Here is a 69,435-nt window from a genome sequence, read left to right as displayed (position 1 = left end):
GCTCACCGCCTCACCCAACCAGTCCCGCCGCGCAGCCACCTCCCTCCTGCCGCTCGACTCCCACGCCGCCTCCAACTCACCTCATTGGGGTCATGTCCCACCCGCGCGCGAGCCCGCCGCCGCGGCGACCGCGCCTCCTCCTGCCGCTCCTCCTGCTCCTCCTCGCCGCCGCCGCGGCGGAGGCGACGCTGCACCCGGTGGACTACCTGGCCCTCCAGGCCGTCCGCCGCGCGCTCTCCGACCTCCCGGGCTCCCGCTTCTTCGCCTCCTGGGACTTCACCGCGGACCCCTGCGGCTTCGCGGGCGTCTCTTGCTCGCCCGACGGCTCCACCCGCGTTGTCGCCCTCGCGCTCGGCGACCCGCGCGCCGGCGCGCCGGGCCTGTCCGGTCCCTTCCCCTCCGCCGCCGTCTCTAAACTCTCCGCTCTCGCCTCCCTCTCCCTCGTCCCCGGGCGAGTCACGGGCGCGCTCTCCCCCGCCGTCGCCGCGCTCCCGGCCCTCCGGTTCCTCGCCCTCGCCGGGAACCTCCTTTCCGGCGACCTCCCGCCCGCGTTCGCGCCCGGTCTACGCACCGTAGACCTCAGCAAGAACGCGTTCACCGGCCGGGTGCCGCTGTCGCTGCTCCAGCTCCGGGACCTCCGCACGCTGGTGCTCTCCCACAACGCGCTCTCCGGCGAGATCCCGAGGTCCGTGCGGGCCCCGCTGGTCCACCTCGACCTCCGCAGCAACCGGCTCTCCGGGGGCGTCCCGCCGCTCCCCGGCACGCTGATGTACCTCTCGCTCGCCGGGAACCGGCTCTCCGGCCAGGTCGGCGCCGTGCTGCGGCGGCTGCCGAGGCTGGCGTTCCTCGACCTCGGCCGGAACTGGTTCTCCGGCGAGGTCCCGGGGGAGCTCTTCGCGTTCCGGATCGGGTACCTGCAGCTCCGCAAGAACGCCTTCTCCGGCGAGCTCCGCCCCACGGGGCGCGTCGCGGCCGGCGCCACCGTGGACCTCAGCCACAACGCGCTCTCGGGGCGCGTCCCGCCCGAGCTCGCCACGGCCGGCGCGGTGTACCTCAACGGCAACCGGTTCGCGGGGGAGGTGCCGCGGGAGGTGGCGGCGGCGGCGGAGGCGGGGAGGATGCGGGTGCTGTTCCTGCAGGACAACTTCCTCACGGGGATCGCCGTCGGCGGCGTGCCGGCCAGCGCCGCCGTCTGCGCGCACTGGAACTGCGTCGCGCCGCCGCCGGCCGTCGTGGCCGCGTGCCCGGCCAAGGGTGGCAGGGGGCGGCGCCGGCCGCAGGCGCAGTGCGGCGGCCGGAGGGGGTGAGTTCTTGACATGGATGGAGGTGGGGTTTTTGTTGGGTTTAGTGGGTAATGGTGGTTCAGGCAGGTCTCATGCCTCATGAGACCCACAAGTGAGTGATTAGTAATAATTATTGGTGTATATTTTGCGGTTAATCCGGAGATATAGGGCTGTGATTTTGTCGGTGGGACACGTGGACGGGGGATCGGGCACGTTGCCAATGTTCAGTGGTTGCAAGTTACATAGGAAAAAGTTTGTGTAAAGGAAAAGTAAGAATTGAGGTGGTTCCTGCTGTTTGGTCTCAACTCTCAAATCAAATGAAAATCCCAAAGTCTGAGCATAGTCAATCTGTACTGATCCTGAGATTCTCAGCAATCTTGATTCATCTTGCACCTTGTGCTACTGTCCACTGAATTCTAGACACAACATACTGCATTTTTCTTCTCTGGACTTCGCCTCTGATGAAGAATGATCATTCTCTGAGCTTAGTCATCTGTCTTGATGCTGGATTGTTGGCGACTCAAATTTTGCAGGATAGTTTTATCCTCTGACTCTTATGAATTCTTATAAACTTTGGTCCACATAATTTACCTTAATTTATATCGCATTTGTTAGCAAAATGTTCACAAATGCTTCAGTCAAAAAAAAAGTTCACGGATGCATTCATTCAGCATACTGCATTTTCTTCTCTGAACTTCAGCTTTACAGTTGGAGAATGATCACTATCTCCCTCTTTCCTTTCTCCCTTACCTCTTTTCAATTTTTCTGGATGGTTGCAGTTTATGTCCGGAAAGGTTTGCCTAAAAAAAAGTAGAAATTATGGCTGTTTCTGAATTTACATTGTGATCAGCTACTCAAATTGCAGGCTAAAAGTTACAGCTCAGTGATTTGTGTTGATCTTGATATTATTAGCTACTAAAAATTCAGCAGGAGAGATTTGCCTGATCCCTTGGTTCATAAACGCATCTACTGAAACTGAATGGCCACTAGATTCATAAACTGAATCAAGATACTGCATTTTCTTTTCTCAGAGTTACTAGCTTTGCAGGGTTGGAGAATGAACACCACCTCCTCCCTCCTTTGATGCCCCCTTTAACTTTCATCTTTTCCTGTTTCCAAGCTCACTTTAGGAGCCCAAGAAGAATCAGAATTTGACCAGAAGCATCCGGTGTTACAGTTACAGTAGGCTTTCAACTCCATTTATTGGATTCTTGTCTATGAACCTCCTGCAAAGCTGTGCATACAACACTTACCTGCCTGTCTTTCTTTATCGAAAAAAAAATGCTGCCTGTCTTACTCTCTGGCTGTAGATTGTTTTTAACCTTTCAACAAAGCTAAGTACTAGCAGTAGCAGAGTAGCAGAGAACAAAAGTGACAGTTCCCCCCAAAATCTCTTGGAATCCGAGGCCTTCATAGCTCAGACGGTACCAAAATGATGCTGTACTGTAAGTAATCCGGCTGTCAGTGAGCATTATATCAATTTTGTCATGGATGAACCGGAAGCAACTTTTCACCCACTCCCAAATCTGAATCATGACCTGAAATCTTTTTCCTCTCGGGGTCTTTGGCCTTTGCTGAGGAGCAAAGTGAAATGATAGCTGCCAAGCACTAGGAGAAGCTTTTTTTTAAAAAAAGAACTAGGAGAAGCTTTGCCTATTGCTCTTTGCATATATATATGCGCAAGACAAATGTACATGGCGACATGGCTTCGGCTCTGCATCATGAGGCATCATCGCCTCTGCTGCCATGGCGCCGGGCAAACCATGATGATCAGTGTCCCTATGGAGACCTGCCAAATCCGTGAACGATGAGCCTCATGCATCATGTCAAGAGCAATTAGAGGGTGGAGCAGTGCTAATGAGCATTCCGATTGGTGAATCATGCTCCCATCGGGGAAGATCACCTGCCATGGCGCATGGCTAGACGCAAATGCCATGTTTGTGCCGTGGTGCCCGTCTGTCTGAACCTCTGAAAGCCTGCACTGAACCCTGCATAAGTGTTGTCTGGGATCTGGCTGCAGTTTTGCGTCGCCGGCACGCGAAAGAGGCAGTGGAGGAAGAGCACCAAGCCGGGCACCGGCGCCCTTGTCTGGCCTCGATCGCTTGGGGGCCGCTGCCAGCAGCAACCGTCCTGAACCTGAACCTGACGGGCCCGTTGCGGGAATGTGAGACGGCGACAGGGCGAGGCAGCTGCAGCTGCAGGGGGAGGCGGCCATTGGTTTCAGGTCACGGGTTTGTGGTGCGCGCGTGCTGCTGGGTTCGCAGGCTCTGCTGTGACTTCTGTGCTGCCTGCCTCTGCGCCGTGGTCACCAACCCAACCAGCTGACAATTCTTGATCCTTCGACATGCACATGCTATGGATCAAGAATTGTTTCTTAAGGGAGACATCATCAGAGTTTTGGGCAAGTAAACTCTGCAGTTTCCAGTGATCAAGAACCAGGAACACCGTTTAATTTGGGCCCTGCATCTCCCCACAACGCTGCTATGTGCCTGTGTCTCCGACTCTCTCCGTCAAGTCCAATCATTAAATCAGTTCACTGTCATCTGGGATCAGTTCAATCCCAGGCGCTAGGCGGCGCTGCACCACGAGTCCACGACGACGGCGGGTTCTGGCTCGTATGGCGCTGCTTGCACGTCGTCAGCAGTTCCGGCGGCTCCGGCGGCGCCGAGGATGATCTCCGCGGCTCCAGCGGCGGCGGCGGCGCCCGATATGGCGACATCCATCGACGTGAATACTCGGGACGAAGCGTGACGCGGGGGAGGCGGCAGGCTGTCACGGCTCACGGTCGAGCACCATGTAGGCCCAGGTCCTTCGTTACCCCCGTGTCAGTCACACTCACACGACGTGCACGGCAGATGGGTCCTAGCATTGTGGCCCACACACGTTTCTCGAGCGGGACCCTCATGTTTTGAGGAATTCCCCGTTGCCCTGCTCGAGGCCCGGACCACCCACTTTCGATCGTCGGATCCTACATTGGGGGTGCACGTTATGCCCAGCAGAGGTCAAGGTATGCTTTGCGGAAGAGGCCCTCGCTTTCTCGGGATTTTCCTCACTGAAAGCTCGAAATAAAAGGAAAGTTTGGGTCCTCATAAGTAAATGGGAGGAGGGAGGTCAGCACCTTCACATTACTTATATGTAGTCCTCACCCACTTCTCGCTCATAATTTGTCTTCGTCCTTTTCTCTATCCTCACCTACCACCGAAAATATATAGATCTATAATAGAGTGGGGAGCCATGACCACAGCGAGATCCGCCCTTCACCATGGCTGGGTCCCGCGCCTCACTAGTGATGGCATATGCAAGGGCCGCCAGGAGGTTGATGTCGGGGAGGAAGTTCCCGGGAACTTGACTCGACGCCATCACTTGTAATGGCGGAGTCGTCGATGTTTTGAGGGTTTAAAGAAGTTGGAGCAAGAGGCAGCGCCATATTTGGGTGTCCCCTGCTCTCTACCATGGCTAGATCCTATAGCCGCACACAAAAGGTACACTTTTGATTTGGCAAAAAGGCTAGCAATTCTAGCTAGATCTAAAACTCCTTACTTCACATGTCTAGATCTGGAGCTTGCAGCAGACAATGAGAAGTTGGCCCTTTCCAAACTATTGTCACCAATGCAGCCAGATCTGACAATCATCCCCTTTTTCCGCGGGTATCTTTGACATCCATTGACGATGGCAGCACATGCAAGCAAGGGTCGTGAGCTAGCTATGTTAGGATAAGGTAAATTTTGTCCCTTGCCTTGTTACTTTCATCGGTGGAGTGTTGGTAGTTGCTAATTTAGAGGCACAATCCATCATCACTGAGATAGATTCGGATTTGGCATTTCTCCTCTCTAGAGTGGATAGATCTGGTAGTGTAAACAAGGATTTATACTTGAGGAGGCAATAATGATCAAACTTGTTCCCAGATCTGTTAATTATCCTCTTCTTTATGGCCAGGTATGGCGCTCACGGGTGGTGCTGCATATGTTGGTGGTAAGGATGTTGATGATGGGAGACAAGGTGCTCGGAACTAGAAGGTGCCCTTCCTTAAGAATTGACATGAAAAATATTGGTAAGCAATATCAAACTTCTCCATATGTCGAACACTTAGCACTTATTTCTACCTTTTGCATCTTGAATATGTTGAAATCCTCACCACTTATTGTATTCTTGATTTCTCATGCCAAAGGATCTTCAGTTTGAATGAGCATGAGATCAAGTGTTTTCACTTACTATTGTTATGTTGCACTTACATGTTGCACTTACAAGCTTCCAAGTGTCTTCAGAAGCACTTTTGCCTCCACTTGGAGGCGTCCATGGTGAGGGAGTTTTATGAAGTTGCTCACGATAAGCACCACACCACACGGGTAAGTTACCCATAATTGAAATTTGAATTCAAAATTCCTCGTGCATGAATTAGAGTTGTTATTATTCTGCACTATGTGCGAAGTATCCAACCTTTTGTTTTTTTCACATGGTTTTAAGGAAAATCATTTGTTTTTTACATTTTTAAGGAAAAGATGTTTAGTAATCTTGAGATGAGAGAGGTTTCAATAATTTTTGTTTGCAGTTCATCTTCATGTTAAGTGAATAAACAGGAAAACATGTGAGTTTTAGTTCCCTAAAAACTAATTAGTATTGTTATGATGGTTATTTGGAATTTCTTCTAGTAAGAAATAAATATCCTCAAAAGTTAAAAATCTATTCTTTAGCATTTATTGTTCCTTATCATGATTGATATTTACAATTTATGTAATGCAGGGATTAATTACCAACAATATCATACTATGTACTATACTTCCCCCTTCCCCTTTGTGCACTTGAAACATGCAAGGATGATTTCTCATGTCCTCGCATCCACATCCAACACAACTATGTAATCTGCATCTAAAACATGATACATCATACCAGATATTGCATGTAGTAGACAACGATACAACTCTTCTCAGGTACTATATGCAAGATCTCTTATAACATTATCTTTCCATTAGCCTTGCATTTCTTCTATAGACCCGGTAAAGGGTGACCATGGAATGAGGATTTATTTGTAGTTCAACTTAATTAGCTAACTTTTTCAATTTGAGATAGTCAAACTTAAAAAAGAATAATTAAGTTGAGCTACAATGGATCAACCCATGAAACCCTACTCAATTAGGCACCTTGACTAAGTTGACCTACAATAATGGATGATCAATCCATTGTCAAATATCCATATATGAGAAGATTTGCACCTGTGTTACGGCCATGAACTCCTCATTATAGAACTGAACCAAGTGGACATGGGAATATAAAAGCATAATTGAAAATAGAAATAGATGAATGTTCCGTTGGTGTGGAGACATAGTCCAATAGGAGTGAGACACAATCATCCATTACTCAGTGGCACAGTTGCACTCGATATAGCTCGGTGGCGTGTCTGAATTGTATCAACACTCTTGGATACATGCCATGGACTCCTGCTAGAGTATAGCTACAACCCAGACATGTCACCAAGCTATATCGTGTGCGAATCTACCATGGAGCACTGGTGGTTGTGCGTAACTTCGACTAGGCTCCACCTCTATACAAAAGGACATCTACATATTTGATTTTTTCAATATGTTTGTATCTCCTCATGCTGACATGGTTTGGTTCTCGAATGATATATGTTCACATCAATGACATAAGTGCAGACCTGCTCGTAAAAAATAAGGCATTGACTCGCTCACAGTGAGTACGTGGAGCCTAGGAAAAGGCAAGGAGTGAGGACTCATATGTATTTCAAATTGATTAACTAATTTTTTAAGTTTTAAGTTAGTCAAAATTTAAAAAAAATTATTAAGGTTTGCTGATATGGAAGTGGAAACAGATGGATGCTCCGTTGGCAGGAAGGCAGAGATTAGATTAAGACACAACCACCGTTACTCAGCGGCACAGTTGCACGTACACGATATAGCTTGGTGGCGTGTCTGAATTGTAGCCACTCTTTGATACCAGCAAAGGGCTTGTAACTACAACTCAGACCTGCTGCCAAGCTTTATCGTGTGCAACTCTATCATATGGAGTAATTTGTGGTTATGCCCAACTTCGATTATACTCTATTCACCCTGTACAACAGAACAACTACAGATTTGATTTTTAATCCATTTGTATCTTAACACTTCGTCCGGGTTTAGTTCCATGCCATCCCTACCCAATTAGCTAGGCACACATTTACGAAGTGAGCTACAATGCATGACTGAGCTCAGAGTTCAGAACTCAAGGCAGTTCTCTAAACTATATAAATCAAGGTAATGAGTTTTGTGATGGGACATCAGACATCAAGGTTGTTCTTCTTCTTCAACTGTAAAATTAAAGTTCTGAGATGAAAATGCAGTATGTTCCTCTCAAAAAAAAAATGAAGTATGTTGCGTGTATGAATCCAGTGAACAATGGCCACAGATGCAAGGTGAAGCAAGATTCGAAAGTTGGCCCCCTTTTTATCCTCAGATTTAGATGGACGTGTTGCGTAGGAAAAGAGAACAGCGTCTCAGGCTGCCAAATGTGTTTTTTTTCCCCCCGAAAAGTTGTCAATGCCATGATAACTTTTACTCCTGCTTTTCCTTTCATCTTTTCCTGTTTCCAAGTTCACTTTGGGTGAAGAGGAAGAAACTGGAATTGACCATAACGATCCAGTCAAGTGTTACAATCACAGAAGCCTTTCAACTTCGTACCGTAGCGGATTCTATGTACCCACTGCAAAAGCTGTCCATGCAACACTTACCTGCCTGCCTGCCTAGCTCTTGTACTCCGATCGTACGTACTCGTAGTAACTCGTTTTTACCCTTTTGATAAAGCTAGTTGTAGAGTAGTAGAGAACAAAAGTGGCAGTGCCAAAAATATCTTGGTTGAGTTCTTCATACCGCATCATGCAAAAAGCTGATGTTTTGTTCTCATTGATCAACCTGTAACTTTTTACCCTCTCAATCATGATCCAAATCCTTTTTCCCCTATTGGCAAGCACCAGAGGAACAGAATGATGCCTGCAGAGTTGCCTAGCACCAGGAGAAGCCATGGCGCTGAGCAAACCGTAATGGTGCATCACTCTATGGCGCTGGTTAGTCTCACGCCAAGAGGCAGCCCTGATGTAGGTGTAACAGCTGAGCGTTCTGATTGCTGATATTTGGGTAGGTGACCCTCAGTTTTCAGTGCAGAAACAGTGGCGAGTTCGCAGTTTGGCGGCCACGACTTTCAGTAACCCGGAAATCAAGGATCAGGACGAAACAAATGCAGTGACTATGAAAATATTTTTATCAGTCTTGGGGTCAGTACTTCGCATGCAGTTTCCAATGATCAGAAAACAGTGGTTGCAGAAATGAGTTCTGAATTTCGTTTTACGGTAACCAGGATCGGCCCTGCATCTCCTGTCTTCGCTGCAACTCTCGAAACCTTGCTGCCGCCATGTGTCCGGTCTTTTTTTTTTTCTCTCAAATACGACAGGAGTGTCCATGTGGCGTGCGGGCTCGTAGGACGCTTGTAGTCTCCAGCATGCTAATACTAATACATGTGGCGTGTCATGCCAACAAGTAGGCGTGACGAAAAATGGTTAGTTCTTAAGGTTTTTACTTTGGCACATGGTGTTATACTGAAGAAATAGTTTTGCACCACCCTGGGCCTTCCTCTGTGCCCAAAGAAGTCTTAGGAGATACTGGTGGAAGCCATCCTTCCCTAGTCTCTCAAAGTTTCTTCACCGTAAAATCTGGAGCTCACCAAAGTCAACGTCGTGTTCACAGTTTCTTCAGATATGAGAAGTAGTTTCCGACCTCTGCGACTGCACACAGTAGTTATTACATCATCCTCAACCCAAAAGCTGCGTGGAAAATTTGTTCAAAGTTGAGTAGCTAGATGTCTCCCCATTTTTAGGTGTTTCCACTTGTTCACACGTACATAATCGGACCAAAATTCTAGCTATTTTAAGTATCCATAATACTCCCTCCATTTATTTTTATAAGGCATAGTATGACTTGGCACGGTCTTCCAAATAACACTTTGATCATTCATTTATCTTATATTATATTACTTATGGTTATAGACTTATAATCATAATCATGATAAAGTATATTTGATTACGAACCCAACCATATAAAATTTACATTATAAAAATAAAAAATTAATAGTCAAATTATTGGTCAAAAATTGCAAAGTTTGAATCTTGATACGTGTGTGCGTCTTATAAATAAAAACAGAGACAGTATATAGGTGTGGACGTATATACGGTGTTGCATAAAGAACACACAGATAGATAGGGTAGAGATATCTACATATAAAGTGCGAATGGAAAATTTAACGTTGTACTAAACAGGAGCAATGGCTCAAGATAATTAAGAACAAATAAAATAAAGTACTGTATCTATTAGTCACTAGTACTGATGTTTGAGCAGCGAAGACGAGTCCTTCAAACCAGCTGAAGTGGAGGACGTGTCCGAGGAGCAGGAGGTGTGAGTCGTCGTCGTCATGGTCGTCTGAAGAGTCAAACTGGAGGACATCGTCCCTGAAGACGAAGCAGAGGCCACTGGCACCGTGTATGTCGGCACGGGCATCTTGGCAGGCAGCGCCGCCGGCAGCGGGCCATTGGACTGGAGAGCGGCCATGGCTGCCCTGATGGACGGCCGCGCGCGCGGGTCCGGGTGCGCGCACCAGAGCACCACGGCCACGACGCGCTCCACCTCCGCCGCGAGAGCGGATCCCCTCCACGCTTCTGTGTCTCCGTCGAGTCTCCGTGTCAAGTACTAGCATGGAAACATTTTCTGGGATCAGTTTCTTCCCAGGCGATAGCAGGCAGAGCTGCACCCACGACGACGGCCGGCTCTGGCTCGTAGGGCGCTGCTTGCGCGTCGTCAGCACTCAGCTGGCGGCCATCCCTTTCCCCGCGTCGAGAGGAATCCTCCTTTGTTACGGCCGTGTCACAGCACCGTGGCCCGGACACGTTTCTCGAATGGGACCCTCATATTCTGAGGAAATTTCCATTTGCCCCTCCTCTCGAGGGCGGATCCAATTAGTCGCATGGTTCGACCTCCGCGCGCTCTGCTTTTGACCGTCGGATCCTACGTGCACGGTGCGCGTTACGCCGAACATGGGTCGAGGCATGCTTTGCGGAAGAGGCCCTCGCTTTCTTGGGTTTTTTCTCGCCGAAAGTTCAAAATAAAAGGAAAGTTCAGGTTCTCCGAAGTAAATGGGAGGAGGGAGGTTAGCACCCTCACATTACTTATACCCAGCCCTCACCCATTTCTCACTTATAATTTGTCTTCGCCCTTTCTCTATCCTTACCTACCACTGAAAATAGATCTATAGCAGAGTGGAGAGCCATGACCACGGCGAGATCCGGCACTTCTCCCCTTCGCCATGGCTGGCTCCCACTCCTCACTAGTGATGGCATATGCAAGGGACGCCATGAGTTTGATCGGGAAGTAAGTTTCCGTGAACTTGACTCGAAACCATCACTTGCAGTGGCGGAGTCGTCGATGATTGAGGGGTCCAAGAAGTCATCGGAGGAGGAGGCGCATATTTGGGTATCCTTCTTTCTACCATGGCTGGATCCCATGGCACACACAAAAAGGTACGCTTTTGATTTGGCAAAAAGGCTAGCAATTCTGCTAGATCTAAACTCCTTACTTCACATGTCCAGATCTGGGGCTTGTAGGAGGCGGCGCCATATTTAGCTATACTTCTCTCTACCATGGCTAGATCCATGGCGCACACAAAGAGGTACGCTTTTGATTCGGCAAAAATGCCAACAATTCTGGCTAGATCTAACTCCTTACTTCACATGTCTAGATCTAGGGCTTGCATGTAGGAGGCGACACCATATTTGGTTGTCCTTCTCTCTACCATGGCAAGATCCCATGGCACACACAAAGAGGTATGCGTGCAAAAAGGCCAGCAATTCTAGCTAGATCTAAAACTCTTTACTTCACATGTCCAAATCTAGTGCTTTAGGAGGCGGCACCATATTTGGTTGTCCTTCTTCCTACCATGACGCGCACAAAGAGGTATGCTTTTGATTGGCAAAAGCAATTCTGGCTAGATCAACTACTTACTTCACGATCTAGGGTTGCAAGAGGCAGCGCCATATTTGGGTGTCCTTCTATCTACCATGGCTAGATCCTATGGTGCACACAAAGATGTACGTTTTTGATTTGGCAAAAAGGCCATCAATTCTAGTTAGATCTAAAACTCCTTACTTCACATGTCTAGATCTGGGGCTTGCAGGAGACGATGGATACAAGGGATGTGAGGAGGATGACAGCGAGGAGCAATACCAAGGAGAAGGTGGCCCTTGCCAAAGTGTCAATGTTGATGTAGCCAGATCTGGCAATATTCTCCTTTTTCCATGGGTTTATTTTGCACCCATCAACAATAGCGGCACATGCGAGCAAAGGTAGGGAGGCGCCCTATATCCGGATAAGGTTGCCCGAGGATGAATGCTGTTAAATTTTGGCCCTTTCCTTAATACTATCATCGGTGCAAAGTTAGTAATTGCTAATTGAGAGGTCTAATCCATCATCACTCGAGATAGATCTAGATTTGGCATTTCTCCTCTCTATAGTGGACATATATGGCTGTGTATTCAAGGATTTTAGACTTGAGGTGGCAATAAGGCTCAAAATTGTTGTCAGGTCTGCTAATTATCCTATTCTTTATGGCCAGGTGTGGCGCTCACTGGTGGTGGTGCATACATTGGTGGTGAGGATGTTGATGATGGGAGAGAATGTGCTCGGGAACGACATCGACTAGAAAGTGGACCTTGCCATGAGAGGGGATATGGAGCGGTTGCTAATTTAGAATCCCAAGATGTCATTGCTTGAGGTGGACTCTAATGTGGTGTTATATCTGGCATTTCTCCACTCAGCAATGGCTAGATAGCTTGAGGAGATAAAAAGGCTAGTGTTGGGTAGAAGGTGGAAAGGGATAGCTGGCTAGTAGGTACTGGTCGATGGCAAGCTCTTCCTTAGGAATTGAAATGAAAAGTTATGGGTAAGCAATATCAAAACTTCTCCTTTAGTGCTTATTTGTACATTTTGCATCTTGAATACGTTGAAATCATCATCACTTATTTTGGATTATGGTATTCTTGGTTTCTCATGTCAAAGAATCTTCCATTTAAATAAGCATGAGGTCAAGTGTTTTCACTTGTTATGGTTGCATTGCACTCACAAGCTTCCAATTGTCTTGGGAAGCACTTTCCCCTCTACTTTGAGGTGTCTACAGGTAAGCGAGTATTATGGAGTTTCTCTTAATAAGCACCACAGCACACGAGGTAAGTTATCCATAATTGAAATTTGAATTCAAATTTCCTTATGCGTAAACTCAAGTTGATATTATTCTGCACTATGAGCAAAGTATCTGATCTTTTGTTTTTCACATGTTTTTAAGGAAAATCTTTTTGTTTTTTCATATATTTTTAAGGAAAAGATGTTTACTAATCTTGAGATAAGAGATATTTCAATTATTTTATTTGTAGTTCATCTTCTTGTTACGTAAAATAAACGGGGGACATATGTGAGTTTAGTTCCCTAAGAACTAATTAATATTGTCATGATGGTTATTTGGAATTTTTTCTAGTAAGAAATAAATATCCTCAAAAGTTATAAATCTATCATTTAGCATTTATAGTTCCTCATGATTGATATTTACAATTTATGTAATGCAGGCACCCTTAGATTGATTACCAACAATATTGTACAGTGTACTATACTTCCCCTTTGTGCAACTGAAACCATGCAAGGATGATTTTCCATATCTTCGTATCCACATCCGACGCAACAATGTGATCTGCATATAAAACATGATTCACTTCGACCATACCACATATCAGATATTGCATGTAGTAGACAGAATACAACTCTTTTCAGGTACTATGCAAAATCACTTATAACGTTATCCTTTCCATGAGCCTTGCATTTCTTCTATAGAACTGGTTAGGGAGGATGACCAGCATGGAGTGTGGATTCATTTGTAGTTCAACTTAATTAGCTAACTTTTAAATTTTGAGTTATTAAAACTTAAAAAAGGATAATTAAGTTAAGCTACAATGGATCAATCCATTGTCAACTTTTCATGAGAAGATGTGCACCTGTGTTGCAGCCATGAACTAATTATTATAGAACTGCACCAAGTGGACATGGGAAGATAAAAGCAGGATTGAAAAAAAACAAATGGATGTTCCGTTGGTGTGGAGAGATTGTCGAACTAGAGTGAGACACAACCATCCATTACTCAGTGGCACAGTTGCACTCGATATAGCTCGGTGGCGTGTCTGAATTGTATCATTCACTATTGGATACCTGCCACTGCCATGGACTCCTAACAGAGTATAGCTACAACTCAGACATGTCACCGATCTATATCGTGTGCGACTCTGCCACGAAGCACAGATAGTTGTGCATTACTTCGACTCAGCTCCACATCTGTACAATAGAATATCTACATATTTGATTTTCAATCCGTTTATATCTTTGCACTTCGACATGGTTTGGTTCTCAAATAATGTAGCGTCACTGGCATGACATTGGTGCGGACCTACTCGTAAAGAAAATGGGGCCTTGGCTCGCTCACAGTGAATACATGGAGTCTGAACTCATATGTAGTTCAACTTGATTAACTATTTTTTTTAATTTTAGTTAGTCAAAGTTAATAAAAAATGATTAAGGTGAGCTAGAATGGAAGTGGGAACAGATGGATGCTCCGTTGGCACAGAACCAGAAAATAGATTAGGACATAACCACTATTAGTCAATGGTACAGTTTCACACGATATATCTCGGTGGCGTGTCTGAATTGTAGCCACTCTTTGATACCAGCCAAGGGTTCCTCCTCATTGAGTGTAGCTACAACTCAGACATGCCACCTAGCTTTATCGTGTGCAACTCTATCAAGGAGCAATTCGTGGTTATGCCCAACTTCGATTAGACTCTGCACCTATATACACAGCAGAATGTACACATTTGATTTTCAATCCATTTGTATCTTTCAACACTTTGTCCCGGTTTGGATCCATGCCATCCCTACTCAATTAGGCGCCTTGACTACGTGACCTACAATAATGGATGATCAATCCATGTCAACTTTCCATGAGAAGATGTGCACATGAGTTACGGCCATGATGAACTCCTCGTTGTGTAGAACTGAACAAAGTGGAGGTAGGAATATAAAAAGCATGATTGAAAATAAAATAGATGCATGTTCTGTTGGTGTGGAGACAGAACCCAACTAAAGTGAGACACAACCATCCATTACTCGGCGGCACAGTTGCACACGATATAGCTCGGTGGTGTGTCTGAATTGTAGACACACTCTTGGATACTTGCCATCGGCTCCTCATCCTTGAGCATAGCTACAACTCAGACATGCCAACGAGCTATATCGTGTGCAACTCTACTAAGGAGCAATGGGAAGTTGTGCTTAACTTCGTCCAGAATTCACCTCCGTACAACAGAGAACGTGTACCTATTTGATTTTATGTCTGTTTGTATCTCCCCCACTTTGACCTGGTTTGATTCTCCAATGATATATGCTGCCGTGACATTGGTATAGACCTACTTCTCAAAAACTGGAGCATTAGCTCAAAATGGAAGTGCCTGGATCCTAGAAGAAAGAGCAATCCCAAGGAGATATAATTGTATCAGAGTAGTAGCATGCAAGGAGAAGGAGCTCATGGCAGGTACCCAAGAGCCTAATGCTCTCAGAGTAAGGAAGATTCCTCAGACAAGAGAACAAATTGTTGATGCGAGGCAATGGTCTTCCTGACAGATCGATGGATCTCAAAATAGCTTTGATGATGCAGGTTATTGCTGCCGCCTTCATAGCTTTCATTGCCATCATTGCGGTGGTGTATTTCGTGGAATAACCCTTCAAGAGTTTGGCGCAGTAAGCTCCCCTAAATCTTGAAGGCTTGTTCCATGAGATACATTGCTACCGCGATGACAGTGGAAACCATGATGGTTGTGGAGGTACCCTGAGTCATTACGACTGTATGGGGTTCATCGATCTGCGAGATATCATTGCCAATTGTCAATCTCCTTTGTACACTTTTTCTGAGGAAGCTGCCCGGTTGTGAAAGCATTAGTGTAATGGATACATGTCCTGGGCTCCTTCTCCTTGTGTAGCTATAGATCATCCATGCCACCTAGCTACATCGAGTGCAATCCCACCGCGGAGCAATCGGTGGCTACGCCTGACACTAACTGGACACCACCTCCGTACAACAAAGCATCTATCTTTTATTTTTAGTGATATATTGTGATATAATTATCTTTGGGATAAGATGTTGTCATGTATAATTATTCTCGTGATAACATGTTTTTTTATAATATTATGATAGCATGTTGAATTCTGTAGAATCATGACAGCTCTTCTTTTGGACCTTCCTTTTGAGTTTTGACCATGTCACATTGCAAGTTGAATAGTTTTCATAATTTTATTCCCCCATGAAAGCTTTGACCAGTTGACTGTGTCAACTGGTTTCCTTTGCTCATAGTCTTTTACCATGTTCTTGGCTGATTCACTGTAAGTATAGATGCTGCAACAACAGGGTGTATTCAAATACTCTGGTCAGATAAGATCATGAGGACATGCTTACCACATAAGAGGCTAAAATTGTAGCTGAATTGGTGCTGCTACACTTCAGGGATCAGAGTATATTTAATCTTGAAGGAAGCAGTGAGTTCAGACCTTAGAAAGAAGCTAGATTTCGTTCTGCATTTTCCCCAGAAATAGTGACCGCAATATTCAGTAATCAGAAACATGGTTTTGGTTTTGCATCTCCCCAGTACAAGTTCTTACATCATGTGATTCATGATAGGGTCAGAATCTCAGGTCACAGCGGCGTCTGGGGCTACTCTTTGATAGATTTTATGGACTTCTAGTAGTAAGGTACTCCGCAGTTTCTTCAGGTGAGCAGAATCTTTGCTCAGCCTTCAATTTTATGGACATGCAGATTATTGGAAACAACATGTTTGACTCTAAACTCCCTTCCCCTCTACTTCTTAACATTATCTTGCATGTTACATTAAGCAGGCAAAAAAGTCAGACCTGATGAGGAATGGAATCGCAGCGAGTACTAAGGTGAAATGGTGGAATCAAAGCCTCATTTTCAATGGGCACTGCAGTACAGTGAATAATATTTGTCCTCAAATAAAGACCGATTTACATAAAAGTAGCTTCAGTGACACAATATTTTCCCTGCATTTCCATACTATCACAGACACAAACCCAATAATATAAAATTTTAAATCCTTGAGAAGCTAAAACGGCAAGGAGCATATATACTTAATTGTGGCTTTCCATATTTTGCCAGGAACCCGCCATCGCCTAGCCTAACGCATGTCACTGCATGGAGCTTCCTCTCTTTGCCTTGTTTTAACATGGCAGTCCCTTATCCGCCGCATCTCAGCAGCTACATCACTCATGCACATTCTCTCTGTGGGTGCCTGCTTGCTGCATGACAGAGCGAGCTTTGTGATGGACAACATTACCATGACTATAAACACAGATGCTGCAACAACAGCGTGCATTCAAATACTATGGTCAGAAAATCTCGAATTAACTTTCATGCAAACAGGGCTAATATCATGAGGACACGCTTGCCACGTAAGAGGCTGAAGTGGATGCTGAATTGGTGCAGCTTCACTTTAGGGATCAGAGTATAAATATTGAAGCGATGCAGCCAGGTGAAAAGGGATGGCTTTGTGCAAGATTTGATCAGATTTGCCTTGCTAGTTCTCCCGTTAAAGTACTTAATGGATGCTGTTCATGGCTGGCTCCGATCACAAAGACGACTGGAGGGCACTGATAGGACTCTGTAAATCCTTCGGTGTCGTCAAACAGTGAGCGCAGAACCTAAGAAAGAAGCTGAATTTCGTTCCTGCATTTTCCCTGGAAACAGTGACTGCAATCTTCAGTAATCAGAAACATGGTTTTGGGTAAAAGCTCTCACCGCACGCGGTTCATGATAGGCTTAGAATCTCAGAAAAACGTAATTGCAGAAACTGAAGTACCTGGATTCCGTTCTGCAATTGAAGCCTAAGCAACGCGGCCATCGCCTCCCCGCGCTGAGGATCTTCGTAGGCAACGCGGCCGGCGAGAGGCCGTGTGGGGCGGACATCCGCACAAGAACAGGCACTCGTCGAAGCAGCGCGGCGGCGGCGGCCGCCGTCGTCCACGAGCAAAAATGGAGGGCGTCCTCCGCCGTTGACCGCGCGGCCCATGAGCGTTTTGCACAAGAGGCCAAGTGAATACTCCTCCTGGGCCACTTTACAATGTTGAATCATATCATCAAATTCATGTCCAATAATACTTCGAAAAAAAAAGATAGAACACCATTCATAGCTAACATTTTTTTACCAAAAACATGAGCATAGCTAAAATGAGTTCTATTTAAGATCGAATCCACCTGCACATACCAATAGTCAAAAATCAAAATGTCACACTACAAATTTAGACCCTGCATCATTGCTTTATGTCAAAACAAATACCCAACAAATAAACTTCATGCATCCAAAGTATAAAAAAAAACAACTAGTGCCATCAGATGTGCAGGCCATCGATGAGGCTTTCATAGAGAGCGCCGCCGTCACGGTACATGATGCGCCTCCTCATCGCCGTGAAGACGCGGCTGGCGATGTAGCTCTTCCTGCCAGCCAGCCACGCCGGCCGCTCCGGCAAGTCGTGCTGCTGCACGCGGAGGCTCTCGGCCACCCGCCTCAGCCCGCCGCGCAGGTCCGCCCGCTCGCAGTGCTCCGCCATGTACTTGGCGTCGAACACCCGCCCGACGAGGAGGTCCCTCGCCAGCGCCGCGAACTCGTGCCATGTCCCCGGCAGCGGCCGCCCGCCGGAGAGCATCTTCACCACGTACGCGAAGTCGTGCGCGCCGCCGAACGCCGCCCACGTCAGCTCGAGCCCGGCCCGCGGCAGGACGGCGGCGAGCTTGGCCGCGAACGCCGCGGAGCTCACCCCCCGCGCGATGGCCTGGTCGAAGTCGAGGCCCTGCGACCGCAGGAACGCGACGGACTCCGGCGCGTGGCGGTCGCGGCGGGCGTCGAAGTCCGAGAAGGTCACCTCCCACACGACCTCGTGCGGGCGGCCGCTCCCGTCGACGAGGGTGGGGAGGTTGCCGTATTCGTCGCAGAGCGTGATGCCGAGCTGAACGACGGGGAGCTCGTCCACGTTGGCCTTGAGGAGCTCGTAGCGATCTGGCGGGGAGAGCTCGCGCCCGGCCCTCCACGGCGGCGGCGGGCGGTGGACGGTGCCCGGGTACTCCGTGTCGATGGCGACGTAGGGGTACCTCGCGAGAAGGAAGCCGATGCCGTCCAGCTCCGCCTCGTAGTTCGCCGCCGTCACCGGCCGGACCTGGAGGCCGGGCACTTGTGGTGGTGGCGCCATGGCGTGGCGGTTGACGACTCGGTACGTGTGAGGCGGCTGCAGCGGCGGCGGAAGCGGGAAGGCGCTCATGATCACCATGGATGGTGGATCGGGTCTGGATCGACGGGGGAGTTGCTCTGCGCTGCGACGCCGCGAAGGATGGCTGGATGAATCGGTGGAGGAGCCATGGCGTTTATAGGGATTTGCTCCGAGCTCGAGTTGATGGTGCTCGACACCAAGTCCGACTCAGAGTCGGAGGAGTCAGCGTGGAAAGGCAGCCGGGGCGATTCGAGACTTCGAGTCCGATCGACCGGTCGGTGCGAATCACACGACGGTTGGATTCCGAACAAGTTTTAAACGACTCCGAAATCACCACTCATTCGAATGCTAGCGGAGTTACTTAAGAACAGTGAGCTTGCAACTTTGGATGGAAGAGCCAAACTGCTTCGGAGTTCAGCTTGCCAAGTTCTTCGCGGAGAATGCCGTCGTCCTTGAGGAAATTTCTATTGACGACGGGAACCATAAGATGCGCGAGCACATGAACCACATGCTTGGAAGGTGGATCCGTAGTTCATGCAAAAGGAAGAACTCGCCAAGTACAACAGCCTTTAGAGAGTCCTACTCTAGGAAACGTCAAAAGTGAGAATTGGCCATTTTTGGCTGTCAATGAAGAATGAAAACTTCAACAAGTTCGAAGCTTTTCCAGAGCATGTATAACTCATACATGTTGCAGTCTTGCAGAAAACCATGAACTAGATATCCAAATCGCATTGATTGATTTTTTTTTTCCTCCTGTATAAGTAACTCCTATAATCAAGCTAATATTGTCTTGTACTTCCTCATATCGCAAATACAAGTCATTCTATCCAAGTAAGAAGGGAGAAGGAACAAAAACTCTACATTTATGGAATCAGTTATTAAGTATAAAATTACTAATGCCTTGTGATTAAATTTAGCTTATTGGCTCATCTAGCTCGTAGATTAAATTTCTAAGTAGGAAAATTGACGCTGGTATGGTGATCAAGATTCAGTGCACATTTCCTATTTTAGGTTATGGCGACCTTCAACGCTTTGATCCGATATCGCTATCTTAGTCTTATATATTCAGTTTCCCATCCTTTGCTTTTGTTTCAAGCTGTCAATGAGCGCGGAGCTTCTCAAGTTTCTTAATTAGTTTTAGTTATTTGTATCACTAGAAGAGTATTGGTGCTTATCTCTGTTGTTAATGATGTCCTGATTTTTGGCAAGTAGATGAGATGAATCAATACTGAACACAATGTTCTAATTGTTTGAACAGACTGTTGCTTCAATGTGTATCATCAGGATACAGTGTGATTTGTATCATCGGTGCATTACAGTTTGCTTTGTTTTTTCTACTTTTTTCCTATCGAACGAAAGAGGATTATATTTACAGTCCCACGCCCACTGCCCTGCAAGAACCATTTTCTTGCTTGATTTTTTATCAGTGAGTAGGATTTCCCTAGGTAGCAAACAAGTCCAGTTCCTTTGGTGACTTTAGGTTGCAATGCTCTGTGATTTGGCTGTGTCTTTTTCCAGTGAAAAGACATCACCAGCGTTTCATATCAGGAATTATCTCTGATAATAGAATTATCATTGGCAGTTCTTAGTTAGGACTTATAGTAATAATATTGGAGGTTCTAGCCAAGAACCTGCAGGAAGTGGTTTTGGAACCGACAGTGCTCATGCCGATTTCTACGTCGCGTGAGTATTGTCGGTTCAAGAAACACCACTTAAAATCCTTTCGGAACAACCATTGATTTGCCTTTTTTGCAGAATTTCTAAAAAAATGTAGAACGACTTGATACGAATTTTATTCAATAGTTAAATTTATTCAAAATTTTTTGCGTCCTCAAATCCTAAACTTTTAAGCACAGTACTGGTACAATTGAGTCGTACTGGATGCTTTGATGGCGAAAGCTATGTTTATGAATCACAAAAGGCATCTCGTGCCAAAACATATTCAAATTTGATAACGTGAGACATCCATATCGTCTCAAAATTGAAAACAAAAATCAACCAAAATCGAATTTTGCAGCAAACTCGCCGCACACCTCGTCGACGACCGGGGCGTTGCGGAGCAAGAACTTGGCGAGCGTCCTCTGAAGTTCCCCTCGTAGTGCACGAAGCTGATCTCCTTCGTCCTCTCCCTCAGGCAGGGGATCTCGACCTCCGGCACGGCGAGCGGCGCGTGCCGGTCGTACTTGAGCTTGTGCCCATCCAAGAGCTCCTCCTCGTCGATGTAGTAGTAATCACTGTCCTCTAGGTCCTCGGGCTCCGGCAGGAAGAACAGCGTCAGCGTCTCCAGGCTCGGCGTCCGCTTCAGGACCCTGGTCACCGTTGCGACGGCGGTGGTGTCATCCTCCGGCAGCATCCCCGTCAGCTCGAGGTGGTGGAGCTTCGGGAACGCCAGCGCACCGCCGGCGCCGCCGAGGCGCGCGGACGTGAGTTGCAGGCGCTTCACGCAGACGAACAGCCGGAGGAAGTCCCCGAGCCTGGCGAGCTTCGGCGGGTCCGTGGCCTCGGCGCCGCAGAAGTCGAGCGCGCACGACGAGATCTTGCGCGCGCCGCCGCGCAGGGCGAGGAACGAGGGCGCGGGGACGGCGCCACGGTACTCGAAGGCCCGGAGCTCCGACGAGTCGGCGGCGACGGCGGCCAGGTCGTGGCAGCACCGCAGGGCCAGCCTGCGGAGGCGCGTGCCAATGATGGCGAGCTTGGTCAGCTTCTCGAAAGACTCTAGGGTCAGGTCGGCGAGGCGCGGGCAGGCGGAGACCAGCCGCTGCACGACGCTCTTCCGGCCAGTGACACGGATCAGGTGCAGTGTGTCCAGCGACGGCAGGGAGATGGCCGCCAGCAGGTCGAGCCGGCAGGGCCCGATGCGGAGGGTGCGCAGCGCGGCGCAGGAGAAGAGGCTCCACGGCGTGACGTACTCGTTCTAGTACGGCGGAGGGGGCTCCTCCTCGTCGCTGTCGTCGGCCGGCTCGCTCTCCGGTGACGCGGGGTCGTCATCGTCTTCGCCGTCGGCGTCACTGTCCGACTCCTTGTCTCCGCCGTAGCTTCCGAATTTATTGTAGTAGTCGTATTCCCCTCCATCTGACGCGGGCTCTTCCTCGCCGCCGTCCTCCTTGTCGGCGTGGGCGGGGGAGACGCTGCGGCGAAGCGAGTAGCCGCGGCGGCAGACGACCTCGCCGCGGAGGTGCAGGTCGACGTGGAGCTCATCGCCAGCCTGCCGCATGGCGCAGCAGAGCCACATGTCCACCAGCCCGGCGTTGAGGCCGCTGAACGCCTGGAACCCGACGCGGAGCGGCACGGCCGCGGCGGCGCCACCGCCGGAGCGGAGGCGGCAGAAGAGGGCGGCGCTGACCGTGTTCACGACGGGCGGGGTCGGGACGCCGGGGTTGCGGTTGATGGGCCCGCCGTACCCGGGGCTGTAGTCGCCGTCGTAGTCCGGGATGGGCGGCTCCGGCTCCTCGATGGCGTGTGCACGTGCGCGAACACGTCGCGCCACCGCCGCGAGAGCGCGGCGGCCCGCACCGCCTCGTCGGCCGGCAGGAACGAGAGCACGTGGCCCAGCACGGCGTCGCCGAGCCCGCTCAGCCTGTCGCCGCCGCCGCCGCCGGCGAGGACGGCGCCGGAGTCGGAGCCCATCGCGCCGCGAAGACTAGACCTAGCGAGCGTAGCAACGTGGGTCGAGTTCGAGACGTCGTGACGTGGGTCGAGGCTTGCTTTTGCTTTATGGACCCGGCCCGGAGGGAGAATCTGGTACGGAGCCGTCCCAGGCCCAGGTATTACGGCCCACAATAAATTCTGACGAATCGAGGCCCAGTTACGGCCATCTCAATCAGAGATGTGGCTGACATAAAACTGAGAAGGAAAAGGTGGTCACCATCAATTCGAAAAAGTTTGTGACGGGTATACATAAGAATAATAGTTTATGGATCTATCAAGTATTGTGACATTCATCCTTTGTGTTTTATTTGGTGCAAATCAACCTCTTAACTAACTAAATCGGTGCATTTATCATCCCATTTTAGTTTAATAGCCTTTTTTATTGTTTTTTTCCTTTTTTCGAAAGCATTTTTCTTTTTTTCATGCCTATCCACCACATGACTAGGTTACTACGATTCCTTTTACAGTTAAGATACCAACGAAAAATTGAACCAAATCGAAGCTATGGTTCTCGAGTAACGTTAAGGGTTGGACCGACTTGGAGTCCAACGGGGCTCACCGCATGCAGCTCCCGCATGTGGTGAACGGCGTTGCCCTCGAGCTAGGATGACTCGAGGAATAATGTTCGATTCAGCTTATTTAGTCGGCTTATCAGGCACCAAATAGTATTTTTCTCTCACAATAAATTAGCCGTTTCAGCTTTTCAGTCGGCTTATAAGCTGAAGCGAACAGCCCAGATAGGAAGGAGCGGCTCCAGTGCAATGAACACTCTTGAGAATTTTCTGATGTTACCTTATGTTCTGTTTACTTGCAAAGAAAAGCTTTCTTAAAAGCAAACATCCAAGTACCTAACCAAACAAGATCTCGTTAATACATGCCATCTTAAACCATTCGAACGCGAGCAACTTACATTAATCTAACTTTGGTTGGAACTAAAGCAACTAACTAATCACTAACGAGATTCCAGTGGATAAACGTCCCCAAGAAACGTGTCTGCACAAAAATGAAGGAAACATCGTCGTCACAGCGAAAAAAACAGAGGGTAGGTCGGGGTCAGCCGTGAGGTCCATGGTGACGGAAGAGTGGACTCCGGAGGAAGCACCTGGACGCCTCTGCGCCCCGAGAGCGAGAGGCCGAGACGCTAGATCCTCAACTCTGACCCCGCCACATCCGAGGAATCTATTCCACCGTTTCCATCCTTCCCAATCCAAGAAGGAACCCGGCGTCCCGACCCGACGGATCCATCGCGCCCACCGAGACTTCCCCTTCGATCTCCATCCCCGCACCAGACACCCCCGCCATGTCCTCCTGCGTCTCGCACCACCACCACATCCAGGCCCGCGTCCGCCCCCGCCTCCCCGTAGCGGCCCGGCTCCCCGCGGCCGCGGCGTCGTTCGCTCCGCCGGGGCGCCGGGTGGTGACAGCCGCGATGAGCGCCGAGGCGGCCCCGGGCGTGGAGCCGGCGGAGGCGGAACCCGGGGCGGCGGCCGGGCCGGGGCAGCAGCAGGCGGTGCTGCTGGCCGAGATGGTGGAGGACGCCGCCGTCTGGTGCGCCTTGCACGGGCTCGTCGTCGGGGACCGCGCCGACCCGGTACGAATTTGCTTCCCCGCTCGAAAGGTTGCTCTTTGGCTCTTTGCGGGTGCTCTCCGAAATGTGACGCCATCTTGGTGCTTCGTTGTGCGGAGAAAGTTCGGATCTTTAGGCCCGACGCGCCAGTTCCGAATATTTTCCCTCCGGTTCTCGGATAATTCTCCTCTAGTTTAGTTGCACATTTTGAATCTGCCACAGTTCCTTCATTTGCTCCTTGGCGTAGGAATCGAAGAATTATAGTTATAGACTCCCAGCTTGCTAGTTTGCACTTTACCGATTGAGCTTGTACTTGCTAAAGTTACATATAAATTGACATAAACTGTTCAACGCGTGGCAGATTTTGGTCTTACCCATGGGAGCGAGAGTACGAAACGTGTCACCGTTAGCTGCAAATTTTTATCATTCCGAATTAGCTGGTCAATCCGTCAATGCTTTTTTTTTTTTGCCACTTGCAGAGATCAGGAACAGTACCTGGCGTCGGCCTGGTTCATGCCCCGTTCTCGCTGCTTCCATCGCGCTTCCCGACGTCCTTCTGGAAGCAGGCGTGCGAGCTGGCCCCTATCTTCAATGAGCTCGTCGATCGTGTCAGCTTGGATGGGGAGTTTTTGCAAGCTGCGTTGTCTAGGCAAGTTTTGAATTATATACTGAGTTATTTCGGCATCCATGTATATCTTTGTTTTCAGCTTGCACGAAGCAGCTGGTTTCTTTTTATTCCAAGGCTGTTGCCTTCCATTCTTAAAAGGATGCAATTCTCTGTTATTCAGGTCATTGAATAGCCAGACTATTTTTCATCCGCCTAGCTATATAGTGTTTCAGATTAACAGCAACATATCGCTTTTCTAATTTCAGGACAAAGCAGGTTGATGAATTCACTGCAAGGCTGCTAGAAATTCATGAGAAGATGATGGCAATAAATAAGAAAGAGGTAAGAGCAATCTGTTCCCGTCATTTTCAGAATCCCAAGTTTCGGAACCACATCTTTCAATCTGTTCCCGTCATTGAATAGCTACTGACATGTGCTTAACGTGTTTTTAGGCTATCCGCTTAGGATTGCACCGATCTGATTATATGCTGGATTCTGAAACCAATTCACTGCTTCAAATAGAGCTCAACACTATTTCGTCGTCTTTTCCTGGCCTTGGCTCCCTTGTCAGTGAACTTCACAGGTCAGGTTACTGTGCAATATTGCTCTCTCTTGGTAGAGTTATCCTGCCCTTTGCACCTATGAGGTTTTATTTTCTGATAATCTCTTTAATCTATAACAGATATGATGAGGTATGTTCAATATCCAATTGTAGATGGAAAACATTCTGACCATATAGGTTCTCTCCTGAGCTTGGGACAAATACCTTGTCTTAGTCATCCGACATGCTTAACATAGGTGTTTACATAAACATTAGCTACATTCAAATTCCAGATTTTGAAAGCCTCAGCTTATGCTTATACAAGTATAAACAGTGTTTGTTCATTTCAGAGTTTCAAAAACCTTAGCTTCAATGATGTGCCACTTTAAAGAGTCAAGTGTCATACTTGATGACTTAATGTTTCATGTCCTATGAGAGCGAAAATGAAATTAGGCAGCAACATATTCTTATTTTATTATTTTCTAATAATGACAAGATTTCCTTGTTTTAATCTGATAAGTTATATTATTTTGATAACTACAGGACCTTACTCAATCAGTATGGAAAAGTTTTAGGCCTAGATTCTAAAAGGATACCACGGAATTGGGCTGCCACTCAATTTGCTGAAGCGTTGGGCAAAGCATGGGCTGAGTATAACAATGACAGGTTGACACTTTCTTCATGAGTTATATTATTCAGATTCTCTAGAAAATGCAAGCATCAATTAACATTGTTTTTTTTCTTCTCTTGGTCATCAGTGCTGTTGTTCTGATGGTTGTTCAACCTGAAGAAAGAAATATGTACGACCAATATTGGCTTGCCAATCATTTGAAGGAATCATATCCTTTTTATGTTCACTTTCTTTTCTCTCCTGTTGTCAGTCTTCTGGGTTAAAAAAACTTAATTTAGTTGCTGCTGCCTCGAGATTATATTCAGGACATGCTCTTTCCCTGTCTGTGGTTTGGTGGCTTGTGTCCACGACAAATTAATAAAATGTTGATTTCTTGATTGTACAATCTATTATTCTTTCAACATATTGACGGCCTGATGTAACTTCAGGTAACCATTAATGGGTTTCGTTTTTATTTTTTATCTGGTAATAATAGTATCTGACAGAATGGAAAGGGGCTTTCCTTAACTAGCTATCACATATGGTGTGACAACTATAAGGAAAACGTTGGCACAAGTAGAGGCTGAAGGACAGGTGCTTACAGATGGAACACTTGTGATGTAAGTATCTTATACAGACATGAAGAAAGGCTTATTATTGTTATTAGTACTTAGAATGTAAATTTATGAATTGCAGAGATGGTCGGACAGTTGCTGTTGTGTATTTCAGAGCCGGGTATGCACCAACTGATTACCCTTCGGAAGCGGTATGCAATATAACATTTATTAATTCAAATCCTTTTCTATAGAAGTGAATTCTGAATTTTGAGTGAGCATTTTTGTCCTGTAATTGTTCAAAAAAACCGTATGTTTTGGTCCAGTGCTGCTTAACTTAATTTCCCTTAATGAAAAAATCGACTTCTTTTGTGCATGAGTTCAGTCTCTGTTGTAAAGCTATTCTTACTCAAATGATTTTGCTGCATTGGTTGAGGATACATACTAGTTGGTTTTGTTATGACAATGCACTGCTGTTCCAGCTTGACGTAATCCTGTCATATTCCAGGAGTGGAAAGCGAGGCTTCTGATGGAACAATCTTCTGCAGTAAAGTGCCCTTCAATATCTTACCATTTAGTAGGAACAAAAAAGATCCAGCAAGAACTAGCAAAGCCAAACGTTCTTGAAAGGTGATTTAGTTTTCTCAGTACAAATGGGTGATTAGCTGGTATTTGTATTTTGGCATTCTGCTGATGCACGATTACAATAGTTTTTATTTCTATATTCTGTTGATGCACAGCTACAATAGCTTTTTGAGAAAACAAATTGCAACATTATAGATCAATGAACAATCAGAACACTCTTAGATGACCGGACGTTTTAGCTTAATAGTACTCAGAGTCTGGACTATACTTCAAATGCATTAATTGACTGGAATTTCATTGTTCTTGATCTGAATTAGGGCATTAGCAGAATCTAAACCTTTCTCTGACCCATCTATAGGTTTCTCGACAGCAAGGAGGACATTGCCAAACTACGTAAAAGTTTTGCAGGTTTGTGGAGCTTGGATAATGAAGAGATTGTGAAATCAGCAATAGAGAAACCTGACCTGTTTGTCTTGAAGCCTCAGCGAGAAGGCGGAGGTATCTTTTCTTTACACTTGAATCACCATGCTGGCGTAAATCTCCTTAGGATCCTGAATTCCCGATTGTTTCTTTCAGGAAACAACATATATGGTCATGATGTGCGAGACACGCTGATAAAACTCCAGAAGGAACAGGGGGAGTCACTTGCAGCATACATCCTGATGCAGAGGATTTTTCCAAAAGCTTCTCTTACTCCTTTAGTTAGGGGTGGTGATTGCTTTGAGGACCTTACAATCTCTGAGCTAGGGATATATGGAGCCTACTTGCGGTAATTAAACCATTGAGAGTTTCAAACATTTGTGCCCTGTGAATGTGTCATGTTGTCTTTTCTTTTGGTTAATCAAATGATACATTCTAATTCTGACACTCTTATTTTGATGATCGATCTCAGGAACAAAGACAAGGTCATCCTGAATAACCAGTGTGGTTACTTAATGCGCACCAAAGTTTCTTCATCAAACGAAGGTGGCGTTGCTGCAGGGTTTGCCGTTTTGGATAGTGTTCTCCTCACTGATGAGGTGAGTACCTCTCATAGAAACAACTTATTCCTCAACCTTGACCATTTATTACTGTCATAGTAAACTGAAAAATCACATAGCCAAATCTGACACAAAGTAATAAGCAATTTTGTGATTCTAAGTCACTGAGTTTTTTGGGGCTACTCCTATGAGAACTGGAACTATTTTGTTTTCCTAGGAGGAAGTACACCGGCAATTAATCATCAGTACCTTCTGTTGTGCAATAGTGTTTGAAGTTCAAACATTTTGGTCAAACTTATTTTGTCTCCTTTTGGGAAATATCGGTTGAACCACATTTCTTTCATGTTGTCTTCCTTCCAGTGAGATGGAAAAAGTGGAGGAGTTACAAGTGACAACTGACATGAACTAGTGACACGAATCTAGAGCTGAAAGATGGCAATGTCGGATTGGGCGTCATTTGATCTTGGCAGCAATTTTTTGGAAAAACTGTGAATAGCTGACAATGTAACAAATAATACACCTTGACAGCAGAGCAGATGGTGTTAGTGTTCTGCATTAGTGTCATGTTCCTTTTATGTTGGCTGCAAGTGTAGGAAATATCTTGTCACAGAAAACCCTGGAAGACAGCGAGAGTGGGTACATAAGCTTCTGTTTCTTTTTGGGCAAGAGTGGGTACAGAAGCTTATGCAGTCATAGTGTCATGTATTTGTATAGCACGATTGCGCGGACATTGCATCCGAGCCTGATGTTTTCTTGTGAACTGTGGATAAAGATTATTGGTTTTATGGATGTAAATGTGAAATTGTGAAGTTGTATCTTGTGTAAGAACTAAATTATGTTCTTTCTGTTTTGTTTTGTTTTTTTGAGGGAAAAGTTGGGTTTCAGTGCATTAGCTTGTTCTGTGCCTGTTGGCCCAGTGGGCCAAGTGTGGCAAATTGCTGCTAATGGGCTCTCCTTTAAGCTGCTGCAGTACCTTAAGGTTGGGTCAAGTATGGAAATCGTGAAAGGTCAGCCCGCTACTGTAGCTGAATCTATCATACTGTGCAACCTACTCAAAACGCAAAATTTGAATAAGAACAAGCAATTTTCAAAGACGACATGCAAAAAATGCTACTAGCATAAACAAATCTACGATGGCAGCATCGTGTAGTGGAGCCATCGCTGTCGAACCCGTTGGAGAGGGAGACGATAGCGAGGCAGAAACGGAAGGAACTGATCGAGGGGGGCCGTCTCCATCGCCGCCCAAAACCAACGGTTCTGTTGGGATGCAGATGCAGACTGCCCCAAGCCGTCTGCAACGGCCGTCGCTGTCGCAGAAAAGCCAAAACTGCCATTCAGATGTGCTAGTAGCTATCCGTATAGCCTCTCAACAAGAGGATGGAGACGGTAGCCTTTCCAGATCCGAATACTTTCTAGAAGACGAAAAAAAAAAGGTGCATATTTTTATATACTTATGATTGGAAAGGTGCATGGCGAATTCCAAGGTCGCGTGAGCTATCCATAAAAATTCTAGAAAAAAAAATTGTAAAAACTTACGTCATCGCAGAAACGACATAGTCCAGCCACTTCTTCTTTCTGCCGGCACCACAAGTTTTGCACTGGAGTTGTTTCTTTAATGGATTCATTTTACAAGATGATGCGTATACTCCCCCACATATTCTTTTGTGAACTATATATCGGTATTCAGTTATGCAACGATGGAGTGTATGACCGGACTTAATTCGTTGCTTGACATGTGATGTACTTCGTTTCATCCAAGATGTAAATCCGTTTCAAGGATTCATATCGATCGATCAAATGTATACATAGCTTTTGATCATCAATGGAAAAAAAAGCGTTTAGATCATGTCAGCGTATGCGTCTGTACTGTATATATTCTGCAAAGAAAAAGGAGGTTGGTGTTGTTATACACTCATCTTGAACATACTTTTGTAGCGTGCAACTGTTTCCATATGAAATGCCGTTTTCATATGGTGGGCTAAATCACCACAACCATCCCGTTATCCCGTTGTCGACGAGCACATCACGTATTGCTGATAGAATGAATAACTGTAAATAAGAGCATGTGTGCTAATCCTCGTGTTATTAATCGTTTAACTGCTAAATCGGCAGGTGTAAATTTTAATTGGCCCACATGCACACGTGCACGATACCTATTGCCAAAGAACTCCACGACTAGCTGCTAGGATTAGATTCACCCTGCACACACACAACACCACATCATATGGATAAGATAAATGCTTACATTAGACGCCAACCGATTTACCATTTTTTTTAAAATAAATGCTTTACTACTGTTTCATTTCTCCTTATTTAGATAATTCCAGTTTTTTCTTTCAGTTTGCTAGCTTGTTTTCAGTTCCAACGTTATTCCTTGCACCCTTTCATACGAAATGGCTACCAAATAAAAACAAACAGCCGTTTTTGCTGCATTCTGCAACTGCAAGCGTGTTCAAGTAGTGAAGCAAAGATCAGGCAGCCGGCGTATGATCAATAGACAGTTAAGCGCACAGCTTAATCCTTGTCACGCCTATCCATAAGAGAGATTAATGATCAATCCCTTCCATGAATCTTTGAACACAGCAGCATCACGCAAATCAAATCATCAAATACTCACGATTCATAACGGAAATGAGAAATGGAATGAAGATCAGAGAAATGCCTCTGGTTGATCGAAGTTGAACACGATTGAATTACAACGATTTCACACGAAAAAATAACTCGCTCCTCCCGATCTCAGTCTTCTCTCTCAATGGTGATGAGCATACAAAGGAATGCAATGCAGCTCCGGCGGCCTCGGCGTCAGGGTCAGGTCCCCACCACCGCGCCGACCTCGACGCGGCTCCGGGGGCCAGCGGCGCCGGCGGCCGCCACCTGGCACGGCTCCCCGCCGTGCTGCGCGGCGACTACCGCACCGCCGCCGGCCTTGTTGTCGTCGTTTCCCGCCTGCTGCTGATTGTTGGGCTCGCCGGCGTCGTCGTCCGGGGCGTTAGCGGCGGTGGCGGCGAAGCAGAGCTGGAGGCGGCCGCCGTCGCGCGAGGCGCGGAACACGCCCCGGCGCTGCCGCTCGGCCGCGCGCACCTCGGTGAGGATGAGCCGGCCGCCGCGGCGCTCCGCGCGAATGACCAGCGCCTCGGACGCCCGCGGCATCACGGGGGGAAGCAGCAGGCCGCCCCGGCGCCGCCTCTTCTCCTCCTCCTCCGGCGCCGGCGGCTGCACCTCCTCCTCCTCGCGCACCCCTCCGGCACCAGCGGCGTCCGCGCCGTCGTCGTCGGCCGCGGGGAGCAGCTGGTCGTCGTCGATCTCGCCGCCGCCGACGTCGCCGCTCTCGGAGCCGAGGCTCTCGGTGCACGCGCCCACCGCGCCGCGCCACCACGCGCTCCCGCCGGAGCCTCCCAACGCCGCTCGCCGATGCATCGGGTCCTCCGCTCCTCACCACCGGCGGCGGCCACCTCCGCAGCGCAAGCGCAATGGAACAGCGACAGCGACAGCGACACTGCCCGAGGAGGGAGGCTGGGAGGGGGTGCGAGCGCACTATATACGGCGGGAGCCAGTGGCAGAACCGTAATTACCTCCCGCGCGGCGATGCTGATCCAAACTGACGTGCGGGCCCCTCCATGACGTGTACCCCACTGTCAGTTGCCGTGCGGGGCGAAACTGGCGCGCCAGCTGTGGGAGCGGGGGCCTTTCCGCCTCCGCCTCCACCAGACTCTGACAAGTGGGCCCCGGCAGAGCGGTTTCTCCGAGCTGGCGGGAGGGAGAAGCCACGCCACGCGCGCGCGCGCGTGCCTATCCGCTAGTCACTGACGCTGTGGGGCCAGGAGGACGTGGGGTCCCCGCCGCTCGGATTGGGTGGTGTGGGGGTTGGTTTTGGACGGCGCGGCGGCTGAGCTGGAGCGCAACAGGAGGAGAGCGGGCACGAGCTTCGACTGCCATGGATGGAGGAATTCAAGGCATGGCCGCGGCGAAAAGGCGCTGCCAGCTTGTGCCCAAGTGGCGGTTAGTGTAACTGAAGGAAATATCTTTTACTAGGCTGGTGAAAAAATTTGAATTTGCAGTTTATTCCATCCTCCTGATTCCATTTGGATGCAAGTTGTCATGTCATATGCCAAACTAATACGCACGCGGAAAGCTCGTCTTCCCAGTTCGTGGGTTTTGTATTATTGTTATCTGTATCGGAAGAAAGGACGGCTCCCGGAGTCCAGCGCGTATATTCTTGTTGTGTGAGGTGATGTTCGTAGCGCCATACGAGCAGTAAGATGCGGTGGAAAGGCTTGCCGTAGGAACTAAAATTGGCGACTAGCGTAGCGGTTTGTTTCTTAGCTTTTTTGGGGTGAGCTGATCTAGTTCGACCAAAGAAAACATCTGGTTACAGGTAGATTTTGATGCTCATGGATGTGTGTTGCCTTGTACATGCTCCGGTTTCCATGTGGATGCATGTTGTCATGTTATATGTAGTTTGTCCTTCGTAGATTCAAATTAACGGACGCGAAAAGCTCATATTTCCGGTTCGTAGGCTTTATACTATTATTAACTGCGCGGAGGAAAGGACAGCTCTCAGAGTTTGGCGTGTACGTTTGCGTTCACGTTGTGTGAGGTGACGTTCGTAGCGCCATACAGATCATAAGACACGGTGGAAAGACCGGTCTTAGGAACTGAAATTGGTGACTAGTCTAGCGGTTTCTTTCTTAGCTTTTTTTGTGAGCTGATCCAGTAGCGACCAAAGAAAACATCTGGTCACATGTAAATTTCGGTGCTCCGGTTTGTACGTGGATGTGTGTCGTCTTGTATGTTTTGTCCCATGTTGATTCGAGCGAACATGGGCGCGGGAAGTTCGGCTTTCTGGTCGATCACATGCGAACCATGCATGTAGAGTGTACGTGGTTTGTACCATTTGGATTGTTACCTGGCTTTGAAAGAACGGCATCCAGACTCCCCGCGTACGTTCACGTTATGCGAGGGGCCGCTCCATAAAAGCTAAAAGGTTAGTTGTTGTAAGGCACGACGAAAAGGCTGTTAGTAGGAAGTGAATTTGTAGCACGATGGAGCTCTTTCTTAGCTTTTTCGTGGTTAGCTGATCGATCTAGTAGCAACCAAAGAAAACATCTGTTGACGCTGGTGAAAATTTTTGAATGTGCACTATGTTCCCTCCTCTTGGTTCCATGGGGATGCATGTCACCTTGTACATACCTTCAAAGCAAGACAGTCGTTGCAAGCAGGGGCGGAACCAGGATGAACACCTCAGGGGAGCTAAATAGTAGAGATTAAGGACTAGAGCTAGAAATTAATGATGATTTGAGACTTTATCTATAATATTTTATAGGTAAAATCAGGCTCTTAGGGGAGGCTGCATCCCCTAGGCCCCCCTGGATCCGCCCCTGGTAGCAAGACGCGGCGAAAAGGCTGGTCATATAGGAACTGAAATTGACGATTAGTTTGTAAGACGGTTTTTTGGTAAATTTTGATGTTTTTCATTTTGTACGTGGATCCTTGTCGATCGTCTTGTACAATTTCTGTACCCTGTATATCTTGGAGCGAACACGGGCGCATGAAAAGTTGGGACTTTTCGGTCGATGGCATGCAAACCCCACAGCGACTTTTTGATCGAATAGCAGGCTAGCGGCTAAAGAAAACAACGTAGCTACATGCGAATCTTTTCCTCCATACGAATTGGATCGAATATGCATGCACGCTTGCGTGGACTGCTGGCTGGGCATTCTATTTTCCTCATCACGCGAAGCGCCGGCCGCCATAGGCCCGGTTGTCCTGCATATGATACCGGCGGCATGCATGCATTGGCGGCAAGTTGCAGCGGCCGGACAGCTAGCTTGCATCGGTACACTTGCAAGACCAATGCAACGCCATGCAGGGGGAGAGAGATGAAGATGATCTCTCTGGGCTTATCTCGTGTGGCCAGTGGCGACCACACCCCGATGTGCTACATGCTGCCGCTGCTGCGTGCGTGCCACATAGCTGGCTAACTCTGCACACGTCACATGAATGTACCGTTACGTATGGAGAGATGGATCATCGATGCATCTAGATGCGTATGCTAACGGGATCGGAAGCACGAGGTTCTCATCATACCCGTGCAGCTAGTGCTCGACGTACGCGAGTGGCATGAAGATTGGAAGTTTCATCCGCATGTCCAACTTGTTGGTTCTTGATGGTCAAAATAAAAACGTACAAGACACCCAGCTATAGGGATCATCATTACTCGGGTATGACTCACGATGACGTGTAGCCCTCTGTCCCAAGAAATGCGACGTGGACTTGTGATAAGCACTTATCATATAGTACTATCTATACATCATGATAATCGTATAGCAATCACGACAAGATATGCCCAGCAATTCATGTTCGGTATAAGCCAGATGGTTAGATGGTTTAGGCCCATCAAGAGCCCAACAACACCGGCGCGCGACTTCTTCTTCAACCTCCCGACGACGCCTCCTGCCTTCATCTTCTTCTCCATTGCCGGCGCCTCCCACCTCCACCTCCTCCACCATCCCGGCCGCCGCCGGTCGCCGCGCCGCCCGCCCACCCACCAACCTGCTCGTCTATGGTCGGAAGCCATTGGAGCTCCCGAATCCCGGAACTCGAAAGCCTAACCTAACATCCGCCCCCCCTCCCTCAGCCACCGCCGGCGACCTCGCCGCCGGTCGCTCCCGCCCACCACCCACCCCTCCGCCACGCCTTCTCGTCGGCGTGTCCCGAACGGAGCTCGCGGAGACGAAGCGGCCGCACGAATCTCCAACAATGAAAGCCATGTAGCTTCCGGGCTTCCGGAAGCCCGCACAGGATTGCTGATGTTTTCTTCAACAATACTCCTGGGCCCATAAATGCCCACTAAAAATCAGGCCCGTAAAAAAACGTGGGCCTACCACACGGGCAGCCGAGGAAGGGCCCAGGAAAACCAGCCCAGTTGGAAACGGGGAAACCCCCCTGCACTTTTTTTTCGTTTTCCTATGGGAAAAGAATTCGTTCGAGCTCCCCTCGCGGCGCGCAGCCGTACCACACGCCACACTGACTCCGGCGAGGGGACGGTCCAAAACCCTAGCTGAACCCTCCCCCAGCGCCGCCTGCCCGCCCGGCCCATCCGCGCGGCCATGGAGGTGGACCCCTCGCCGTCGCCGCCCCCGTCGCGGCCGCCGCCGCTGCCGGGCTACTTCGACCCGGAGTCCTCCGGCCGCCGGGAGGAGTACCGCCGCTACAGGTCAGGCGGCTTTTCCTCTCTCTCTCTCTCTCCCCCCCTCCTTCATTCGCGCTCCCGGTGATGCGGTTCCGGCTGGGGTAGTTGCGGTTGACGATGGTTGAGGCTCAAATGGGTGGTAGGAGGAGGGGAGATTGGTGGATTTGTTGGGCGAGTGGTGTCTAGGTGTGCTTGGGGGATTGTTCGGGCCAATTGGAGCTTTCGAGGGTTTCGCTGGTGGCAAAACGTCTTGGTTTAGTGATAGGACCTCGAGGCATACGCTGCTTAGTAGTACTAATTTTCGTGGCACCTCGGCAGCATTTTGGAAAGACCTCTGCCTGTGGTTCGTGAAAACATACTAGTCTCAGCATTTTTTGTTCCTAAAAAGAAAAATTGGTGCCCAGGGGCAACCCAACAAGTTAGTAGTTACTTGGTGACAGAAGTGCTCAACAAGTTAGTAACCACACCTTTTGTGTGTACGAGTTCACAATGTGCAAGCTGGTTTCCTTTCAACTGTCAGTGCAGAAAAAAACTTATTCTGTTTGTAGTACAGGAGAAGACTTTTACTCAGAGGCTCAGGGCCCTTATTTGGTACCTATTTTCTTTTCTGTGTGGTTAAAATACTTCGTTACCTAAATTGCCTCAAGTGAGCAATGATGAACTAAGTGTGAGATCCGTGAGGACATTTTACTTTTACTGGGAGTGGTTACTAAACCAGCTGACCATGCTGTTCTCCTTTGCAATTTACAGGAAGAGGTTATCTTCTTCAAATGTCTCGCCGCTGCTGGGGAGCTCACTCTCCAAATCCTCTGAAGCAAGGCTGTTATATGACGGGGACAGCATCCCGAGGCGGCCTAATGCTGGTTTACTCCTTGAAGACATCAAGCAGGAGGCTGAGGATTATTCCAACTTTGAAGGCTTGGATGGATCGAGAATGTTCAGTTCAGCCAAAAGAAGGGCACCATTCGATGGTGGTTCTGCCTCGGACGCAGCTTACAGTTCGGGGAGGCAGGCGGTGAGGCAGACGCTGAAACCAGTCAAGATGGAGGACGATATGTATGCGCCACATGAAGGAGAAACATCGTTTTCAATGTTTGCATCTCTCCTTGATTCTGCGATCCAAGGTTAGTGGAACACCTGGTCTGGTTAGTGAGCTGCTTGTAGTAGCAACTACTATGGCATGGGCTTTTACTTTTGTGCATGTGGTTTTTTTTTCCCGGATGGTTCCCATGTTAAGTAATGATTTCAATTCCAAATATTTATTTATACTTTGTTTTACTTCAATTGTCAACCGATATACTTTCTGATGCATGTCAATGTTTCCTTTTTTCTTGTTCCATTTGACTTTGACCAATAATTAAATAATTAGACTATAGATTGCACATATTTTCAAGTAGCACAAAATAGTAGTTTATTACTGGGTGGTTGCTAAATTCTGTTGTCATTTTTCTCCTTTTGTCTCGAGCATTGTAGCACATGTTATGCAATTATCTGTTGTTTACCAATTACCGGATGATTAATAGAACCACTAGAAACCTGTATCCTTATGTTTCCGATGACCGGCAACCTGAATTTAGCACACATGTGTGTTTTAGCTATATTCTTGATTTATATGACATAAAGCAACCCCCTTCACTTCCTTTCAAGTTTCAAGTTTCCAATTCATTGCTGATTTTATTTTCAAGTACTAATTGTGTTTGTGTTTTCTTTTTTGGTGCAGGTTTGATGCCCTTTCCAGATGTAATTCTACAGTTTGAGAGGACATGTCGAAATGCTTCCGAGTCGATCAGGTTGTCGTTGCAAACATCATATCGGCTGTTAGATTTTAGTATTTTACCTCCCAAACTCTTAGTGACTCTTTACCTTAAAATTTAACTGTTACATAGTTAAATGTTGTTCCCGTCATTCCAACATCGGTGAAAATTACTCATTTCTTCAAGTACTTTAGTTTTGAATCTTGACAATTAAGATGAACAGATTCCCTAGGTTGCAAAAGGATATCATGTATTCTTCCAGTTGAACCCATATGGTTAAGAAGAGATTAATAGATATTTTTTTCATGAACTAAACTTAGAAGATTCAAGGAAAACAGGATCTAGGATAATTTGTTTCTTTATTGTTTGTTTACACACGAACAGTCAATCAGATTAAACTTTCTTAATTGTGAATTCGGAACATGAAGAAAACTTGCTGTCAATATAGTATATAAAGCCTTTTTTTTGTTTTTCTGTTGGCTCTTTATGTGTAAGCATATCACAGGAAGATCTATATAGTTTAAGTCCACCATTATCTTTGTGCAAGCTACTTAGATATGCCTCAGTTTCAGGTGCTTTTTATCTCTGATCAAGAGTTGGCAAGAGATACCAATATTGCTGACCACCTACTTCCGAGCATAGCTTTTACCATGCTCCTCCCCTGCAAACATTTGCCGTCCATTTCTTCACAACTAAGTCAAATAGTGTGTCACTGACTGAATGTAGCTCTTTTCCTATTTTTTTCCAACTAAAGAATGAGGCTGCTAGGTCAGGGTATGATTGGATGCATGTATAGCTTAGATACTACCTTTGGAATATCTATGTAATGCTTTTAAATTTCAGATCTTCTGCTACTGGAAAGCTTCGGGTGGTGGAAGATAAGCTTATGCAGCAAAAGGCACAACTTTTACTTGATGAAGCTGCTTCCTGGTCACTTCTTTGGTACCTCTATGGCAAAGGTAATAGTTTCAATATGGATACTTAAACATCATTCTTTCTATCATTTTCATCTGAAGAACCATAGACTATAAATGAATAATTTTTGAGCAACCACTTTATTATACCCTCTTGAAAATTTCATCTGCTTCATAACAGGAAATGAGGAGCTTTCAGGAGAGCTTTTTGTGGTAAGATGCATATAAGTTATAGCTACCGATAGATTCAAGTCCCTTTTCCTTTGCAGTTTTTGTCCTCAGATGTGTATATTTACCTAAAATTATTGCCCTATAATTGTAAACAGTCACCAACTACATCCCATCAGGAGGCGTGCCGCTTTGTTGCAGCAGATCTTACAGCACAACTGTGTCTGCGGATTGTACTTTGGCTTGAAGGTCTTGCTTCTGAAGCTCTTGATTTGGAGAAAAAGGTTAGAGTGCCATGTTTTTTTTTTTGTTGAAAAAAGTTACTTTAGTATCACCCATTTTGTTTTCTGTACCTTGTGGGATTCTGTAGTTACACATGATGACATGATTGGCATTGAATGGAGCAACCTTACTCTAATATAAATCCTAAAACTTTCATGCCAAGTGAGTGAAGACAGTAGCAATCTACATTTACACGTATGTAGTCTTATATAGTGTTAGAATTTGAAATATCGAGGTACAATGTAACTATCATGTATCCATGGCTTATTCATAATTATTTGTCCTGACTCCTGAGTCCTGACCTTCTTAATTAATTATTTATTTACCATTTAGAGTTTTTCCTGTTGGTATTATTCATTAGCTAATTTATATTCATGAGCAAATTGATAAGATGACATCTATTATTGGTTGTGCTTATTGATGTCATACACTCATGTAGGTGAGAGGGTCTCATGTTGGTTCATATCTACCAAGTTCTGGTGTTTGGCACCGTACACAGAGGTACCTCAAAAGAAACAATAATGATTCTACTATAGTGAAGCATGTGGATTTTGATGCTCCAACTCGTGAAGGAGCACAACTTCTCCCTGATGATAAGGTAGGCTATTACCACCTATTCCAGATATATTGTGAAGATCCTCTCACAGAGAGGCCAATGTTTCATGCTGCATATAATCTTTTATGCTAATGTTGGAAATGTGCATTATGGTTGGTTTCATTTGACCTTCCTGGAACCATCCTTTCTTTGTTTGAGCAAAACCTTTCTATGATATCCCTGGTTGATATCACCTTTTTAAACTATATTCACTGTACTAAAGAAAAAACATTGGCCTAACGGCACTATATAGAAAAAACATTGCTTATTTTCTGAAATTCTTCTTGTTTAGCGTCTCAGCTCTAGTAATAACATTTTGCTTTTTCTTTGTCTATAAGCAGAAGCAAGATGAATTGCTTCTAGAAGATATCTGGACTCTTTTAAGAGCGGGGAGATTGGAAGAGGCATCTGAGTTGTGCCGTTCTGCTGGCCAGGTAGATCAGTTAGTGTATACTATGTTATTCTTGTTACGTGTCATCTCTGCTTAAATTTTGAAAATGCCTTGACTCTTGAGTATATTTTCAGGCATGGAGAGCTGCCACTCTTTGTCCTTTTGGTGGCATAGATATGTTTCCTTCCCTGGACGCATTGCTCAAGAATGGAAAGTCCAGAACACTACAAGCCATTGAATTGGAAAGTGGTATTGGGCGGCAGTGGCGTCTTTGGAAATGGGCATCATATTGTGCTTCTGAGGTGAACTTTACTTGTGTTCTAGAGTATGCTTCTTTCTGTTTTTATTTTTGATGTAGTGCTGTGCATGTTAAACAACTGGTCTGCTTTATTCTTTAAATTTACTGCTTTTGTACACTCACTCAGATTGATAGTACTATTGCAGAAAATTGCTGAACAAGATGGTGGCCGTTATGAGATGGCTGTATACGCTTTACAGTGCAGTAACTTAAAGCGTATCTTGCCAATCTGTACTGACTGGGAGGTATGTTCTTGATTTAATGTTACCCTTTTCTTTGACTGCTGGTGTGTGATGCATCTTTTTCATTCTCATTCCTAGTCAGCTTGTTGGGCAATGGCTAGATCCTGGCTGGATGTTCAAGTGGATCTTGAATTATCTCAGTACCAAACCAGTAGACCAGATGAGAAACAGCTCGATGATGATATGAATGGAGCCCAAAGTTCAGTTGGTCCAGAAAGTTGGCCGTACCATGTTCTTGATCAACAACCTCGTGATATAACTGCACTTCTGCAGAAACTCCACTCGAGGTATTGAAATTATTTAGCACTTACTATCCGTGTTTACCTACTTACATTATTGTTCCGCTCATGTGATGCAGTGACCTTGTTCATGAAACTGTGTCTCGAGCATGCCGGGAGCAGCATCGACAAATCGAGGTAATATTTATTTCCAAAGATGGAAGCTACCTGTGTTCTTGTGCATCATGCATTCTGTATAAGCTTGCCTATGGATTTACTGAATTGAACCTGATGAATTATTCTACATGGCATCACTGAAATTGGGTTAATTATGATGTGCTGTTCTGACAAGATGCCACATTTTGTCCTACATTTATCTAGGTCTCGTTAAGAACATTTGTACATGTGTGGTTCCAAGCATTTGAGTGTATTTGTTGCCTCTTTTCCCTCTTTGAAATTTGTAGGTTGCAATTCTTTTCTATCTCAGTAACTTTAGGAAACCACATTTCACTGAAAGAGCTCTCTAATAATTGATAAACCATTATCCAATTGAAGCTGCAACCCCCTAGTTTTCTAATTGCAGATGAATCTCATGAGTGGAAATATATCTCATCTTCTTGACCTTCTATGGTCATGGTTGTCCCCCGCTGAAGAGGACCAAAATATTGCAAGGTAGGGTCTTTAGGATTTCGTATGTGATGACCTGAAATACTTAATCTGTTTATTGCATCACTTTTGAATAACCTCTGTTTATTTAGGCCCCTTGATGACCCAGAGATGATACGTTTCGCGGCACATGTCGTTCTTGTACTGAGATACATTTTCATCAGTGATGAAATGGAAGATGAGTTGGAGGAAAAGCTGGTTGCTGTCGGTGACCTCATCATCAACATGTAAGTATTATCATTGATGAATTACTAATCTTGGCGTAGTGTGAGCCCCATTTTTCTTTCACTTCTTTTCTTCCCCTTGAAAGCATAGGAGGGCTGCGTTTCATTTCATTAAGAAGATAATAAAATACAAAGAAGGGGTCACAAGTATCATCCCTTCCAGGAAAACAAACCCACATCCACTCGTACACATCTCAAGCAGTTACATGCGAGCCCCTCACAGAAAAATGAAACAACTAGGTATTTGGATTAAGTCCAGGTTAAGCGACCTTGACAGAATCTCATGGAGCACATGGGCTCCAGCTGAGCATCAAAGGATGCTCTCATTTATTACGTTGCAGAACCACAAAAATTTCTCTCTTTTCTTTTCTTGGGCCCAAGTAGTATTGCTGGTCCTTCATATCCTTTTGGGTGATTCCAAATGCCGGTTGTGCTTGATGATAGTATATAAGATAATAATTTCCATAAGATACAGTTGCATAAGTAGCATGAATTTTTCTACAGATCTATCAAGGGCTTAATCCTTATTCTGCTGTTGTCTTATATTAAGGTTAAACTTTGCATTTTTATTTATTTTTGTTGAATCCTACATTCTCCCATAATCCAGATGTTGTGTGTACCTTCTTGTTTAAGTTTAGTTTATCATCATAACAGGAAAAATTCAATGACTTCAGGTATGTGAGATATTTGTTCTCAGAGGACCAAGAGGAGTTGGTTGGAGTATATGCTTCTCAGCTTCAACGTGACGTTTGCATTGATTTGTTTGTGGAAATGATGGAATTAAGGTTAAATAGCAGGTATTGTTATCATATGTTTGTCTGGCTAATTGTCTGCAGTTTAGTATTCTGTGTATATCATTATTATTGTCGGTTGTTTGTTGTCAGATGATCATGGAGACATTTTATATCAGTATTATTTACGGTTGTTCAATCTTGTTTTCTTTTGCTGGTTGTTGAGAAGTCAAATAGGCAGCATTTGATATATGATTAGAGTTCAGCGACTTTCAATGAATTCATTGTACAATCTCACATTTTGTATTCTGGCAACAGTTTGCATACTATGTACAAGCTCTTCCTCTCTGCTGTGGAGTATCTGCCATTCTCATCTGGAGATGCATCCAAGGCTTGTTTCGAAGAGATCATTGAGAGGTTTGTTGATCCTGGTGATATATGTTGCAATGAAATTCACCAAGGTTTCTTGATTATTTTCGTAGATATGTTCTAACAACTTAAAGTTCAATGCAGGGTGCTTTCAAGATCTCGACAAACAAAACCCAGCAAGTACGATGAGGATTTCTCCGATGTTGCACATCAACATCACTTACAGTCACTTCAAAAGGCAATGGTTATTCAGTGGCTTTGCTTCACACCACCACCCTCGATTCCAGACTTTCAAATGATCACTGGGAAGCTTCTGATTCGGGCATTGATGCATAGGTAATTGAATTTGTTTTTGTGCAAGAGAAACTTGAAATCTTCTCTCTTTCTTTCTCATGCTATCACTATGTTTATTTTGCAGATGTTTATGAGAAATAGTTTCATTTTCTTTTATAAAACTTTGTTACCATGGAACTTATGTTTGATTTTTTTATCCATCAGCAACACACTATTCAGAGAGTTTTCCTTGATATCAATGAGGAGAGTCCCTGAACTACCAGCAGGGCCGCACAAGTTGCTTGCCATCCTGGCTGAACCATTAAAGCAAAAGGAAAATTTATTTTCGCTGGAAGATCAGGAGGTATCTGATAACTTACAGGAGTTTGAAGATTGGGTATGGCTCTTTTTACATATTGATGTGCATCTTACCTTTATGCCAAGCATTTTTATTTCTATGTATAACGTGAGTCTTGACCAACTATTTGCTTTGGTCGAACAGCATGAATATTACTCCCTTGATGCGACTTATCGGAACTGGCTTAAAGTTGAGATGCAGAATGATGCTGTTTCTCCTGAAATGCTTTCAGCAGAGGAAAATGATCAAGCTATTGCTGCAGCAAAAGAAACACTGGAGTTGGCATTCTTGTTATTAAAGAGTAAGTTCACAAATGGTTGTATTATATGGTGTACCAGTGTGAAAATATGTTTCCTGTGCTGCAAAATTTCTGATAGTATATGTAAGTATTTGATTTTGTTTTCCTTGTTTTTGATGTTCTTGTCTGTTGCAATCAGAGGATGAAAGACCATGGTTGGATGCTGTCGAGAGCAGTCCATTTGAATCCTCAGATCCTATTTTCCTTGAGTTGCATGCATCTGCAATGCTCTGCCTACCTTCTGGAGAATGCATGTTACCCGATGCAACATCATGCACAGCTTTGACTAGTGCACTATATTCAACTGCCAGTGAAGAGGATGTGCTGCATCGCAAGTTGAAGGTTGAATCCTTTTCCTCCAGATTTTGTGCTTCCAGCATCAATAAGTGAATGCTTGTCAGTCAATATAAATAGCTATAGTGCACAATAAGAACTGTTGAGGACAACTTTGACTTTCAGCTTCCAGTAATTTTAGTTCTGAAAGTATAACCCATTGAACAGGTGGACATTCAGGTCTCGTCTAGAGACCCTTGCTGTATTGAAGTTGCTCTAAGCTGCCTAGCAGCAGAAGGTGATGGATATGGGCTTCATGAAGCCAATGATGGAGGTCTTCTTGCTGCAATCATGGCAGCTGGCTTTAAAGGTATCTTTACTTTAAAAGTGGGACTGTGATTTGAAATATTTTGCAAAACGGTTGTAAATGATTTGTTATGGCAGGTGAACTCAGTCGATTCCAACCTGGAGTTTCAATGGCCATTTCACGGCTTGATGCTTGGTACTCTGATGGGAATGGCTCTGTGGAAAGCACTGCTGCTTACATAATTCGAGGGTTGTGTCGAAGATGCTGCCTACCTGAAACGATTCTACGATCCATGCAGGTGACCTAGCAAATCAATTCGACATGCCACTGCATTTCACTACAGATAAATGGTTTCTGCTGTGCTTCTTTAGTAGATGATACATTAATCTTGGTTGCTCACCTTTTGCAGGCATGTATTTCGCTTTCGGCAGCAGGTGATTCTCTAGATGATTGTGATAAACTTATTGAGTTAGTTGGTTCGTCCGAATCCGGAATGATGCATTTGTTCAGCCAGCAGCAGTTGCAGGTTTACTTCTGTGACCTTTGGTTTGTTCGTCCAAGAAGTGCTTAGTTTCTTTTTTATGACATCGACAAAATTGTTGTTCAATGTTTGCCAGGAATTCCTGATTTTCGAGAGGGAATGCTTGATATGTAAAATGGAGCTTGAGGAGGAGCAGCAGTTACCTTCTGATGGCTAAGTCCTTCATGTTCTCAGGTGCGAGTCACATTGGTAGTCTTCTCCACTTTGGAAGGAAATCATTAAAATCAATGCTGTGCAAGTTTATAGTTTTATTATTGATCAAGGAGGACGACGGTAAAATGTACTGCACAACGCTCTATGCAAATTTGGTTCAGGCAATCAGAGGAATTATTTCTTAAATATCCAGTTAATTAAACTGATATATATCTTTGATCGCATGGATTTTTCTTCCTTTATTTCACATATTTGCTTGTGTAGCGCTGTTGTAATCAGTTACCTTTTCTTTGTTTTACCTCTTTCAACTGGTGCTCATTCTAGCTTGAGTTGATTCCTGTCATTCTGAATTGTTTTGCTTTTGAATGCAGAGAATCAATTGCAAATCACGGGCGGGTTTCGATGTCCGGCGAATCACTTTCTGAACCACCTGCTGACATTCAGAAAGTAATGACCCACAAATTTGGAGGTTGGCGTCAAGATTGAAGGACACTGAAGAACCTGTTGTAATGTGTTTCTAATGGCTTGGCGTCACGATGAAGGACACTGAAGAACCTGTTGTAATGTGTTTCAATGCCATTAGAGGAGGAACTTTGAATTTCCGTGTATAGGTAGGTGTTCGGTAACACCATGGATTGTAAAACTGCCATTTTAGTCCCATCGTATGTGTAAGAATGAATACGCATTTTGGTGGCAAATACAGTACAAGAGGCACCTGCAAATCCAACATGGTTCATGAAAAACTGAACTTTCACGGAGGTTCGGCGAAACTTTGTTGAAATACGCTGTTATGTACCATTTGATCTGTCCTCGTTATTCAGTACTCAGTTTTCTGCATCTCTCCTGCAATTTTCAACTTAAGGGTGTTTGGATCCATGGACTAATTTTTAGCTCGAGTCATATCGGATGTTTAATGATAATTAGAAGGACTAAATGTGAACTAATTATAAACTAATTCACGAAATGAATCTATCAAGCCTAATTAATTCATAATTAGCATAAACGGGGGCTAATTCGCGAGATGAATCTATCAAGCCTAATCAATTCATAATTAGCATATGTTCACTGTAGCATCACAGGGACTAATTAGGCTTAATAGATTCATCTCGCGAATTAGTTCTTATTTATGTAATTAATTTTATTATTAAATTATATTTAATACTCTAATTAGGCTGGACCACGTGCACGCCCCGCCTCGGCTGATCGCTGTGCACTTGATCAGCCTCGGCTGCGGCGCCGTCGAGCATCGTGGCTGGAGTTCCCATCCTTCCCGGCGCTGCGCAACCTCGATCTGACCGGGATGCTGCCGCAAGATGTCACCGCTGCCGCCGCCGTGACGATGATCCTGGAGCGGACCCCGAGGCTGGAGACGCTGTCCCTGTTCTTCCTGCCAGAGCCTCACCCAATGGAGGAAATTGATTCTTAAAAAAAATGGAGGAAATTGCGGCGGCGGGCATCGATGTATACCCCCTATCCGAGGGAGCGAGGGAGATCAACTTGTACTAGTGCTACTAATAAAATTCTAAATTTTGAATTGGATTATTTGAATAAATTCAACCGCCATATTAACCTGGAAATGGTAAGCTTCTGGATCCGTTCAAAACTTGTTAATTTTGATACAAGGAGGTGTAGGCTACCAAATTAGTTTATGTGATGAGCTTTACTAGTTTTCTATGAGCATGTCCTTGTTAACTAGTAAAATCATGAAGAAGAAACGGCCTTGATTTCAGTTAGCAAGGAGTTTAATGGTAGTGGCAGAGTTCTTCCATCTCCAGTCTTCGAGGAAAAGCATTGGGAGGCAAGGTTCTCAGATCAGGATTCAGATGATCGCGTTGGTTGGTTCAATTCAAGTGCATTCCCCTTCAGGCATCATCGTTGTCATTCTAGTAACGGTAATGCTAAGACCCGTCGCAGGATTAGATTATCGGACGCGACTCCAAAAGCAGCACCTCTTGTCAGCACGTGGAGTTTCGCTGCCAGGCAGCCTGGCATCCTTATCCCATGACCATTTACATCAAGAAGAAGCCTAGGGACGTCCGGCGGCGCCGCCAACGACAACTCGCCCCCGGCGGCAGCCCCGCCCACCACGCCGCCTCTCGTCGCCGCTAGTGCGCCAAGCCCAGGAACCCGGATCTGGGGCCCTTCCTCCTCAAGCAGGCGCGCGCTCGAATTCGCCGAGCGCGCCGCCCTGGCGCTCGAGCGACGCGGGGAGGGTGCCGAGCTCGAGCACGCCATGAGCCTCCACGTCGCAACAGCTAGCCATCCACTGCGGCCTGGGACGGCACGCCGACGCCATCTCCGTCCTCGAGCGCGCGTGTCGCAGTCGTCACGCCGCCGCCGCAGCCCGCCGAGGGCGAGGCCGACGCGGCCGACGACCACCAGCCGCAGCAGCCCAAGGCCGACCAGAGAGGGCGAGGAGTGGTCATGTTGCAATATGTACGTACTGGTGCTGCAGCAGAGATTTTTGGATGTTACGTGCTCGGGTGTTGCAGATGAATGCATTCTGTGATGTTGAACGATTGATTTTATGAGATGTTTCAATGTTGCAACAGATAAGTATTGATGTTGCAACTATTATTTTTGCATGTTTAACAGTGAATATTGCATGGAATATGGTGTTCATGTTGCGGCGAGAACTTTTTATCCCGAAAGTCGAACGATGTATTTATTTATTTTCAATGTTGCAACTATATATTTTTGATGTTGGAAATATTTTGTTTTGATGTTGCAACGGAATGTCTGATTATTATTTAAAATAGATGGTGAGAGTTGCCTCCGCTGGACGTACGGACGCTTTACTTATCGGGGAGCTCCTGCTTCTTCTTTCTGATGATAGCAATAAACTCGATCGGGCGCTCTCAAGAACTTGGCATTGTCGAAATTCTGAACAAATTGCTAGAATGCTAAGCGGCATTCACGAATTTGGTACTTGTCGAAGCCATCGTCGGTGAAGTGCAGATATGCTTGGGTCATGTTCGGGGGATATTTACATATTTGCTACCGTTGCAAATGGCACTCCTTCATTTGCCACTTTTACGGGAGCTTCTACGTTTTTGCCATCACGAACGAAACGAAGCAACAGATTTGCCACTTTTGCTGACATGGCACGCCACGTCTCCGCGACAGCGTGTAAAAGGGGTGCCAAAAGACCTATGTGCCCTCGCCTTTCTCCTCCGTTAACCCGCTAACAGACCCGACGCCATCCATCTCCCCTTCCCATCTCCACTTCTCGCCGTCCGCACGCCCCTCTTCCGGCCGCGGCCGGCCTCCATTTCCGCACCCGCCTCCGTCTCCACCTCCACCTCCCTCGCCGCCGCGAACGCGAGGCCCCGCCCCGGCGCCGCCATCCGCGCCTCCACCGCCTCGCCCTTCACCGAGGCCTACCGCCGCGACGCCTGGTCCTACGCCGCCGACGGCTCCTCCAGCCCCGCGTCGTTGTCGTTGTCGCCCTCCGATGCCACCGTTGCCGCCGCCGCCGCCGCCGCCGCGGGCCGTCGGGACGACGAGATCGCGCTGCAGCTGCCGGAGCTTCGGAGGCTCCTGGACGCGCTGAGGGCTTCCAGGGGAGGAGCGCCGAGGGGGAGGGTGGTGGCGGCGGGCCTGGGAGGGTGGCGGGCTCGGAACGCTCCTCGGCGGCGGCACCGTCGCTTCTGTGCCCCAGCGCCAGCACTGCGGCGTTTTCTCTTCGCTCGCGGCCGCCTACGCCCCCGAGGGCGCTCGCCTCGCCTGCGGAAGGCAGCTCTGTCCAGTTCCGGTGCTCACCTCTTCCTCCGTAACCCTCTCCGGTCCAGTGAGGCGGCAGTTCCTCCGCGCGGCGCCGCCTGCCGCCTCCTCGGGTTCCGCCGGGTGAGTGGCCCGCCAGCTGTGTCCGCGCGCCGTACCTTGCATTTGTGATTTGTCCAAGCAGCACTCTGTGGGGTTTGCTGCAGAGTTTTGGTTGACCTGTGTTCGTGGAAGCTTCCAGAAGTTGAGTGTTAGCACTCTGTGGATGGGGAAGGGGAGATGGATGGCGTCGAGTCTGTAAAAGTGGCAAATGAAGGAGTGCCATTTGCAACGGTAGCAAATATGTAAATATCCCCTGAACATGACCCAAGCATATCTGCACTTCACCGACGATGGCTTCGACAAGTACCAAATTCGTGAATGCCGCTTAGCATTCTAGCAATTTGTTCAGAATTTCGACAATGCCAAGTTCTTGAGAGCGCCCGATCGAGTTTATTGCTATCATCAGAAAGAAGAAGTAGGAGCTCCCCGATAAGTAAAGCGTCCGTACGTCCAGCGGAGGCAACTCTCACCATCAACTCTGCGCACGCCGACGGCAAAAACGTAGAAGCTCCCGTAAAAGTGGCAAATGAAGGAGTGCCATTTGCAACGGTGGCAAATATGTAAATATCCTTTGATTTTAGTGAGAATTGGTGGACTAGCCCATGGTACTTGAAGTACCGTAACATCAGCACGTCGAGTTCCACAATGGCTTCCAAGAATTCCGGCCAGTCACACTTGGCTAGCACAAGAGCAGTGTATTGATACTAGTTTTTGACCAGAATCAATCATTGTAGATAAGGTTCTGACAGCCGATGAAGGAGAGAAAAGAATTTGTTGATGAAACTATATTAACTAAGATTAACCGCTATTGACCAGGATTCCACGAAACTGATGGAAGAGCAGGCGGTCCGAACCGAAGCAAAATGGACTCCACCTTGTACGAGAGCGGTGATCGTTGGGCAGCGGAACCGTAGCGTTCGATCATTATCTGCTCCCCATCTTCTGTTTCTTCATCATATTCTAAACCTCCGATGAGTCGGGTGCGCTCGAGATGCAAGCCGGCGAGCTGCGGCGCGGCGTCCATAATGCCCTGGAGATCGGTGACCGACGTGGTGCGCCCCAGCAGCTTCAGGTCAGTCAGCAGCGGGAAGACCTCGCCCGGCGGCGGCGGCAACAGCTCAGTGCAGTTGGTTATGTGCAGGACCCGGAGAGCCATGGACGGCACTACGCCACTACGGCAGGGTGCCAAAGCTGAGCTCGTAGAAGTTGCTGTGATAGCCAGAGAGCTCGCAGACAGAGCCGGCGGCGCTGATGCGGAGCTCCTCGACTTGCTGCGCCGCCGGATTAGAGAGTACGTCGGCGAGCATGTCGTACTCGTCCGCCGAGTCAGCGTGGCAGTGGAGGAACGCGTAGATCTCGCAGGGGCTCTCCGTCACCACGTTGACGGCGAGCCGCTGGACGGGCCCGCGCGCGTGGGCCGCAGACAGCGCCGCCGCCGCGCCGTGGAGGAAGGACTCCCGCCTGTCGAAGAGGTCGCCGTCGGCGTGCGCGCGGTCGTAGGAACGGGTGTCGAGGTTGACGGCGCCCGACGTGGCCCACAGCCCCGGCCACCGCCGGGAGAGCACGGCGGTGGACGCACCCTCCCTCGCCGGTGCGAAGTAGAGGATGCGCCGCAGCAGGTCGTCGGGGAGGTCGGACAGGCCGTCGGCGGTCATCGCCAGCGACTCTTGCGGCGGCGGCGTGATGCAAGGGTGATCCATCTCAGATGCGCGGCGTATGCAGGGGATGGATTACTCTTATGGATTTGATAGCGGGCATCCCTTCGTTTCGGAATCGGTTTCTTGCATATTGCTGTCTCAAAAATAATGTTTATTTTTCGGAGCTTATTTATATTTCCATATTTTTCTGCATTATTTCTAGATGAAGCTGTTCCAGGGTTTCCTTTCCCCGAAATTGTTTGTTGGATTGCGTTTACCCGTGTTGATTTTTTGCAGGATCAATTTACTAGAATGATAACGATGATGCCCGAAGAGGAATGCACTTGAATTGAATCAACTTGATCACCTGAAATTTTTGAATTTCGTCTTGTTCGGTGAGCTCCGAAATATTTTAGCTGTCGGGGGCGTGTTTGATCCTTGATCTAAACTTTAGCCCTTTCACATCGAATGTTCGGATGCTAATTAGGAGGATTAAGCATGAGCTAATTATAAAATTAATTGCAGAACTCTTGAGCTAATTCGCAAGACGAATTTATTAAGCCTAATTAATTCATCATTAGCAAATGATTACTGTAGCACCATATTGTCAAATCATGGATTAATTAGGCTTAATAGATTTGTCTCGCGAATTAGCCTTCATCTATGCAATTATTTTTATAATTAGTCTATATTTAATACTTCTAATTAGTATCCAAATATTCGATGTGACGGGTTAAAGTTTAGCCCATAGAAAACAAACACCCCCGAACAGCTACTAACTCCTCGCTAACTGAAATCAAGGCCGTTTCTTCTTCATGGTTTTACTTATTAACAAAGCCATGCTCATAGAAAACTAGTAAGCTCTATCACACACAATCTAATTTGGTAGCCTACAGCTTTTGCTATTAAAATTAACAAGTTTTAATCTCACTATCCAGACAGCGCTAGGAGCCCCCGCATCGCTCTTCCGGGCAGCGTACGAATCCGCTGCTAGCATGCCCTCCTCCACCCGCTCCCGAACCTGATGCCGTCAAAGCTTGACGTCGGAAGCCCGATGAAGGGTAAAGAAGGCGGTGGCGGGCCTTTCTTCTTCCCGGCCGATGGTGAAGATCTAGTGGGTGGGATGCGACCTGTGGAGAGGCCGCACAGGCTGGTGCCTGGGGCTGCAAATCCGCCTCGTTGCGGGTGAATTCGGCGTCCCCCTGGATCTACGGCTCTGGAGCAGCTTGTGCATGTGGAACGTGCGGCGCGATGGCTGCACGTGTCCTTGGTAACGAGGTCGACGAGCTTGGCTCATGATCTGGTGCGGCAGGGGTCGCGCGCGTGGCCGACTGTCACACCCGGTTTCAAAACAAAACCAAGTGTTATCTATATGTATGTCAGGATCAAGTATTATACATATAGTGACATCATTAGTGAATAACAGCAAAAGTATCACGTAAAGAATATAAATTATGACTTACAAGTCTGTCAGAGATATACAACTTAATTCGGGAAACGAAGGCTCCAAACTTCATAGGCAATTGACTGGAGGCTGCGTACACCTAGAACTCAGCATCATCTTCAGAAAATTTCATAGCAACCTCTTCTTCTGAGTAGCAATAAGCTTTCGGTTTATATGCATATTTATGTTTTAGCCCTCGGTTTCCTTAAGTTTAGCCCCTAGAACCTACACCTTGTTTAGTTCGTATCTTTAATGTTTTAGGTCCATTTTAAGCATTTCTTGTGTCTATGAGTTCGTGTTGACGCATAGATTAGTTTTATGATCTTGTTTTGCTCCGTTGCTACTGTTTGGTCTATTATTTTCTTATTTTATTCCCTTATTTGCTTGTATGTGTTCGTGTGATGCGTATAGAAGGACCGCAGTTTGAGAAATTCGAAGGTCAAGACTTTGAAGACTTTGAGCAGCAGGAGCAAGTCCAGGAAGGCAAGCCGTGCCCTTGATCACAATTTAATCCTATGCAACCTTTACTTTCATGTTCAATACACATATGCTATGCACTTGAAGTTTATAAACATGATGGGTCCTATTTAAAGTATGCCTAATTTTATCCTTATACCTTGATCAACCTGGGTTACTTTAATGTTGGGCAGCTCTTGCTTAGTTGCTCAACTTGGTTATGGTGGTATTAATGAACCAATGTTTAAACCTGTTTTATTTATGCTATACCTTTCATTAATACAAGATCAATGTGCTTAATTGGAACATGGAGCGACCACCCAGGAAAACAGTACAACCACAAGAACTATATGACTCTGGTCTTAGCTAATTAATTAGAAACTCTAGCTCATGGTAGCTTTACCTGAAAGGGGCAAGAGGGGGAGACAATAGTTGGTGTATAACCCGGCCCTCTGACTGATCTGCTCTATGGTAGCTTCGCAGTTTGAGAAAGGTTTATGCATTGCGCTGATCATGAAACCTTAGCAAGCTATCCTTACTAGAGAATCTTTATAAAGGTCTCGTAGCATCCCTATGCAATCACCCATCAGAAGTGCGGTATTGTGCCTAGCCTGCACAACATGGTTAGGTGTAAATTCTTTTGAACTTTTACATGACTTGTGGGTAAAGATGTGCAACCTCGGCAGAGTGTAAATCTGATCGATCAATCATGCTCACGGTCAAGAGCGGCATGTACCCTCACATGATTAATTTATCGGAAGTCAAATTAAATTGTTGTTATCTTTATTTATATTCATGCTTAATGTAGGTTGTATAAACTTATACTTAGTAATTGCTAATAAAACTTGACTAACCAATTAAAATGCTGACTTGCTATTAAACCATAGCCTATGCTTGAATGGCCTTACGCTACACAATCCTCACGCTTGCTGAGTACCAACCATAAGTGTACTCATCCTTGTTAAAACCACTGCTCAGACTTGACTTTGAGGAGGTTCTTCAAGACTTCGAGGAGTTCTAGGCGTACGTGTGCCCCCAGTCAACTGCCTGTGGAGTCGTCGTCCTCGTTGAAGTTCCGATACTAGAATAAAGACTCTTTTTGTTATTCGTATTAAAGACTATCGGTCATATAATAAATATATACTCTTTTTATGTTATAGAACTGCCTTTATTATTTACTGAAGTTGTTGCATGTGTGTAACTTGATCGTGGTGTACATGTGATTCATGCATCTAGTTTTGCCTCTAAAATCGGGTGTGATAGAAGTGGTATCAGAGCCGACCCTCGCGGTTGTGCGTACGGGTCAGTGTGCGGGCATATGGCGCATGGCGCGTGTGGGCTTTGGATGGGACACAGGCATGGCATATAGCGCCGTCACTAGACGTATGATCGTGCGCTAATAGGGAACGTTTCTGGACATTTGTCCAAGTGTGGGTGAGTTGGACTGACGAGGACATCGGGTTCTTAGGGGGGTGTATGTGACATCCGGCCCAACTTTGTATGGCCCAGTAGTGGCCCATAAGCATAGCTGCGCATACCACATTGCTAGTTGAGCAAGGGTGGAGCCAACTTATAAGCCTTTGTCCACCAGCCATAGCACATTCGGGTTAACCCTTTTACATTAAGCGAGGACGAAAGTGTAAGCAGAGTGCTATGTGTACGCGTGCCTGCCCCTCGAAAGGGCTGGACGGTGCGGCTTTGGAGGACGGGGTGTTACACCGGCCTAGGCAGCGTGGTCACCGGCGGATGGGAGGGGGATCGATGGCGATGGCGCGAGAGTCGGTGTCTTTGCTCGCTAGTGATTCGACGCGGGGCGAATTGGTAGCCAAGTGGACATTGGGTGTAGAGGCAGCGGGTGCGGAGGCAACAAAGCGATGGCCATGGAGAGGGAGGCAACAAAGCGATGGCCATGGAGTCAAGGAGGGGGTGGTGAAGAGGCTGCATGTGGGCTCGAGTGACGGCTCTAAGCGAGACCTCGACGGAACTGGTCGTGGTGAGGCGGCAACGGTGGTGGCCAGGAGTGGATGCGTTAGAAGGCGACCAGAGTAGGTGCAGGCCATGCAGCACAGAGCCGCGGTGGTTGGGCGTAGGCGCAGAGGGACGACCTTGTTCGTGCACGAGGTTCGTCAGCAGATAGTGCGGAGATGGTGTGTCGGCGGTGTGGCGTATGGTAGCTAGGGTGTGCATGGAGGTGCCCACCTGCGTTTGGAGTCAAGGTTGCGTGGTTATGTAGCGACGCTGATGAGGATCTGCTCCGGTGGTGGGGTGGTGTTGCTATCGACGCTGGTGGTAAGATGGTCTGTGCGGAAACACCGGAGAAATCTTAGCTAGCTAGTTACACCGGCTACGATGACGGCGACACCCTCGTGTGCTGTTCTCCTCCTTGGAGGCATCGTCTTTGTGTTTTCAAATACCCCTTCTCTGGCTGATGTATGATAGGTTCTGCCAAGATGATGGGCCATTGCCTCTAGAAGTTTTGGGTCCGCCCATGTGGTATAGCCGGGATTCGGTGGCATCAAGACTAAGGTGAAGTTAATGGAGAGGCTTGGTGGCATCAAGTCACTCCTAGTGGCAAAGCCATTGCGGATCTTGGGTGCGGAGTCCAGCGACAGAAGGGCCTTGTTCTCTTTAAGGTGATGTGTCCGAGGAGTGGTGTGCGGTGGTGGATGTGGCGAGGCTCCCATGCGTTCAGTTAGTTTTCGAGGGTCGAGGATACAGTGCAGTGCTTTGGTTGTTTGGTATGTTCGGTGCGTCAGCAGCACTTCGGCGATGGGTCTTGCATGGCAGTGACTTTTTCGGCGTGGTGCGGCGGCCCTTCTTTTGACTTCTGCTGATGCAGGGTTGTAATTGGGAGATCGACGATTGTGTGGGCGTGACCTGAGAATGATGGCAACATGGTGCCATGGTGGGGGCGTGGGGGCTACATGGCTTGCAGCGGACTGCGGCGGTCACCACTGCATGGCCGTGGCTGGTTCGGCGTGGGACATTATCAGGAATGATGGTGCTTACAGTGAAGATGACTTATCGGCATATCTCCCACGTTTTAGTGGTGCAGCGATGTGTTTGTGGGCGGTGCTTTTGGGACCTGTGGAGTGGCGCTTGGGGTGTTGCACAACGCGGATTGAGGTCCCAGTTGAACTGTTCTTGGTTGTTGTTGTAAAAGTAGTTGTTCCTTGTATTGTCCAGTCTGGGTTAACTTCTACTTTTAAATTTAATCGGTAGCTCTAGCCTCGTTTAAAAAAATTAACAAGTTTTCAACGGATCTAGAAGCTTACCGTTTCAGGTTAATATGGCTGTTGAATTTATTCAAGCAATGCAATTCAAAATTTAGAATTTTATTAGTAGCACTAGTATAATATAATTGAGCAGTATCTATGTAGATTGAAGTTTGCAAACTGAACATGATAAACAGTTCTGCATATCAATTGGATCGTGCTAGAAGAAAATCATGTTGGCAGACTTGTTCATCACCCACCCCTTGATCTCCTCCATCAGGTCTGTCTGGATCGCCAGCGGCCCCCGCGCGAACTCGCAGCACACCTCACCAACAACCGGTGCGTTGCGGAGCAAGAACTTGGCGAGCATCCTCTGCGCATGCGCCATGGCCCCCTGGTAGTGCACCAAGTTGATCTCCCTCAGGCAGGGGATCTCAGCGTCCGGCACGGCGAGCGTCGCGTGCTGGTCATACCTGAGCTGGTGCGCGGCGTGGATGTCCATGTCCTCCTCCTCGTCGGAGTACCTGCTGCTGTAGCCGTTCTCCACTGGGTGAGACCCTGCCAGGAAGAACAGGGACAGCGTCCCAGCCTCGGGGTCCGCTCTAGGATCCTGGTCACGGCAGCGATGGCGGCGGCGGCGTCGTCTTCCGGCAGCATTCCGGTCAGCTCGAGGTTTCGCAGCTCCGGGAAGGTGAGGAACCTGAGCCCATAGGGATATAAGACTCCGTGGTCGAAGACGCCGCGGCCGAGGAGGCGGGCGGACGTGAGATGCAGGCGCTCCACTCGGGCGTACAGCAGGAGGAAGGTGAACTCCGGCGGCTCGGCGGGCTCCACGCCGCAGAAGTCGAGCGTGCACAGCGAGATCTCGCTTGGCTGCGGCATGTTCAGCAGCGAGGGCCCCGGGACGCCGCCGCGGTACTCGAAGGCCCGCAGCTCCGACGAGTCGCCGACGAAGACGTCGGCGAGCTCGTGGCAGCACCGCAGCGCGAGTCTGCGGAGGCGCGCGTCGGGGACGAGGATCCGTTCCAGGTCGCGGCAGGCCTCGAGCTTCAGGTCGGCGAGGCGCGGGCACGCGTCGACCAGATCCTGGACGGCGTCGCGCCGGCCGGTGACCCGCGTCAGGTGCAGCGTGGCGAGGGACGGCAGGGCGGCGGTGGTGGGAGGCACGTCGAGCCAGCATCCGCCGAGCCGGAGGCTGCGCAGCGCGGCGCAGGAGAAGAGGCTTCTCGGCGTGACGTACTCGGTTGGCCCCGGATAGGGCTCGCCGGCGGCTGGCGGCGATGCCTCCATGTAATAATCTTCTATCGGCGAGGGCGGCGGCGGCTCTGTGTCCATCGTTTGGTCTCCGCCGCCGACGTTGCCTTCCGCGGCGTCGAGGCCGGGAGGGAGCAGCGTGTACGCTCGTTGGCAGACGGGCTCACCGTCGAGCAAACTTTGAATAACGAGTCCCCGCAAAAAAACAAAACAGAAAGAGAGAGAGAGTAACGAGTGGCACGTAACATCATATTCTTAACAAAATTTCACCAAGTAATTTGAGATAATCGACGATAAATCTGATCATCCGATCATCATCAGCAATAAAATATCAATAAATCTTGATAATCCCGTTTATTGGTGATAAAGGACCGCTAATCCCAGTAAGGTTTAGTTGATTTTTTTATCACCTCAAATTTCAATTTCCACTATACGTAAAGTAAAGTTGTTTAGTGATCCGTCAACTTACAATTATAATATTTTCTAATATTTTAAATAGCCGACTATAGCCTCCGCTATAGCCGGATGTAGCCTCAGGAAGCTTGACGCTAGGATAGGTAGCTTTTAGCGCTAAGCGAAAATTTCCCGCAATATTCCGCTGTAGCCTTTTTAGCTGCTGCACACACTCATTCCTATGTTTTTATGTGCAATTTCTTATGTTAGGCGATGATCCCTCTGCGCTTCAGTCTTCACAAAGCCATCTGTAACAGATGATCTGATGTCCACTTCGGAGTCGGTTAACAGTTCCTAGCACCGAAAAATAGATGCTTCCGGAATCCGCCGCCGCATGGCCGCAGGCCTCGCCGGACTCTCTTCTATATAAGCCAGCCACCGCCTACCATATGAAAGCATCCTTGCCAGCAGCAAGCAACACGAAGAAAGCAACCTCCTCTCCCGTCGATCCATCGTCGACGGCAAGAAGCGAGCTTCCTTCGTCGCCCCGCCGATCCCCAGCCATGTTCCTCCCGAACTGGTACTACGGCGGGTTCGTCGCCGACGTCCACGCCATGGCGGCGGCCCCCGCCGCGCCGGGCCTCGCGGTCACGTCCGTCACCGCCGAGAACTTCGAAGCGGAGCTCGACGCCATCGCCGCCCTGCTGCAGAGGTACCCCATCGTCGTCATCGACACCGAGTACCCGGGCACGGTGCATCGCCCCACCGCCGGGCGGCGCGAGTGCGACGTCACCCCGGGCGAGCGCTACGCCCTCGTCAAGGCCAACGTCGACGAGCTCCCCGCCGTGCAGCTCGGGATCACGCTTTGCGACGCGGACGGGAACGTCCCCGTCGTCGCAGCCGGCGCCGACGGCCGCGCCTGCCAGCGCGCCTGGGAGTTCACCTTCTCCGACTTCGACCCCGTCCGCGGCCGCCATGCCCCGGAGTCCGTGGCGTTCCTGACGTCCCAGGGTGTCGACTTCCCGGCGGCGCGCCTGCGCGGCGTGAGCTCCTCGGCGTTTGCGGCCAGGCTCGCCGCCGTCCTCGCCCCGGCGCGGCTCCGCGGCGGCCTGACGTGGGCGGCGTTCGGCGGCGCCTACGACTTTGCCTACATGATCAAGATGCTCTCCGGCGGGCAGCCGCTGCCGGGGACCTGGCAGGAGTTCATGGCTCGGGCGAGGGACCTCCTCGGCGGCGGGATGTTCGACGCCAAGTACATGGCGGAGCACTCCGGCCGCGCCGACCTGATCGGCGGCGGCCTCCGGCGCGTGGCAGTCCGCCTCGGCGCGCCGCTGCTCTTCCCGGAGCCACCGTGCCTTGCCGGCCCGAAGAGCCACACCGCCTGCCACGTCTACACGGCGATGAGGAGGCACTTCAGGGACCTATACCGCGGCCATGACTACGGCGCCGTCTTCGACGGACTCATCGACGGCTTCAATTGAGGAGTGTTTGTGTTTGACGCCATTGGCGCCACTGGTTGTAACCAGTTACCTGTACCAGTAGTTAAACTGTATCGGATTGAACAAAATGATGGTAGTAGCAATTATTACCAAGTACATGGTCGTTGTGGTGTTAACACTCTTGTGTGTGTGTGCTGTGGTAGTGTTGTACTTTTCCCTTTTTTTCTCTCGAGCGCGCTTGCGTTTGTGGTCGCCAAGCGTCTCTAGCGTAGTTTTTTTTTTCAATTTCCCCCTAAACTATACTATTTATTTCGTAATTTGTCATTTTTATATCAGCTCGTGCTGGCCCGTTATCACCACGCAACAGTCCAAAATGAGTAAAAAAAACTGCACACCCTGCTCGTAATAACCCTAATGGGGCCGACTAATTAGCGCGCACGCCAGAACCTCTTCCAGCCATCGATTCATGACATCCCCCTCCTCTCCTTCCCGAACTTTCTATTTTTAGAAAGTTTTAATTCCCACAACTTTCAATTTTGGCGAAAAGGATGGAGTCCTGGTGCAGCCGTGCAGGCCCCAGCGCCCAATCGCCGGCAGGCCGATCGCGCACCTGCAGGCTGCGTCTCTGCGACGGAGGATGGACGCCGTATGGATCTATTATTCTATTCGACTATTCGACTATTCGACAGGTCACGCACGAGATAGGCGACAGATCACAGATGGATATGGATGGAGTCCTGCCATTCTGGTCGATGGCGCCCTGCAGCCCTGGGCCCCTCGCGTCCTATGATCCTGTCCTGCAGACCTGCACCTGTGAGAGGGCATCTGGCCATCTGACGCCTGCCATGCTCTCATAGTGCCATCGACTGATCGACTGACGGGCCATAGGCCTATAGTTAACCAACCAGTTGGTGGACCCCTCCAATTCGGGGGCCCTGTTCGACCTAACCGGTCACACACCCTTGTGCTCGACCCTGACCCTACCAACCCTCGACCTCCCCCTGATTAAAGAGCGGCGTGGGTGGTGACCTATATGTTGGCAACAGTGGCGGCGACATGTGGCTGCGACCTGCGGCCGGTGGTGTCTGCGCCTGGCTATACCAGCAGCGACCTGGCTGCTGAATTTCTGATAAAGACAAAAGAGTCGAAGACCAATAGTTTCTGTCCCAGAAGCGGGAGCAACAAGCAAGCAACTTTCTTCTCTTATGTGCTCTCTCTCCTCTGTTCTGCAGCTTCCTTTGCTGCTTTCAAATGTCGGGCAATGAAATCAGACCATTTATTTATTACATAGATAGCACTTTGTGTAATGCCCTTAACATGATTCTTTGTGCTGAAATGTTCCTGGTTCCATGCTTAGATGTGCATAATCCACTGACATCTTAATTTTGACATATATTTTTGCTAAACCGCGAAATGCAGCTATCTGAGGATATAGCTGGCTATAGCTTTTGTAGCCTGTGGAAATCAAAGATGCTAAAGGGCATAGCCGGCTATTTAAAACATTGGTCCATATCCATTTCTTCACGCTTCCATAGTAATCCCTTAAAAAATATATTTTGTTTAATTGAATCGGTGCAGATTGGATTTTTTTATATTTCCTTGCGATATAGAATTAAATTATTATTTTAGATGGTTCCCATAAACGCATTTTTTTTCACACACTAACGGCCCATAGGCGTAACGAGTTCGCTGGTACATTGGAGTCTAATGCATTGTGCAACACCACATTGGAACCTATGGAGAACTTGCAACTTGCATAGATGTATCTTGTTTTATTGCATTTGCATCTTTACCATAATCAACCATATGCGCTTTATTCTTTTTTTTCAAAGAGAATATCCACTTAAATTATTGTGCATTGGGTCATCGGGTTTGAGAAGTTGTGACCCAATTAAAGTAGCACCTGGAAAGGCCTATCTTCTATCCAATCAATTCTGAGTGAGTGTGTGTGTGTGTGTGGGGGGGGGGGGGGGGGGGGGGGGGGCTGAAAAAAGTTGATATGATGTAATAGTGGAATTCCTCTGCATCGAACGGTCGGACCTTAGGTTTCAGTTCATATGTAGATGTAGGATGCTAGATTTGTGCATGAAAATGCAATGAACGGGGTTGATCTTGTCTTACATCTCTCTCATGCTGCTGAACTTTCCCAAAAAAAATTGATATTGATTAATGGCACATAAATATAAGAATGAATTAATTTACTATATTCTCTCGATTCATTATTCTTGCACTAATTGTTCATGCACTCATTGTATGATCATAATATATTTTATATTCTAATTACATATACAACCATGCTAATTAACATCAACTATTGACACATGAACTCCGCGGCCATTGATTATCGTGTATGTGAATAAAATGTAAACTGATCGATTGAGGGTGTTTGTGTTTGGCGCCATTGGCGCCCCTGAGTTGCAACCAGTTAATTACCTATAGCAGTAGTTAAACGGTATCGGATTGAACAAAATGATGGAGATATTTTATTATGATTCAATAAATTCAGAGTTCGTTCGTAATACACAAATAGTCGTTCTGATGCAGTAGGCTCTGTAAGTGTTGAAGCCTGAGTTCACGCAGATGCTCAAGCACCGATACAATCCGCGACGACGGCTCATGGGTTGGCATGTCACTACATAGACTGCACACATGTACATGGAATTGCATCAGAACAAGAGCATGCAATAATAAGAACCAAGTGAAGGAAAATAAAATGTGTATGTGTGTATGCAGAGGTGTAGGTTTTATGCTTGTTGCAAGATGCACAATGTACGAGCATTGATGGGTAATGTGAAGGAACATGACATAATAACCATAGCCGTGTAGATGGTAGAAATTACCAAGTACATGGTTCTTGTCGTGTTAACGCTCTTCATGAGCGCCTTGAGGGCACTTCTTTTTGTCGTTGCCAAGTGTCTCTAGCATTGTTTATATACTGAAGGATAAACATATCCATCATGGAAAAGTTGTCAGTTTTGGAATCCTTTTCTTTCATATGATAATGTTTTGATATCTCGACGTTCTCCTATGATAATGCTGTCTCAATATCGCAATGCTATGGGTATCCAATGGTCAAACAATAATATATGAGTACGTTGTATCCAAATCATGCTCTTTTGTATCTTTAGTACACTTCGTGTTTCTGTTTGGTGGGTTCGCTTTAGAAGGGACTCACGATTTGGGTTAGACTGCTTGCAGAAGGAAACATTGTAATCTCTAGCCACCCGTTATCTATTGCCTTCCATTTCTTCTCCGTTCCACGTAAAGCAATCCATCGCTAGAAATATATTATTTTCTTTAATTGAATCGGTGTTAGACTACCTTTTTTATTTTTTCTTGAAACATAGAGGTACAATATTTTAGTTGGTTCTTAGAAAAAACAATATTTTCGACCATTACGACCCATAAGCACAATGCGATCATTCTGTTATCAGATGATGAACAATGTCTACTGCATTGTGCAACACCAACTTCACACCTATATATGGGTCACCGCCTTGTGTGTGTAGTGTTTTTTGATTGTGTTCATTGCCAAGCGTCTCTGAAGTTATATATAGAAAAATAACCGCATCCATCGGCAAAAATTGTCACTTTTGGAAACCGTTCTTTCCTATGTCAATGTTTTTAGTATCTCGACGTTCTCCTATGTCAATTTTGTCTTGATATCACAATGCTACATGTATCATGTGGTTGACCCACATACACCATATCCAAATCACGTTCTTTAGTATCTTCAATAGTCTTTGCATTTCTGTCCAATGGGTTAACTTTAAAACGGTCTCACTCTTCGGGTTATGCTTCCCATAGAAGGGAATATTATCCATTTCCATTTCTTCATGCTTCCACGTAAAGTAATCCCTTACAAAAAGATATTATTTTGTTTAGTTGAATCGGTGCAGCTTAGATTCATTTCGTATAATTACTTGTGATATAGTATTACATTATTATTTTAGATGCACTACGGGAAAGATAAAAATTGCCGAGTGTTTTTTCTTTGCCGAGTGTTTTTTTTCGAACACTCGGCAAACAGGCTCTTTGCCGAGTGCCAAGCTAAAAACACTCGGCAAATCGGGACTTTGCCGAGTGTCACAAAAAATACACTCGGCAAAGTGTCAAAAAAACACTCGGCAAAGAGGGGGGTTTGCCGAGTGTCAAAAAAACACTCGGCAAAGAGGGGGGGTTTGCCGAGTGTTTTTTTTGACACTCGGTAAAAAAATATTTTTTTCCTCTTTTCACCTTGAAATTTTTTCTACTTCCCACATACAACATGTGGTACTCCATGTTAAAATTAGGTATATTTTTGGATTTATTTGCTATATTTATTTAATTAATTGCATTTCAAGGAAATTTTTGGTATAAGTCAAATTTAAACTGCAAGTGATTCAAATTATGGAACAAAATGAGTAGAAAAATGATATTCATATTATTTGGCTCAATTTGAGACCTGACCCATGAAATGAAAAGAAATTGCGAACATCTTGTTCAGGAAACACGACAATGAACGTGTGGCGGTAGTATTTTTAAATTGTAAAAAAAATAAGCAAAGTCTGAAAATCATGAGATTTGTCATGATGTGATGATATAATACGTGGAGGCTGTGGAAAAAAATTGAGAAAGTTTTGCATATTTTATCATGTACGATGATTACAAACCGAAGCATCTCAGAAGAAGAATAGTAACTTTGAGAAGGATTCGATAAAATTTAGAGTCGAAGTGACGGTCGAGTTCAGTTTGACTACAAAACTTTTTGCATAGTCAGTAGAGAACATATATTGTTTCGTGTGAAAATTTAGTATTTTTTTGAAACTGTTGGATATTTTTTATTTTTTTTTAAAAAAACTTTGCCGAGTGTCCTAGGGTGGACACTCGGCAAAGAAACCCTTTACCGAGTGTCCACATCGGACACTCGGCGACTTCTTTTTTTCCCAACCGCGCAGAGTACTTATCCCTGGCCGGCACCGCACCCACCCGATCTCCTTCCCACCCGTCCACTACCCCACCCGTCCCCCACCTCTTCCTCTCTCCCTGCCGCCACCGCCGCTCGCCGCCCGGCGCCCCCCGCCGCCGCCCGGCACCCGGCCCCCGGCGCCCGGCGCCCCCCGCCCCGCCGCCGCCTGGCGCCCGGCCCCCGGCGCCCGGCGCCCCCCGCCCCGCCGCCGCCCGACGCCCGGCCCCCGGATCTGCTTCCGCGCGGCGCCCCTCCACCGGATCTTCTTCCCCGCCCCTCCCCTCTATCATCGGCGGCGCCCCTCCCCCGGATTTGCTTCCCCACCCCTCCCCTCTGTCACCGGCGGCGCCCCTCCCCGGATCGGCGGATCCGCTGTGCCCCTCCCCAGATCCGGCGGACTCCGTCTCGGCCGTCCGGGGAGTCCACCGAGGGACGCCGCGGAACTGTCCGGGAGCGGCGGCGGCCTCCTACACCACCACCAGGGCTCCATCGACGGCACGATCGAGGCTCCGTGGCACCTGGCTAGAGCAAAGCAACGGCGTGTGGTGGTGGCTGGCGCGGGGGCGTGGTGGCGGCGAGCCGGTGCTGGCAGCGGCGGGGTTCATGGCGTGGCGGCGGGAGGCAGTGGCGGTGGCTGGCGGCGGTGTGGATGGTGGTGGCGGTGCTGGTGGTGCGGCCGACGGTGTCGGCGTGCCATTTTTTTTATTTTTTTCAAAAAATATGTCTGCCGAGTGTTTTTTTGTCACTCAGCGAAAGCTTCGCCGAGTGTACGACAGAAAACACTCGGCAAACTTAACTTTGCCGAGTCAAAATTTACCGTGTGCCATTTGCCGAGTGTTACACTCGGCAAACGTTTCGCCGAGTGTTTTTGAGCCTTCGCCGAGTGCCCCAGGCACTCAGCGAACTTTCTGTTTCTGGTAGTGATGGTTCCTAGAAAAACAATTTTTTCAGGGCCCATAGGGCATAGGCCCAATGAGTTAGCTAGTCATTGGATCATGAATACAGTCTATTGCATTGTGCAATACCAGATTAGCACCTATGGGGATTGGGGAACTTGCATAGCTGTACCTTTATTTACTGCATTTGCATATTTACCATCATCAAGCATATGCATTTTATTCTTTTCCAAAGTGGATATGTGCTTAAGTTATTGAAATCAACTGTACATTGGGCCATCGGGTTTGAGAATTTGTGGCCCAATTAAAGTGGCACCTGGAATTTAAGGGTGTGTTTGGTTGCTTGGGTTAGTTGCAGCCGGGCTAATAGTTATGCATGGCCCAATGTAGCCTGTGTTAGTGTAGCTAGAGCCCATCTGTTTGGTTGGATGGCTAATCTGGATCAGGTGAAGATGAATTCGTGTTTGGTTGATTGGCTAACAGTTCGGCCTGCATAACAATGGGCTTTGCATCATGTTTGGTTGGACTGGCCAAGCCCGGTCACTAGTGTCAAACACACGCATGCAGGATGCCGCATCAGATTTTCAGACGGCAGCAGCCATTCGTCTGCCTTTTGAGTTTTTAACGACTGTTTAACGACTGAATACTTCTCACTTGAAATATCTCGTTTCAATTTCCAACACTGATTACATTTGAACACGCATGCGAAAAAATGTTTTCAGAGTATATGAGCAGTCGCTTACACAGATCATGTATGGCTTAACCTGACTTGTCTTTGTAACATCTAAATCATAATTTTCCTGAAGGAAACAGCAACCCTTTCATCTAATGGAGCCACAGCGAGCCACTATTATTGAATCTGCTGCAATCTGAGAGTTGAAACTCCTCAATGTGTTAAAGCTCGCTGTTGCTTTCTGTCGTCGGACCACCAGATGTCTTTCCATTGACGGCAATAAGCTTCGTGTCAAAGATCACTGACACAGGTAATTAGGACCACATTGGACCTCTGCTTTCTTAGGAAGCACACCGTTACCAATCACCCAAGGACTTGTCCTTCAGGAAGGGTCTCTAGTGATCACTGACACAGGCTACTACTAACAAAAGTTTATACAGACACAGGCTACTACTACTACTAACAAAAGTTCAGAGGTAAGCAATCACCCAATGACAAGTAGTAGCATATAGCAGCAGTAGCCAGAAAGCTAGATAAATAATGAAACTGATGATAGGCAATGAATAAAATAGCATCAATTTTCTGTCTATATCTCTACAAAACATATGTAAAGCTCATAGGCTGCAATTCTTCAACTGAACCTTGGAAAAGGGTGTCATATCTCAAGCTGACAACATGCAGAAAGAACAAGTAATATACCAGTGTCTAATGAGCTAAAGCTAAAGCATTATTGATAGTGTAAAGCTAAAGCATTAATGAAATGAGCTAAAGCTGTAGCAATGATGGTGTAACAAACATGACAGTGTCTAATGCATTATTGCATGTCATATATAATATACTAGAAATGTAACCATAACAAGTCATGTAAAATCTGCTACCAGAAATTGCAGAGGATTAAAGCATTTAATCATATGACAAATATTCAGTGTAAGCATAAGGAGAGTAATTCTCAAAAGATAATGAACTTTAGAACATTTAGTGCTGGTAGACATTACTGTTGTATCAAAGAAGTTCATCTCCTACTTAAGCTGCAAAACATTATGTCCACATGACATTGATAGACATCTTCCAGGTAGCTTTCCTTATGATCACAGAAGGTTATTGTCTTCTAGGTAGCTTCTCATCCACAGGTCTCTATCTTCTAGTGACATCTTCACAAACTGAATAGCAGTAGCTTTGTTTGCGGTCATGTGGTTCAAAGCTTTCATCAACAGAGCTCTTGGAAAACCTGGAGTGTTCATGCATGCTTCATATGTTCCAGGGTACACTTCAGCATGAGCAGCGTCTTGCACAGCAGCTGCAAATCCCCAGATAGCATCAGTCATTGCATGCATCAGTGAAGCATCGTCTTTGCTTACCATCCTCTTCCTCTTCCCCCACCAACCTTGACTCCAGAGCTTTCAGCATCCTTTGTTCCTTCAGTTGGTGCCGCTGTTGCTGGAGCATCTGCCTCCACATCCATTGTCTCAAGCACAACAAATGGTTGTCCAAGGGCTTCATTTGATCCCATTGCATACCTTCCTGTAGCAACACCACTTCCAAAGATCATCTGCATCTGAACAAAGTTCTTGATTGGGATGTTGAGGTACTCCGCATCCTTAGGGTGGTCCTGCAAATACTAATATTCAGCACCATGTGGACCCTTTAATAGACAGTAATGCTTAGTAGTAATGCTTAAATCAGTGATAGCAAATATTCAGACAATATTAAGCCGTATGTATATTCAGAAAACTAATATTCAACAAATGTATATTCAGAAAATACTATTCAATAGACAGCAAGTTCAACAACTCACCTTGATGTGCCCTTTGTAGTGCTCTGGTGTGTGATCATGTAGTTCTCTTCATCCCAATTGGACCCGCTAAGCTCCTTCAGTTTGCTGATTTTCACCCATTTGGCCCGCCATTTGCGAAGATGATTGTACACCTGAGTTCCGCTAACCTCCAACCCTGTAAACTCACGTAGATCACTAGCCACACTATTCAAATGTACCTCTTTAAAACCTTTGTCGGTCTTTAGTCCCTCCCCAACCAGCTCAGTGAACCTCCTTAGGACAAATGCAGACATTACTTCTGTCCACACTAGTCTTGCAGGCCCCTGCCCACCATTTCCCTACCCATCACCTCCCTGTCCACCATTTCCCTACCCACCATCTCCCTATCCACCATTTCCCTGCCCACCATTTCCCTGCCCACCATTGCCCCCAAATCCCTCAAAGATACCCTCAAAGATACCATCATCCATCCCTGACTATGATAAGTATGGACACATTACAGAAATGTAACAAATAAGTGTGTAAGATACATTGCAGAAATGTAATAGATAAGTGTGTAACACACATTGTAGAAATGTAACAAATAAGTAGGTAATCATTGCAGTGCAGCAAAGGTCTTAGAAAAAGTTAACAGATAAGTTAACAGATAAGTCTCATCATAGCAGAAAAGTAACAGATAAGTATGTAAGACATATTGTAGAAATGTAACAGATAATTAGGTAAAAAATAAGAAGGTAATCATTGCAGTGCAGCAAAGGTCTCAAAAAAGTTAACAGATAAGTCTCATCATAGCAGTGCAACAAAGGTCTCAGAATAAGTTAACTGCATCATTGCAGCAATACATAGTCTTAACAAATGTTACAGCAACAACTGATAACAACAGTATATTCTAGTTTCTAAGGTTGCCCCTGTTATTCCACATCTGCTCAGCACAGCTGTCTCTTAGGGAGGCCCATGTGCTATTATCCACAATGACATCATTGTGGATAGCCTCATCATTCACATTCTCATTCTCCAAACCTAAGGATCCAATTGTGCAAGATGCAACAAGCTAGGTCCAATTTGACTTGTGTCTTGTATGGGTGGAAAGGCTTATTGTCCAAGATCCTGAACCTATTCTGGAGAGCACCGAAAGCCCTCTCCACTGTGGTCCTAAGGGAGGAATGCCTGAGGTTGAAGAGCTCTTTAGGAATCTGTGGCACCCTTGCACCAAACTCTCTCAAGTGATATCTTGTGGCTCTGTATGGAGGCAGGAAGCCTGGCCTCACTACATATCCAGCATCTACCAAGTAAAATTTACCTACCATATGACAAACATAGCCAATGAGGTGGTGTTTCTAATTGTGTGTGGTATAAATAGGAGCATCCTATTGTATTTTAGTTACTTGGTGGCACCCTTAAACCGTCTTCCCTTTCAAGAGCATCATTCAAGATTAATGCATCATGAGCGGAGCCCTCCCAACCAGCCAAAATATATGTAAACCTTAGGTCAAAGTCTACTGCAGCAAGCACATTTTGGGTGGTTGTGTGCTTCCTTCCTAGAAAGGCAGCCCTGATTGACCTTGGAACTCTTGCAAGAACATGAGTCCCATCAATTGCACCTATGCAATCCTACAATGTGAAACAAAATAGATGGTTACTACTTCCCATCAACTGCACCTATGCACTGGTTTGTGTATGCTAACCTTAAAATATGGGTTCCATCGATGGCTACCCACAATCTTGGGATGAACAACAGTTGAGGGAAGTTGGATCATCTCCTGTCTAAGCTCACCAACAGCATAAAGGACCTCCTGAAAGTGCCTACTAATGGTTTCAAATGACCTCCTAAAGGATAAATTGATTACCCTAAACCTTTGGTTGTGACCAACTACATGCAAGAATATTGCCACCTGCTCTTCCACATTACAGTGCATTGTGTCCTTCAGCAGCTCTCTTGTGCGGAGAAGGTCACACAATTGGAAGAAGGGTGCTCTTTTCATTCTAAGGAGGTCAACACACCTAGTGTCATCAGCTTGATAAATGTAATTAAGATTGTTCTGCCTCTGTTCCTCTCTAGCACTCATGGGGGCATATGTGATGGGTGGTCTGGTGAGACAACGGCGCCTGAACCTAACAAACATCCAAGCTGTGACTACAACAACAAGTGATGCACCCCTCAAAATCAGCCATCGGCGTCTTTCAGCACCATCCATCCTCTAGAACAAAGCATCACATATATCAGAATCATGTACTACTATTTCATCAGTTGTGCTACAACATTTGAAAAGAAATGGATGCAAGTCACAGCTACGACACCCAGAAAGATGCACCTCCTAGTGACAACCATCAAGAACCGTGCACTGCTACTCAGATAAGTTTAACTAAAACAATCAGCCAGACATGAAAAATTAGAAATTTGTCATCATTGACCTTGCTGCACCGCTCATATGTAGGTAACAAGAGTAACAATTTAAGCATTACTGCCAGATCTACAAAATCAGTCATATTGTACCATTTCATCAAGTAGATCTAATATTTCTCAAGAACATGAGAGCACAAATTCACAAATCAAGACACCAGTAACAAGCATCAAGAACCATGCACCGCTACTCATAAAACAATCGGCCAGACATGAAATTTATCATCATTGACCTTGCTGCACCGCTCATATGTAGGTAACAAGGTACCAATTTAAGCATTACTGCCAGATCTACAACAAAATCAATCTCGCAAGAATAAGCAAATCAAACACATCTCATAGGAAAGCATCACACGCAGAAGGGAAACCATGTGGGAGTGACAAGTCTTGAGAGGAACTCGCTCACAAACCAGTCCAAGGAGCCGCTAGGCAAGCGATCTTACCGGATCGAAGAAGCTTTCAACCTTGCTACGGGAGGAGGAAGATGAACGGGAGGAGGAAGACGAACGGGGGGAGGCGACGGCGAGACGAGAGGGGATGAGTGTAGGACCCCGGTTGCGGCGCAAATGGGAGGGCAAGCGGTAACCCTAGCGGCCACCTGCGTCAAGGAGCTGCACAAGTCGGGCCACCAGATGTGCACAAGTCAGGCCTGGCTGGTTGGAAACGGCCGAATCGGCCGTATTAGCTGGGCCTGGCTATGCCCCCTCGGGTGGCTTGGGCTGGGCTGGCTAAGTCCTTTAGCCAGGCAACCAAACTAGTGCATCTTGCATTGGGCTGGCCTGGTTAGGGGGATAGCCACCCAACCAAACACATTCTAAGTGTCCATCTTCTATCGGATCAATTCTGAGTTCAAAATGGGGAAAAAGAAAAAAAAAGTTGATATGATGCAGTAGAGGAGGAATTGCTTTTAAGTTATTACCTTCTTATCGCACATTGTTTTTGTTTTCTTGAGAAATCCGTACAACAGGGACCATGTTCGAATTTTTCAGCCATGGGCCGTCCGATTAAAATCAATGTTTGCTGATTATATTTATCTTCCTTTTTTCATTATGTTAGTTGGAGAAC

General features: G+C 47.0%; 7 protein-coding genes and 2 pseudogenes across 8 annotated transcripts; 4 read left to right on the top strand and 5 right to left on the bottom strand.

The window, feature by feature from the left end:
- LOC117866821 (uncharacterized) lies at positions 1-1,713 on the top strand. The gene has a single exon (XM_034751105.2). The coding sequence runs from the start codon at positions 93-95 to the stop codon at positions 1,305-1,307; it is 1,215 nt and encodes a 404-aa protein (XP_034606996.1). The 5' UTR covers positions 1-92; the 3' UTR covers positions 1,308-1,713.
- A 16,090-nt stretch (positions 1,714-17,803) lies between these two features.
- On the bottom strand, positions 17,804-18,736 carry LOC117834622 (probable CCR4-associated factor 1 homolog 9). Its single transcript, XM_034714160.1, has one exon. It carries the CDS (start codon positions 18,734-18,736, stop codon positions 17,804-17,806), a length of 933 nt encoding a protein of 310 aa, XP_034570051.1.
- A 1,934-nt stretch (positions 18,737-20,670) lies between these two features.
- LOC140220306 (uncharacterized) lies at positions 20,671-22,303 on the bottom strand (annotated as a pseudogene).
- Positions 22,304-23,385: 1,082 nt separating this feature from the next.
- LOC117833963 (glutathione synthetase, chloroplastic) lies at positions 23,386-28,577 on the top strand. The gene is made up of 13 exons (XM_072295692.1): positions 23,386-23,915; positions 24,371-24,540; positions 24,765-24,840; positions 24,951-25,081; positions 25,583-25,705; positions 25,798-25,882; positions 26,193-26,269; positions 26,346-26,415; positions 26,712-26,833; positions 27,147-27,286; positions 27,365-27,557; positions 27,681-27,807; positions 28,129-28,577. The coding sequence occupies exons 1-13, from the start codon at positions 23,625-23,627 to the stop codon at positions 28,129-28,131; spliced, it is 1,608 nt and encodes a 535-aa protein (XP_072151793.1). The 5' UTR covers positions 23,386-23,624; the 3' UTR covers positions 28,132-28,577.
- A 6,184-nt stretch (positions 28,578-34,761) lies between these two features.
- On the top strand, positions 34,762-44,852 carry LOC117833326 (nuclear pore complex protein NUP107). Of its 2 annotated transcripts, XM_034712783.2 has the most exons (25): positions 34,764-34,984; positions 35,711-36,084; positions 36,681-36,750; positions 37,558-37,673; positions 37,810-37,841; positions 37,955-38,080; positions 38,518-38,676; positions 39,015-39,107; positions 39,199-39,366; positions 39,509-39,607; positions 39,683-39,891; positions 39,963-40,020; positions 40,406-40,494; positions 40,581-40,715; positions 41,387-41,509; positions 41,762-41,860; positions 41,957-42,148; positions 42,311-42,482; positions 42,588-42,744; positions 42,881-43,083; positions 43,243-43,384; positions 43,459-43,619; positions 43,731-43,847; positions 43,939-44,036; positions 44,387-44,852. In XM_034712783.2, exons 1-24 carry the CDS (start codon positions 34,878-34,880, stop codon positions 44,017-44,019), a joined length of 3,282 nt encoding a protein of 1,093 aa, XP_034568674.1. In that variant the 5' UTR covers positions 34,764-34,877; the 3' UTR covers positions 44,020-44,036; positions 44,387-44,852. The 2 variants fall into 2 exon arrangements, with proteins under 2 accessions (XP_034568673.1, XP_034568674.1); XM_034712782.2 differs by having other exon boundaries at positions 34,762-34,984; positions 42,311-42,744.
- Positions 44,853-48,520: 3,668 nt separating this feature from the next.
- On the bottom strand, positions 48,521-49,593 carry LOC140223681 (uncharacterized; annotated as a pseudogene).
- Positions 49,594-54,812: 5,219 nt separating this feature from the next.
- Positions 54,813-55,927, bottom strand: LOC117834621 (putative F-box/FBD/LRR-repeat protein At4g00315). The gene is made up of 2 exons (XM_034714158.1): positions 55,171-55,927; positions 54,813-55,138 (listed from the first exon to the last, which is right to left on the bottom strand). Exons 1-2 carry the CDS (start codon positions 55,925-55,927, stop codon positions 54,813-54,815), a joined length of 1,083 nt encoding a protein of 360 aa, XP_034570049.1.
- Positions 55,928-56,802: 875 nt separating this feature from the next.
- Positions 56,803-57,720, top strand: LOC117834620 (probable CCR4-associated factor 1 homolog 11). Its single transcript, XM_034714157.1, has one exon. The coding sequence runs from the start codon at positions 56,803-56,805 to the stop codon at positions 57,718-57,720; it is 918 nt and encodes a 305-aa protein (XP_034570048.1).
- A 9,256-nt stretch (positions 57,721-66,976) lies between these two features.
- On the bottom strand, positions 66,977-68,180 carry LOC140220305 (protein ALP1-like). Its single transcript, XM_072290327.1, has 3 exons — positions 67,655-68,180; positions 67,355-67,580; positions 66,977-67,269 (listed from the first exon to the last, which is right to left on the bottom strand). The coding sequence occupies exons 1-3, from the start codon at positions 68,162-68,164 to the stop codon at positions 66,977-66,979; spliced, it is 1,029 nt and encodes a 342-aa protein (XP_072146428.1). The 5' UTR covers positions 68,165-68,180.
- Positions 68,181-69,435: the final 1,255 nt, after the last annotated feature.

This window comes from Setaria viridis, chromosome 8, assembly GCF_005286985.2.
Source record: "Setaria viridis chromosome 8, Setaria_viridis_v4.0, whole genome shotgun sequence".
Lineage (NCBI taxonomy): Eukaryota > Viridiplantae > Streptophyta > Magnoliopsida > Poales > Poaceae > Setaria > Setaria viridis.
Note: the sequence above shows the minus strand (reverse complement) of the source record. Positions and strands in the feature narration are given on the sequence as shown.

Coding starts and splice junctions, on each gene's coding strand:
- LOC117834620 (XM_034714157.1), top strand. CDS start 56,803: ATGTTCCTCCCGAACTGGTACTACGGCGGGTTCGTCGCCGACGTCCAC.
- LOC117834622 (XM_034714160.1), bottom strand. CDS start 18,736: ATGGTGATCATGAGCGCCTTCCCGCTTCCGCCGCCGCTGCAGCCGCCT.
- LOC117834621 (XM_034714158.1), bottom strand. CDS start 55,927: ATGGACACAGAGCCGCCGCCGCCCTCGCCGATAGAAGATTATTACATG. Junction 55,139..55,170: donor GACCCCGAGGCTGGGACGCT/GTCCCTGTTCTT, acceptor GGTCTCACCCAG/TGGAGAACGGCTACAGCAGC.
- LOC117833963 (XM_072295692.1), top strand. CDS start 23,625: ATGTCCTCCTGCGTCTCGCACCACCACCACATCCAGGCCCGCGTCCGC. Junction 25,706..25,797: donor GCTGAGTATAACAATGACAG/GTTGACACTTTC, acceptor CTTGGTCATCAG/TGCTGTTGTTCTGATGGTTG. Junction 27,287..27,364: donor GCCTCAGCGAGAAGGCGGAG/GTATCTTTTCTT, acceptor TGTTTCTTTCAG/GAAACAACATATATGGTCAT.
- LOC140220305 (XM_072290327.1), bottom strand. CDS start 68,164: ATGGATGGTGCTGAAAGACGCCGATGGCTGATTTTGAGGGGTGCATCA. Junction 67,581..67,654: donor GATGGAACCCATATTTTAAG/GTTAGCATACAC, acceptor TTCACATTGTAG/GATTGCATAGGTGCAATTGA. Junction 67,270..67,354: donor CGGTTTAAGGGTGCCACCAA/GTAACTAAAATA, acceptor GTCATATGGTAG/GTAAATTTTACTTGGTAGAT.
- LOC117866821 (XM_034751105.2), top strand. CDS start 93: ATGTCCCACCCGCGCGCGAGCCCGCCGCCGCGGCGACCGCGCCTCCTC.
- LOC117833326 (XM_034712782.2), top strand. CDS start 34,878: ATGGAGGTGGACCCCTCGCCGTCGCCGCCCCCGTCGCGGCCGCCGCCG. Junction 40,716..41,386: donor GGTGACCTCATCATCAACAT/GTAAGTATTATC, acceptor CAATGACTTCAG/GTATGTGAGATATTTGTTCT. Junction 43,620..43,730: donor CGATTCTACGATCCATGCAG/GTGACCTAGCAA, acceptor CACCTTTTGCAG/GCATGTATTTCGCTTTCGGC.